At 45.4% G+C, this 58,294-nt stretch overlaps 1 protein-coding gene and 2 pseudogenes across 2 annotated transcripts; 1 reads left to right on the top strand and 2 right to left on the bottom strand.

The window, feature by feature from the left end:
• Positions 1-5,152: 5,152 nt before the first annotated feature.
• Positions 5,153-12,684, bottom strand: LOC133095672 (HLA class I histocompatibility antigen, alpha chain G-like; annotated as a pseudogene).
• Positions 12,685-39,196: 26,512 nt separating this feature from the next.
• LOC133095068 (BOLA class I histocompatibility antigen, alpha chain BL3-6-like) lies at positions 39,197-42,631 on the bottom strand. Of its 2 annotated transcripts, XM_061195902.1 has the most exons (8): positions 42,524-42,631; positions 41,933-42,202; positions 41,456-41,731; positions 40,559-40,834; positions 40,330-40,440; positions 39,860-39,892; positions 39,672-39,719; positions 39,197-39,508 (listed from the first exon to the last, which is right to left on the bottom strand). In XM_061195902.1, exons 1-8 carry the CDS (start codon positions 42,585-42,587, stop codon positions 39,504-39,506), a joined length of 1,083 nt encoding a protein of 360 aa, XP_061051885.1. In that variant the 5' UTR covers positions 42,588-42,631; the 3' UTR covers positions 39,197-39,503. The 2 variants fall into 2 exon arrangements, with proteins under 2 accessions (XP_061051885.1, XP_061051884.1); XM_061195901.1 differs by lacking the exon at positions 39,197-39,508 and having other exon boundaries at positions 39,583-39,719.
• LOC133095671 (cysteine-rich protein 1-like) lies at positions 42,586-55,469 on the top strand (annotated as a pseudogene).
• The last annotated feature ends 2,825 nt before the right edge of the window (positions 55,470-58,294 follow it).

Here is a 58,294-nt window from a genome sequence, read left to right as displayed (position 1 = left end):
TAAGTTGTACTTCCATTTAGTGCTACAAATGGAAAAGTAATGGCAAGAAGGAGAGAAGAACTATACGAATTCTGAGTTATCAATCAAGGGATTCCAACACATCAATAATACAAGTTTCAAAAAGAATGGAAAGTAGCAAATAATTTTAAAATTTCAAGAAATTTTCTCAGAGTTTGACAGACAAAAGTTTACACTTTGAGTGGTCCCAACCAAGTTCTCAGCACAGGAGATGAAAACAGATCCACATGAAGATACATCACAAATGAAATTTCAGAAAAAGGGTGGAAAAGAAGAGAACCTGAAAACTTCAAGAGGCAAGAAAATCTGCTCTGGAGAAGCTAGAAAATGTTGAAGCAATGCCTTCCAAATTCTGAGGAAAATTATTTCCAACACAGAATTCTATACCAAGTCACTATGTGAATACGTGTTAGCATAGCTTGAAGACATTTTTAGATATTAAGGGTTTCAATATTTTACTTTACATGTTCCCTTTCTCAGGATACTAACTAGATGAAGTAGGGGGGAAATGTTTGAGAAAACCAAAAAGAGGAACGCATGGGATCCAGGCAACAGGTAAGCCAGTAGGAGAGAAAGGCCAGAGGGCTGCCCAGGATGAGGTGAAGGAGATGTGGGACATCAGCCCTGCCCCAGGTGTGCAGGGAACCAGTCCCCGTATGGCAGCATCGAGGTCTATGGGAGAGTCTGTGCAAAGAGATGAAGTTGGTAGAATATCCGATGTGCTTGAATATATTCATAAATATTTAGATGGTGGAGGAAAGTTTGGGAGTGATTTCATAATGAATACAACAGAAACTAAGCAAATGAAGGAATAAGACATTTATTTACTCCAGAAAAATTTTTTTTAAATTCAAGGGAAAAAAATAATCATAGTCTACTAAATGCTTAGTTGTGAATAGCATTTACATGGTCATAATAATGTAGATACTGAACACTGAGCTAATCAAAATTATAAAATAAGTATTTGGAGGACTGTGGTATGTTAAAGAGAGCTAATCCACTAAAATGATACACAAACTGAAAAACAAAGAAGGAGCACTACAAACGTGCTATTTAGACAACAGAAGTAACAATAAGAGAAACAGACAGAAGTTGGCTCTGGGATCAGAAATGGGACGCATGGAAGATTGGGGATGTATGTCTCCTTAACGAGCCTTGTAGAGGTATTTACTTTTCAAGATATGTGCGTATATGCATCTGATAAAACGAAAAGACAACCTAGTAGGTGAGAGAGTGGACTCAGGGATTGTTCTATAAGCAGTGTCATAGAAATGGGGCACTGGTGGGTGGGGGACGTGGGATCAGGTGGTGGATTTTGATGGGATGATTTTTTTTCTGTTGTTGTTGTTGTTTTGGCCCACACCGCACGGCATGCGGGTCTTAGTTCCCTGACCAGGGTTCGAACCTGAGCCCCCTGCACTGGAAGCGCGGAGTCTTAACCACTGGAACGCCAGGGAAGTCCTGGAATGATTTTTGTTTTCATTTATTTAGTTTCATTTTGTTTGTTTTAACGAGAGGTATTACAGCACATTTGTATGCAAGAATGAATGATACAGTAGAGACTAGGAAATTGATTCTCGGGGGAAGCAGGGGCCCAATCTTATGCCCAAGCTGAGGGGTGACCTTAGATAGGAGTGGGACCATCCATCATAACTGGTTGGAAGGCAGAGATACAGGCACAGAGCTTGGGGCCACTGAGGTCTGTGCTCATCAACTTAAGAGTTTCAGCACTTGGGCAGCAGCAGGTTATATAATAAACTAGAAGAAAATGCAACAAAATATTTCCATGTGTGAGGGTTACAGTTATTTTTACTGTCATTTATTATTTTCAGCATTTTGTAAATTTTCTATAGTGAATATACATTATCATATTTTATACACTATCCATATACATTATAATCAGAATTTTAAAAGCTTGGTTTAAAATTTTAAAGGGAAGGCAGATGGGTAGAAAAGTCAGGAGTTTGGGACAAAGAGCTGGAAGTGCAGGACTGCTATGTCTGGGCTCTGGGGCAATAAATTTACAGAGCTGTTTCTCCATTTTCAGGACACTGTTCTCTATGAAGTCCAAGCAGGATCTTTCCCTTCTTTGGGGAGCTAGGTCATTTATTACTATCTTGTCAACTCTTTGATGCTTTTAAGAAGATGGTTTTTGAGTTTTACATGGCATTTGTACCTCTTTTCAGTGGAAGGATTTGTCCATATACTATAGCCAATCTTTTCTAGAAATGGAAAATTTAAGCCAAAATAGTTCAGCAAAAAGATCTTTGGGGAGTTTCTGGTTTTGGTTCTACACATAAGCAGCTTGGAAATCACCTCTCTGTCCTTAAACCAAGTAAAAAGCTGAACAGACTGAAAAATCACCAACTCTTCTCAGATTCGTAAAAGAGGAGAGGAAACAAGGCAAACTACTGCCCCCAAGATTAAAAAAAAAAATTCCAAAAAGTTCCCCAAAGCAAAATTTGAATTTGCTATATACCAGCAACTATTTTCATAGCATTTACATTGTATTTATAACCATTTGCATGGCAATTACATTGTATTAGGTATTAGAAGTAACCTAGAGATGATCTGAAGTACACAGGATGATGTGTGTAGGTTATATGCAAACACTATGCCATTGTGTAAAAGGGACTTGAGCATCCACAGATTTTGGTATCTTTGAGGCGTCCTGAAATCAATCCCCTGTGGATGCTGAGGGACAATGTAGATCAACTGAACAGAATAAAGAGCCTAGAAATAGACCCACATAAATACTGTCAACTGACCTTTGACAAAAGAGCAAGGCAATACAATGGAGCAAAGATAACCTCTTTCAACAAATGCTAGAACATTTGTGCTAGAACAACTGGACATCCATATTAAAAAATGTCCGTCTCGACACAGACTTTACACGCTTCACAAAAATTAACTCAAAATGGAGGATAGGCCTAAATGTATAATGTAAAACTATAAAACACCCAGAAGATGATATAGGAGAGAACCTTGATGAATTTAGGGTATGGTGATGACGTTTTAGATACAACACCAAAGGCACAATCCATGAAAGAAATAATTGATAATCTGGACTTACTTAAATCTTCTTTAAGTGTGGGCGAGGATGTGGAGAAAAAGGAACCCTTGTGCACTGTTGGTGGCAATGTACATTGGTGCAGCCACTATGGAGAACAGTATGGAGATCCCTCAAAAAATTAAAAAGAGAACTACCATATGATCTAGCAATTCTACTTCTGGGTATTTATCTGAAGAAAATGAAAACACTAACTCAAAAAGAGATGTGCATGCCCATGTTCACTGCAGTATTATTTACAATAGCCAAGATATAGAAACAACCTAAAGTGCCCATCGATGGTTGAATGGATATGAAAATGTGGTATACACACACACAGATACACACACACTGGAATATTATTCAGCCATAAAAAAAAATGAAATCTTGCCATTTGTGACATGGATGGACCTTGAGAGCGTTATGCTAAGTGAAATAAGTCAGACAGAGAAAGGCAAATATCATATCATATGACTTCACTTATATGTGGAATATAATCCCCTCCCCTAAAAAAAGTCCCCAAGCTCATAGATAGAGAACAGAGTGGTGGTTACCAGAGGTGGGGGTGGTGAGGGTGGGAAAAATGGGTGAAGGGGATCAAAAGGTACAAACTTCCAGTTATAAAATAAATAAGACTTGGGGATGTAATATACAGTCTGGTGACTATAGTTAATTCTGTACTGTATATTTGAAAGTTGCTAAGAAAGTAGATCTTAAAAGTTCTCATCACAAGAAAAAAAGTTTTATAACTATGTATGGTGATGAATGTTAACTAGACTTATTGTGATGATCATTTTACAATATATACAAATATTGAATCATTAGGTTTATACCTGAAAATAATGTCAATTATAGCTCAATAATAATAATTTTAAAAACTTCTGCTGTCAAGAGAATTAGAGTCAAGCCACAGAGTAGGAGAAAATATTTGCAAAAGATACATCTGGTAAGGGACTGTTATCCAAAATACAGAAAGAAGTCCTAAAACTCAGCAACAATGAAACAAACAACCATTAAAAAATGGGCAAAAGACCTTAACAGCCACCCCACCAAAGAAGACATACAGATATGGCAAACAAGCATATGAAAAGATGTTCCACAACGTAAGTCATTAGGGAAATACAAATTAAAACAATGAGATACCACTACACACTTGTTAGAATAGCCAAAATTTAGAAAACTGACACCACCAAATGATGATGAGGATGTGGAACAACAGGAAGTCGTATTCATCGCTGGTGGGAATGCAAAATGGTATACCTACTTTGGAAGGCAGTTTGGTTGTTTGTTACAAAACTTACCATACAATCCAGCAATCACACTCCGTGGTATTTCCCCAAAGGAGAAAACTCTTGTCCACACAAAAACCTGCACACAGATGTTTATAGCAGCTTTATTCAAAATTGCCAAAACCTGGAAGCAATCAATATGTCCTTCAGTAGGTGGATAAATAATCTGTGGTACATTAGACAACAGAATACTTTCAGTGCTAAAAACAAATGAGCTATCAAGCCTTGAAAAGATATGGAGGAACCTTAAATGCATATTATTAAGTAAAAGCCAATCTGAAAAGGCTGCATACTGTATGATTCCAACCTTATGACATTCTGGAACAGGCAAAACTATGGAGACAGTAAAGAGTTCAGCGTTTGCCAGGGATTAGGAAGGGGGAGGAATGAATAGGAGGAGCACAGAGGATTTTCAGGGCAGTAAAAATACTCTGTATATTATTATGATGGATACCTATATTATACATTTGTTCAAACCAATAGAATGTACACCACCAAGGTGAACCCTAAGGTAAACAAGGTAAACTGTGGATTTGGAGTGATCATGATGTGTCAATGTGGGTTCATCAATTATAACAAATGTACCACTCTGTGGGGGATGTTGATAATGGGGGAGGTTATGCATTGGTGGGGGCCGGGGGGGTGTATGGGAAATCTCTGTACCTTCCTCTCAATTTTGTTGTGAAGCTAATACTGCTCTAAAAAAAAAAAAGTCAAAAATAAATCATTGGTGCTAGAATAGAGGATCAGAATATGAGTTTTAACACATGATTTGGACATGATGTCAAGTGTTTTACAAGTTTAAAGGATTTTAATGTAATTTAGTTTTGAAACCATTCTTTGATACACAAGAAAATTAAAAATGCTGAGGGATATAGCTATATCTTATATCTATATCAGAATATATAGATATATAGATATAGATGTATAGATAAATACACACACACAAGTCACATCTCCCCAGCTGCCATCCCCCAGTCACCCAGGTCATCTGCCCAGAAACTAGAGTTAGCAATTTCTTATTTCCCTTTCCAGAAAAATAGTAGTATTTTTTTCTTTTTTTTAAATAAATTTATTTATTTTTGACTGAGTCAGGTCTTCGTTGCTGCGCGCGGGCTTTCTCTAGTTGCGGTGAGTGGGGGCTACTCTTCGTTGTGGTGCGCGGGCTTCTCATTGTGGTGGCTTCTCTTGTTGCGGAGCATGGGCTCTAGGAGTGTGGGCTTCAGTAGTTGTGGCACGCGGGCTCAGTAGTTTTGGCTCACGGGCTCTAGAGTGCAGGCTCAGCAGTTGTGGCGCACGGGCTTAGTTGCTCCACAGCACGTGGGATCTTCCCAGACCAGGGATTGAACCCGTGTCCCCTGCATTGGCAGGCAGATTCTCAACCACTGCGCCAGCAGGGAAGCCTCTAGTAGTATTTTTTTGTAAAATACAAATCTATGCTTATATTTGGTCATTTGCATATGTTGTTATATCAGTAAAAGAGCTCAGGCCACAGACTTGGAGAAAATATTTGCAAATCACATATCTGATAAAAGACTTGTATCTAGAACATACAAAGAACCCTTAAAACTCAACAATAAGAAAACAGATAACCCAGTTAAAAAGTATGTAAAATATGAACAGATAATTCACCGAAGACAATACAGATGGTATACGAAAAAGCATATGAAAAGATGCTCAATATCATATGTCATTAGGGAAATGCAAATAAAAAAATAGTATGCCACTACACATCTATTAGAACAGTTAAAATAAAAACTGATATTACCAAGTACTGGTGAGGATGTGGAGCAACAGGAACTACGGTCTATTTGGGCTGCTGTAACAAAACAGCACCAACCGGGTTGTTTATAAATAACAGAAAGTTATTGCTCATAGTTCTGGAGGCTGAGATGTCCAAGATCACTGTACCAGCAAGGGTGGGTAAGGACCCTCTTCCTGGTTCATAGCTGCCACCTTCTGGCTATGTCCTCACACAATGTTAAGAGCTAAGGATCTCTCTGTGAGGCACTGTGATATTGTTATTTATAATAAGAAATGTATATTTGGTCTTCCTCCCCTTTCCTGGCACAGGGCTACAAAAGCCTTTGGAATTTCCTAAGTGACGAAAGCGATAAATGTGTCTTTTGTTATGTTAATGAAGTGACTTTTGGACCGCCCCTAGCTAACTTAAGGATGAGGGCTGGTCACCAAAGGAGACTACCATGATTAGAGGGTTGGAATTTTCAGTCCCACCCCCATGACCTCCGTGGAGGGGAGAGGGGCTGCAGGTTGACTCAATTGCCAATGGCCAATGACTTAATCAACTATGCCTATGTAATAAAGCCTCCATAAAAACCCAAAAGGATGGAGTTTGAAGAGTTTTCACGTTGGTGAACACGTGGAGGTGCTGGGAGAGTGGTGCATCCAGACAGGGAATGGGAGCTTGGTGCCCCTCCCCACATACTTTGCCCCATGAATCTCTTCCATCTGGATGCTCATCTGTATCCTTTATCATATCCTTTTATAATAAATTGATAAACATTAAGTAAACTGTTTTCCTGAGTTCTGTGAGCCTCTCTAGCAAATTATCAGGAGGGGTCCTGGGAACCACTGATACCTAACTGATCAGTCAGAAGTATAGGTGACAACTGGGATTTTCAATTGGCATCTGAAGTTGGGAGGGGTGGGTATTCTTGTGAGACTGAACCTTTAACCTGTGTGATCTGATGTGATCTCCAGGTAGATAGTGTAGACAGTGTCAGAACTGAGTTGAATCGTTAGACCCCCATCTGGTATCAGAGAATTGCTTGGTGGTGTGGAAAAAACCCCACACCTTGGGGACTGGGAACAGGATTGTAGGCACTCATCCCATTCATTAGGGCTCCACTCTCATGACTTAAGCACTTCCCAAAGGCCCCGCCTACTAATACCATCCCACTGGGCATTAGGATTTTAGCATATGAATTTTGAGGGCACACAAACATTCAGACCAGGGCAGGAACACTCATTCCTTGCTGGCAGGAATGCAAAATAGCACAGCCACTATGGAAGATATTGTTTCTACCTCTCGGTATCATACAGTATGTGGACATTTGAAAATCACCACAGTTCATCTTCTGGACATTAATTATTTGCATTCCTCACATATGCAAAATAAACTCCCTCCCATCCAAGGCCCCAAATGTCTGATTCCAAGACAGAATCCCTCTATGTGGGACCCGACCTGGAGTGGATTATGGATTCTGTTCCTGGCTGTGTAGCCTCAAGCTTGTTCTGTGGCTTTCCCTGAAATGAAATGAGTTCCCAGGGTACACACACACACACACACACAATTTTCATTTATGTTACAATTAGAAAAATTTGTATTCCATTGTTTATACCAAGGAATGAGTGAGAAATCCATCCAGGGAATAGTTTCAGAGAGTAAGGATTCATAGATTTTCATTATCTTGAGCTGATAACACTTTGTCAGTCTTCCACCTGGCTACATACCCCAGGGTAGAAAAACCAACATGTGTCTCCAGCATACGTCTTGCCCTTTTCTTCCCAGGAAAAAACAAGGTTTAAGTGTGGATTTAAGGCTCCTCCCCAACCTGAGCGCTCTGATCACTGACCTCAGTCGTTCCCAATCCGGCTGAATCCCAAGATTGCTTGTAAGGATTGCTGCAAAATATTCAGGCTTCTTCCCAGACCCACCATCTCAGAATGCTGGGCACGGAGCCCAAGACTTGCTTATTCAACAAGCCCTACAGGTGAGGCTGGTGCACAGCCGTGTGGGAATCCTGGTCTACGTTCTTGCTACTAAATGTGATCTGAAAGTCAGCAGAATCAGCACCAACCTTGTTATAATACAGAATCCCATGCCCTACTGCAGACCTTCTGAATCTTATCAAGATGTCCCGATGATTCTTATGCAAATTAAAGTTTAGGGACTCCCTGGTCTCTGTGCTGTCTAGACGCAGTGCCAAAACTCTGCAGTCTGCTCAGGTGTGTGGTCTGATCAGATCACGTAGCACTGGGACTTCCAGGGTTTAATCCTTGTTCCTTTCCAGTTTTTGGTTCTTTGGAAAAGATGGAAAGAATAATCCAGGAAACAGCCCTAGAAGGAGAACAAGAGCTGAATGAGAGAGAAAAGTCATCTCTCAATACCACAGAGACTCCTGAGTGCAGGGGCTGCCACAGGCCTTGTGGGGACCCTGACAGGCAAAATGACTTCTACTGTTGTCAGAGATGGGGGACACCCAGAGCAGAATGAGACCAGAACTCTATACATGAAAAGAACAGTCATAATTAAAAAAAAAAAAAAAAGCAAAAAACTAAAGAAGCAAAACATAAACATCCAAAAGAAGATAGGGCTGAGGGCTGGACTGAGGCATGAGTCTAGGCTGACCCGGCCACATGAAGCCCTTGCTTCCCACAGCTCGGAGACAGAACAAGGCCCAGGTGACTTGGATCACAGGTCCTGGTGGGACAAGGTTCTACTGAAGGGACAAGGACAAACAACAGAGAAGATGACCCATCCAATTAGTGACCACTTCAAAGCCCACAATGGACTGAGCATTGACTGGACACAGGCCCTGTCCACACTCCTTATATCCTTCTCTGGTCCCACCTACATCAGACTCAGCACAGCATACACATAGATTCTGGAAGGTTCTCAGTGCTTCCATTTGTTTCCTATCTTAAACTTTAGGAATCTTTTTTGTTTATTAACACATCGACTGTCATGACATGAATTAGAAACAAATTCACATCCAGATTCTTATTTTCAGTATTTCTCAGTGCACCCTGAAGTTAAGGTAGAGGTAGAAAGGGCCCAGCCCTGCCTCTGCTGGAACAGGCAAGTGGATCAGGGAAAAGAACAGAAGTCAGGGTGGGGAGGGGTCTCGGTGGGCAGGGGTGGGCCAGTCTCCCCACCTCCTCACATTATGCTAATAGGAACACAGACACATTCAGATGCAGCTGCAGAAAGAGGAATCAGGGGATCTGAAGCCACAATGGTGGAGGGGGGAACTAATCTTGCATCACTCAGTCCTATGCAGGCAGCTGTCTCACACTTAGAAGAAAATAATCATAAATAAATTTAAGTCATTCACAAAAATCTTGACATTGTAAACAGTCCACTGTATGTTCCAAATGTCCACTCAGAGAATCCCCATAACCCAGTGGTGTCACCTCTGACCCACCCCTCTCCTGCTTCAGGCTCTCCAGGGTCTCACCTTTAGGACTGGTGAAAGATAACATCACAGCCCTGGGCACTGTCGCTGCCTAGGATAAAACAAAACAGGACCTGGTCAGAGCCCACAGAAGATGAGACTAAAGGAAGAATTATGGGATGGGTAAGATTCCCCCCATGGGCTCCCATCTATACTATTCCAAGGGTCTCAGGGATAACCCTCCAACCCACCCAAATGTACTAGCAGCCTGAGCATAGCTCCCTCCTTCTCTGCCTGTGGGAAGAAAACATCACATGATAGGCCAGGGAGGAGGCAGGGCCATGAGATCCTAGAGGAGCCCCCTAGTCCTAGACCCCAGGGAAGTTTCCAGAACTGTGACTGAAGACCCAGGGTAGGGTCAGGAAATATGAAAAAAGGAGATGTGCAGGGACTGGACCAACTGCCCTCCTGGAGGTCTGTCCTCAGCAGGGACTTTCCCCTCTGACCTTCAAGTGCTGGGAATCAGGTCCCCATCACTAGAATTATCAAGGTGAAAAATTTGTTTTCATTTTCACATATACTTTACAGAAGGATAAGTGTTAGCACTCAGCTCCAGACTAGTAAGTACATATGTGTGGATGGTATTTCCCAGGAACAAGGCAGGCAAACTTCTACCTGGGCTTGAAACAGCCCCAGTGAGACAAGAAAACTCAGATCCCTCCCTCCCTTCCCTACCTGAGTGCTTCTTCCTCCAGATCACAGCTCCAGCCACCACAGCTCCAGTGACCACCAAGAGAACCAGGCCAACAATGATGCCATGAGGACGGTGGGCTGAAGAGGTTCTGTGGAGGAAAAGGAAGGGGACGGCCTTCCTCAGGCTTGAGTCCTGACCTTGCTGAAGTTCTCCTGAAAGGCTCTTGCTTTATCTGATAATAAGCTCGACCACCCATCCCCCTTTCTACCCCATCTCAGGGTAATGGGCTCAGGCAGCCCCTCGTGCTGCACATGGCACATGTATCTCTGCTCCTCTCAAGAAGGCACAACCACAGCCGCCCACTTCTGGAAGGTTCCGTTCCCCTGAAGGCCTGGTCTCCACAAGCTCCATGTCCTGGGTCAGATCCTCCCCATCACGCTGCCAGGTCAGGGTGATCTCCGATGGGTAGACGTCCAGGGCCCAGCACCTCAAGGTGACCTCACGGTCAGAGATGGGGTGGCAGGTCACATGTGTCTTTGGAGGGTCGGAGGAGGAAGAATCAGAAAATTCACACTTTGGGTTACTTCCATGGGCCACTGAAGCAGCATCATGTGACCATCCTGAGAAATGACAGGACAAGGGTTGGGAAGGAGAAGCACAAAACCCAGACACCAGCCTGGTCTCAGGGGTCTGGGAATATCTCTATTCCATGGAAAGTTCTAGAATGAGAGACTACGGTAGGAGGTTCCAGGTCTCAAAGGAAGAAAACAGATTTCTGGACCTAGTCTGGGTGGAGGGCGAAGGACTCAGCAAAGCTGGAGTCAGGCTTCCAAAGATGTTTTCAGGCCAAGAACAAGGCCTTGAGGGAGAAAGTCATGGTTCACAATACTGCTGTCAATGTCACAGGGAATTATTAATCAGTTATTTCAGTGATGGTCTCCCTTTCCATCCCCATGAGACTGGATTCCTTAATCGTACTTTAGAAAAAGTCCAACGGGGCTTCCCTCGTGGCGCAGCGGTTAAGAATCCGCCTGCCAGTGCAGGCGCCACGGGTTCGATCCCTCGTCAGGTAAGATCCCACATGCCGTGGAGCAGCTAAGCCCGAGCGCCACAACTACTGAGCCTGCGCTCTAGAGCCCACGAGCCACCGAAGCCCGCGTGCCGAGAGCCCCGTGCTCCACAACAAGAGAAGCCGCGACAATGAGAAGCCCGCGCACGGAAACGAAGAGTAGCCTCGACTCGCCGCAACTAGAGAAAGACCACGCGAAGCAACGAAGGCCCAACGCAGCCAAAAATAAATTAAAAAAAAAAAAAAAAGAAGTCTAGCCCTCTGGGCAAGTCAGTCTCTAGTACTGAATATAAGAACCTAGAAGGACTCCTCCCTCTCCCGTCCAGAAGGAAGGGTGATATTCTGATACTGATTGCTTTTCCTCTCCTTGTGGGAAGCCAGCTCCAGCCCGAGGGGAGACCAGGGAGGCCCCGCATTCCCTCGTACCTGCGCGTTGCAGCGTGTCCTTCCCGGTCTCCAGGTGTCTGCTGAGCCACTCCACGCAGGTGCCCTCCAGGTAGTTCCTGTCGCGCTCTGCCTCACCCGAGCCCTCCCACTTAAGCTTGGTGATCTGAGCCGCTGTGTCCACCGCGGTCCAGGAGCGCAGGTCCTCGTTCAGGGCGAGGTAATCCGCGCCGCTGGAGGCTAAATATCTGTACCCGCGGAGGAGGCGCCCGTCCTGCCCCACTTCGCAGCCGTACATCCACAGGGGAGTGAGACTCTGGCCCCGCCCCGAAGTCAGCCCCGCCCCCGCCCCGACCAATCAGTGATTAAACCTAAACCGAAAATGAAACCGTGTGAAAGACCTGCGGACCCTCCCGGGTAGGGGGTGCCGGGCGGGTCTAGCAATGTTGGGACTATCCCGGCCCGTCCCTGGGGATGGGGGTCGTGACCACCTGGACCCGGGCCCGCGTCGCTCACCGGCCTCGCTCTGGTTGTAGTAGCCGCGCAGGGTGTTCAGGTTCACTCGGAAAGTCTGTGCGTGGTGCTTGTAGATCCGCGAGTCCCGATCCCAGTACTCCGGCCCCTCCGGCTCCATCCTCGGATTCGGGTCGTCGCTGTCGAACCGCACGAATTGACTGTCGTCCACGTAGCCGACAGAGATGAAGGGGGGGCTCCCTGCGGCCGGGCCGGGACACCCCGGTGTAGAAATTCCTCAGGGAGTGGGAGCCTGGGGGCAGGGAGGGGTGAGACCCGGCCCGACCCTCCTCCCGGCGCGGGTCCCGGGTCCGAGGTGTTGGGGCTGGGAGCGGGGAGGGGGCGAGGGGCTCATGAGACGGAAAAGGTCGGAGAAGGGCGGGGACTTCCGGGGGAGAGAAGAGGGGGCGGGAAGCAAGGGAGGGACAGGCGGGGACCGGCGTGAGGGGGCGTGTCTGGGCTGGGGGCGGCGGAATCGAACCTTCCCTGGGAGTCCTGCGCACCCGACCCCCGGGGGTTCGCGGTGCCATTACCGCATCTTCAAGGTCTGGGGAGAAGTTGAGTCTCGGCGGGTCAGACGCTGATTGGCTTATAGAAACCGGACACCCAATGGGAGTGAGAACTGGGTCCGCGTCACGAGTGTCCAGGCAGGAGGGCCCGACACAGGTGGTGAGAGAGAAAGTGAAACTCTGGGAGACGGGGAACCCTAACACGGAGCGTCAGAGCCCCAGACACCGCCCTGGAGCCTGGGGCCTTGAGAGCCTCGCCCTCCCCGGGACCTGGGACTTTGCCCTGATCCCTCCCCTCCTGCACCAGGAGCTGTTTGTCACACTGTCTCCCCGAGTCCTGGCCCAGGGGATGTGTAGTCAGCGATTTTCAAAACACTTTGGTCAGAATATTCATACAGTCTTACAAATTAGTGAGGACCCCCAGGATAATTTTGTTTATGTGGTTACTTCTACCGATATTTTCCTTAGTAGAAATAACAGAGTTTAACATTTTAAATTAATTTATTTAGAATAATATTAATAACCCATGCATTTAATATGAAAAATAACTATTTCCCAAAATAAACACGGTAGTTGGGAAAAGTGGAGCTTTTTACGTTTTTATATTTTTGCAAGTCTCTTTCTTGTCTGTCTCATTAGAAGACCACTGGATTTTCATGTTTGCTTCTGCATTGAATCCGTTATGTTGACTGAAGTCTGTGAAAATAAAAAGGCCCACACATATGTAGGAGTAGTTTTTTTTTTAATGTGGACCATTTTTAAAGTCTTTATTGAATTTGTTACAGAGTTGCTTCTGCTTTATGTTTTGGTTTTTTGGCAGCGAACCATGTGGGATCTTAGCTCCTGACCAGGGATCAAACCCTCACCCCCAGCCCTGGAAGGGGAAGTCTTAACCACTGGACCGCCAGGGAAGTCCCAGTAGGAGTAGTATTTTTAATAACCTTTTCAGATAATCGTGGATGTTCATCTTTGATACAAAACTAAAACTGCACAAGTGGCAGTTTCTCAAAGGTTATTTTCAAAGTGGACCTGAAACAATATCATTGAATATTTCCTATTCTGTTACATTAAAATCCATAAGCCTATTTTGCACATTGAATGTCTCTTGTACTAATGTAAGATTTTTAAAAAGTAATACATTGTTTCACTAAGTTATATAGATCTTCCAGTGTCATTCATTCTTTCAAGTAAAAATTGTATTCCATGAAAAAGAGGATAGTTCAGCTCACACAAATTATTTTCCTTGGGACATAGTACTTTGGAATGTAGCAGAAGGGCTTGATGGGTACTTCCCATGTCATCACAGAAGATAGTTTTAAAATGAGGATTTAAGGATGGTGATTTAGGAAAGATAAGAATTTTAATTTATTTTTTAAAATTTATTTTACTGAAGTATAGTTGATTTATAATGTGTTAATTTCTGCTGTACAGCAAAGTGATTCAGTTATATATATATATGTATATATACATATATATTTATATTCTTTTTCATTATGGTTTATTAAGAAAAGATAAGAATTTTTAATGCATCAACCAGGACACTTTAAAGCAAACATGCTTTTTTTTTTTTTTTCTGCAAGTAAGTTGTGGTGAAAATAATTACTAGTGCAGTTTGCTACCATAGTCTCTATTACTGCTGTTATACCTCAAAGCAAGTGTCAACATAGCAGAAAGACAAATATTATCTTAGTAATTCTATGAAAGTAGGTTTCACCTCATGTATCTCATGAAAGGGTCTCAGTGACGTCAAGAGTTCCACAGACCACACTCTGAGAACTGCTGTTCTGAATAAACCAGGGAGTCTCCCAACTGATCCCTGCCTTTGCCTTCTCGTCATTTCCAAGAATCCTTCTCCCCGAGCTGGACTTGCTGCCTCCCTAAACTTAGCTGAGGGCCCTGCCCAGGACTCCTCTAGGAGAGAACTCATCCCCTGAAAATTGTTGCCAGTGTCTGGGAGGGAGGTGGAGGGACAGGTGTTTCCCTTTGGACCTGGGAACAGTTTGTGCCTGAAAGCACCACACCCACTCATAACCTAGTTTGGTTTTGTTACACACCAGCTTAATATGTATTCATATCCCAGACAGAAATCTGACATAGTCTCTAAGGGGAATAATATTGGCCCTTTCATCTCACATGGGTCTAATGTATATGACTTGAGGCCCACAAAGCATGAAGAGCAGTCCTGGCCAATAGAACGTTCTGTGATGAAGGAATTATTCTATATCTGTCCTGTCCAGTCAGGTAGCCCCTAGCTACATGTGGCTGCTTAGCAACTCAAAACTGGCTATTGTGCTGAGCACTTATATTTAATTTAAAGAGCCATATGTGGCTAGTAGCTAGCATATTGGGCAGTGCATATCTAGAATATTCTTAATCTTAAGTCTCTTCCCCCAAAAAGATACTGTGTGACTCATAGGTTGATGCATATTAAAATAATCTTCATATGGAAATCATGGACTTGTCTATGTGGGTCTTAGATAGATCCTTAAAATACAGCATGCGCCGAAAGTTTCATTAACATGTATTTTAACAACTAGAGTGTTCAGACATTAACCAAACCATAGTTTATCACCCTAAGGTCATAAGTGTTCAAAACTGCCCATCACTGGAGATAATCCTTGTCTATATTACATTGAGCTGTTGGTGTTGTTTTCCTTAACCTGGTAAACATAAGCAGACACAAAGAGTTCACTTAGCCCAAGAGGAAGTAGTTATAGAATACATCATATATCAAATACCTTGTAGGCCCTGTACATACTTGTAAAATTATAAAGCAGAAGATGTAACCTTAGAATTCTTTACTTACTGCTCCTGCTATAGTTTCCCCCCAAGTTCGATCAATTCTGTTTCCCTTCACCCTTGGACCCCTCTCTCCTAGATAAAAATATACATGAATTTTTTTTCGGTTGTGCTGGGTCTTCGTTGTGGCGTTCAGGCTTCTCTTGCTGTGAAGCATGGGCTCTAGAGCACGCAGACTCAGCAGTTGAGGCCCGCGGGCTCTCTAGTTGTGGCGCAAGGGCTTAGTTGCCCTGCGGCATGTGGGATCTTAGTTCCCTGACCAGGGATCGAACCTGTATCCCCTGCATTGGAAGGTGGATTCTTAAGCATTGGACCACCAGGAAAGTTCCTTTACATGAATTTTTTACACTTGTGGAATGAAGAGTTATATGACTCAAAGATGAAAAATCATAAAAAGCCATAAATCTTCTGTCAATCAGACACTCACAAAGATACAAACACATGCCCCTATTCAAACTCAATGACACTTAAAAAAAAAATTGACAAACAGGTAACCTGTCTCAATGTTCTTCAGCCGAAGACCGCCAGGAGCAAATCTGTGGGCAAACAAGTTGGAGTTATTACTGGATGCAGCAAGGAGGGAGATGACACACCATAGGGGACCATGGTGTCTTAGTGTGAGGTGTTAGATAGAACATATACAGGATGTGGGCTCTGGTTGGGTGATTTTGAGGAGAGCGTATGGAGGAGGGGCTCACTCTAGATTGGGTGTTGTCAGGAAGTGGGGGCAATTCTATGACTGGGCATGTCAGTGAATCTTCCCTGTAGGGAGGGAAGACTAGAGTGAGGATACAGCTGTAATTGGAAAGAAGCCGTGGTCACTCTTGTCAGCACAGGGAAAGGTTTGGTCCATTGTGAGGTGCACAGTGATGCCTTGTTTGGTCTGTACTTGGACAGAATGATGTCGTGGGCTTGTTTTGTCTCACTGTGTCATGGCCTCAGATGTCCTTGTCTGATGTTGATGTTCTGTGAGATGACATATGTCCAACAGGAGAATAACATGGCCGCATGGTGAGCTCCAGCCCAGCTTCTGAGTAATAGTCCATTGCATATATGTACCACATCTTCTTTATCCATGCGACTGTAGATGGGCATTTAGGTTGCTTCCATGACCTGGCTATTGTAAATAGTGCTGCAATGAACATTGGGGTGCATGTGTCTTTTTGAGTTATGGTTTTCTCTGAGAATATGCCCAGTAGTGGGATTGCTGGGTCATATGGTAGTTCTATTTTTAGTTTTTTAAGGAACCTCCATACTGTTCTCCATAGTGGCTGTATCAATTTACATTCCCACCAACAGTGCAAGAGGGTTCCCTTTTCTCTACACCCTCACCAGCATTTGTTGTTTGTAGATTTTCTTTTTTTTTTTTAATTAATTAATTAATTTATTATTTTATTTTGGGGTGTGTTGGGTCTTCATTTCTGTGCGAGGGCTTTCTCTAGTTGTGGCAAGTGGGGGCCACTCTTCATCGTGGTGCGTGAGCCTCTCACTGTCGCGGCCTCTTGTTGCGGAGCACAGGCTCCAGACGCGCAGGCTCAGTAGCTGTGGCTCATGGGCCCATTTGCTCCGCGGCATGTGGGATCTTCCCAGACTAGAGCTCGAACCCGTGTTCCCTGCATTGGCAGGCAGATTCTCAACCACTGCGCCACCAGGGAAGCCCTAGATTTTCTGATGATGCCCATTCTAACTGGTGTGAGGTGATACCTCATTGTAGCTTTGATTTGCATTTCTCTAATAATTAGTGATGTTGAGCATCTTTTCATCTGCCTCTTGGCCATCTGTATGTCTTCTCTGGAGAAAAGTCTATTTAGGTCTTCTGCCCATTTTTTGATTGGGTTGTTTGTTTTTTTACTATTGAGCTGCATGAGCTGTTTATATATTTTGGAGATTAATCCTTTGTCCGTTGATTCGTTTGCAAATATTTTCTCCCATTCTGAGGGTTGTCTTTTCGTCTTGTTTATGGTTTCCTTTGCTGTGCAAAAGCTTTTAAGTTTCATTAGGTCCCATTTATTTTTGTTTTTATTTCCATTACTCTAGGAGGTGGATCAAAAAAGATCTTGCTGTGATTTATGTCAAAGAGTCTTCTTCCTATGTTTTCCTCTAAGAGTTTTATAATGTCCGGTCTTACATTTAGGTCTCTACTCCATTTTGAGTTTATTTTTGTGTATGGTGTTAGGGAGTGTTCTAATTTCATTCTTTTACATGTAGCTGTCCAGTTTTCCCAGCACCACTTATTGAAGAGACTGTCTTTTCTCCATTGTATATCCTTGCCGTCTTTGTCATAGATTGGTTGACCATAGGTGCGTGGGTTTACCTCTGGGTTTTCTATCTTGTTCCATTGATCTATGTTTCTGTTTTTGTGCCAGTACCATATTGTCTTGATTACTGTAGCTTTGTAGTATAGTCTGAAGTCAGAGAGTCTGATTCCTCCAGCTCCTTTTTTTCCCCTCAACACTGCTTTGGCTATTCGGGGTCTCTTGTGTCTCCATACAAATTTTAAGATTTTTTGTTCTAGTTCCGTAAAAACTGCCATTGGTAACTTGATAAGGATTGCATTGAATCTGTAGATTGCTTTGGGTACTATAGTCATTTTCACAATATTGATTCTTCCAATCCAAGAACATGGTATATCTCTCCATCTGTTGGTATCATCTTTAATTTCTCTCATCAGTGTCTTATAGTTTTCTGCATACAGGTCTTTTGTCTCCTTAGGTAGGTTTTTTTTTGTTTGTTTGTTTTCATTTTTGCCTTGTTTTTTTCATACACTTAATTAGTTGGAGAAACCAGGTTCTGCAGGACGGAGGTAGGTGTGTGTGTGTGTGTGTGTGTGTGTGTGTGTGTGTGTGTTCCGATAAAACTTTATTTACATAAGTAGGCAAAAGGCCATAGTTTGCAGAATATCCGTGCTGTAGAATAGTTCACATCTGGGTTTGGCTAGTGCTTTTTTTTTTTTTTTTTTTGGCTGTGTTGGGTCTTCGTTTCTGTGCGAGGGCTTTCTCTAGTTGCGGCAAGCGGGGGCCACTCTTCATCGCGGTGCGCGGGCCTCACTATCGCGGCCTCTCTTGTTGCGGAGCACAAGCTCCAGACGCGCAGGCTCAGCAGTTGTGGCTCACGGGCCCAGTTGCTCCGTGGCATGTGGGATCCTCCCAGACCAGGGCTCGAACCCATGTCCCCTGCATTGGCAGGCGGATTCTCAACCACTGCACCACCAGGGAAGCCCTCCTTAGGTAGGTTTATTCCTAGATATTTTATTCTTTTTGTTGCAATGGTAAATGGGAGTGTTTCCTTAATTTCTCTTTCAGATTTTTGATCATTAGTGTATAGGAATGCAAGAAATTTCTGTGCATTAATTTTGTATCCTGCAACTTTACCAAATTCATTGATTAGCTCTAGTAGTTTTCTGGTGGCATCTTTAGGATCCTCTATGTATAGTGTCATGTCATCTGCAAAGAGTGAGAGTTTTACTTCTTCTTTTCCAATTTGTATTCCTTTTATTTCTTTTTCTACTCTGATTGCTGAGGCTAGGACTTCCAAAACTATGTTGAATAATAGAGGTGAGAGTGGACATCCTTGTCTTGTTCCTGATCTTAGAGGAAATGCTTTCTGTTTTTCACTATTGAGAATGATGCTTGCTGTGGGTTTGTCATATATGGTCTTTATTATGTTGAGGTAGGTTCCCTCCATGCCCACTTTCTGGAGAGTTTTTATCATAAATGGGTGTTGAATTTTGTGAAAAGCTTTTTCTGCATCTATTGAGATGGTCATATGGTTTTTATTCTTCAATTTGTTAGTATGGTGTATCACATTGATTGATTTGCATGTATTGAAGAATCCTTGCATCCCTGGGATAAATCCCACTTGATCATGGTGTATGATCCTTTTAATGTGTTGTTGGATCCTGTTTGCTAGTATTTTGTTGAGGATTTTTGCATCTATATTCATCAGTGATATTGGTCTGTAATTTTCTTTTTTTGTAGTATCTTTGCCTGGTTTTGGTATCAGGGTGATGGTGGCCTCATAGAATGAGTTTGGGAGTGTTCCTTCCTCTGCAATTTTTTGGAAGAGTTTGAGAAGGATGGGTGTTAGCTCTTCTCTAAATGTTTGATAGAATTCACCTGTGAAGCCATCTGGTCCTGGGCTTTTGTTTGTTGGAAGATTTTTAATCACAGTTTCAATTTCCTTACTTGTGATTGGTCTGTTCATATTTTCTATTTCTTCCTGGTTCAGTCTTGGAAGGTTATACGTTTCTAAGAATTTGTCCATTTCTTCCAGGTTGTCCATTTTATTGGCATAGAGTTGCTTGTAGTAGTCTCTTAGGATGCTTTGTATTTCTGCGGTGTCTGTTGTAACTTCTCCTTTTTCATTTCTGATTTTATTGATTTGAGTCCTCTCCCTCTTTTTCTTGATGAGCCTGGCTAATGGTTTATCAATTTTGTTTATGTTCTGAAAGAACCAGCTTTTAGTTTTATTGATCTTTGCTATTGTTTTCTTTGTTTCTATTTCATTTATTTCTGCTCTGATCTTTATGATTTCTTTCCTTCTGCTAACTTTGGGTTTTGTTTGTTCTTCTTTCTCTAGTTCCTTTAGGTGTAAGGTTAGATTATTTATTTGAGATTTTTCTTGTTTCTTGAGATAGGCTTGTATAGCTATAAACTTCCCTCTTAGAACTGCTTTTGCTGCATCCCATAGGTTTTGAATCGTCATGTTTTCATTGTCATTTGTTTCTAGGTATTTTTTGATTTCCTCTTTGATTTCTTCAGTGATCTCTTGGTTATTTAGTAACGTAGTGTTTGGCCTCCATGTGTTTGTGTTTTTTACGTTTTTTCCCTGTAATTCATTTCTAATCTCATAGTGTTGTGGTCAGAAAAGATGCTTGATATGATTTCAATTTTCTTAAATTTACTGAGGCTTGATTTGTGACCCAAGCTGTGATCTATCCTGGAGAATGTTCTGTGCGCACTTGAGAAGAAAGTGTAATCTGCTGTTTTAGGATGGAATGTCCTATAAATACCAATTAAATCTATCTGGTCTATTGTGTCATTTAAAGCTTGTGTTTCCTTATAATTTTCTGTTTGGATGATCTGTCCATTGGTGTAAATGAGGTGTTAAAGTCCCCTACTATTATTGTGTTACTGTCGATTTCCTCTCTTACAGCTGTTAGCAGTTGCCTTATATATTGAGGTGTTCCTATGTTGGGTGCATATATATTTATAATTGTTATATCTTCTTCTTGGATTGATCCCCTGATCATTATGTAGTGTCCTTCCTTGTCTCTTGTAACATTCTTTATTTTAAAGTCTATATTATCTGCTGTGAGTATTGCTACTCCAGCTTTCTTTTGATTTCCATTTGCATGGAATATCTTTTTCCATCCCCTCACTTTCAGTCTGTATGTGTCCCTAGGTCTGAAGTGGGTCTCTTGTAGACAGCATATGTATGGGTCTTGTTTTTGTATCCATTCAGCGAGCCTGTGTATTTTGGTTGGAGCATTTAATCCATTCACGTTTAAGGTAATTATCGATATGTATGTTCCTATGACCATTTTCTTAATTGTTTTGGATTTGTTTTTGTAGGTCCTTTTCTTCTCTTGTGTTTCCCACTTAGAGAAGTTCCTTTAGTATTTGTTGTAGAGCTGGTTTGGTGGTGCTGAATTCTCTTAGGTTTTGCTTGTCTGTAAAGCTTTTGATTTCTCCATTGAATCTGAATGAGATCCTTGCCAGGTAGAGTAATCTTGGTTGTACGTTCTTCCCTTTCATCACTTTAAATACATCATACCACTCCCTTCTGGCTTGTAGAGTTTCTGCTGAGAAATCAGCTGTTAACCTTATGGGAGTTCCCTTGTATGTTATTTGTCCTTTTTCCCTTGCTGCTTTCAATAATTTTTCTTTGTCTTTAATTTTTGCCAGTTTGATTACTATGTGTCTCACTGTGTTTCTCCTTGGGTTTATCCTGTATGGGACTCGCTGCGCTTCCTGGACTTGGGTGGCTATTTCCTTTCCCATGTTAGGGAAGTTTTCGACTATCATCTCTTCAAATATTTTCTCTGGTCCTTTCTCTCTCTCTTCTCCTTCTGGGACCCCTATAAGGTGAATGTTGTTGCGTTTAATGTTGTCGCAGAGGTCTCTTAGACTGTCTTCATTTCTTTTCATTCTTTTTTCTTTATTCTGTTCCACAGCAGTGAATTCCACCATTCTGTCTTCCAGGTCACTTATCCGTTCTTCTGCCTCAGTTTTTCTGCTATTGATTCCTTCTAGTGTAGTTTTCATTTCAGTTATTGTATTGTTCATCTCTGTTTGTTTGTTTTTTAATTCTTCTATGTCTTTGTTAAACATTTCTTGCATCTTCTCGATCTTTGCCTCCATTCTTTTTCCGAGGTCCTGGATCATCTTCACTATCATTATTGTGAATTCTTTTTCTGGAAGGTTGCCTATCTCCACTTCATTTAGTTGTTTTTCTGGGGTTTTATCTTGTTCCTTCATCTGGTACATAGCCCTCTGCCTTTTCATCTTGTCTCTCTTTCTGTGAATGTGGTTTTTGTTCCACAGGCTGCAGGATTGTAGTTCTTGTTTCTGCTGTCTGCCCTCTGGTGGATGAGGCTATCTAAGAGGCTTGTGCAGGTTTCCTGATGGGAGGGAGTGGTGGTGGGTAGAGCTGGGTGTTGCTCTGGTGGGCAGAGCTCAGTGAAACTTTAATCCGCTTGACTGCTGATGGGTGGGGCTGGGTTCCCTCCCTGTTGGTTGTTTGGCATGAGGCAACCCAACACTGGAGCCTACCTGGGCTCTTTGGTAGGGCTAATGGCCGACTCTGGGAGGGCTCATGCCAAGGAGTACTTCCCAGAACTTCTGCTGCCAGTGTTCTTGTCCCCACAAGAACAGCCACCCCCCGCCTCTGCAGGAGACCCTCCAACACTAGCAAGTAGGTCTGGTTCAGTCTCCCCTGGGTTCACTGCTCCTTGCCCTGGGTCCCCTGCTCTTTGCCCTGGGTCCCGATGCACACACTATTTTGTGTGTGCCCTCCAAGAGTGGAGTCTCTGTTTCCCCTAGTCCTGTCAAAGTCCTGCAATCAATTCCCACTAGCCTTCAAAGTGTGTTTTCTAGGAATTCCTCCTCCCATTGCCGGAACCCCCGGTTGGGAAACCTGATGTGGGGCTCAGAACCTTCACTCCGGTGGGTGGATTTCTGTGGTATAAGTGTTCTCCAGTCTGTGAGTCACCCACCTAGCAGGTATGGGATTTGATTTTGCTGTGATTGCGCCCCTCCTACCGTCTTATTGTGGCTTCTCCTTTGTCTTTGGATGTGGGGTATCTTTTTTGGTGAGTTCCAGTGTCTTCCTGTCGATGATTGTCCAGCAGCTAGTTGTGATTCTGGTGCTCTCACAAGAGGGAGTGAGAGCACGTTCTTCTACTCCGCCATCTTGGTTCAGGCTCTGTATGACTTCTAATCTTCTAAATTTGTTAAGGTGGGGACTTCCCTGGTGGTGCAGTGGTTAAGAATCTGCCTGCCAATGTAGGGAACACGGGTTCGATCCCTGGTCTGGGAAGATCCCACATGCCGCGGAGCAACTAAGCCCGTGCGCCACAACTACTGAGCCTGTCCTCTAGAGCCTGTTAGCCACAACTACTGAAGCTTGTGTGCCTAGAGCCCGTGCTCTGCAACAAGAGAAGCCACCACAATGAGAAGCCCGCGCACCACAACAAAGAGTAGCCTCCGCTTGCTGCAACTAGAGAAAGCCCGCGCACAGCAAGGAAGACACAACGCAGCCAGAAATAAAATAAACAAATTTATTTTTAAAAAAATTTTTTGTTAAGGTGTGTTTTACGACCCAGAATGTGGTCTATCTTTGTGAATGTTTAATGTGAGCTTGAGAAGACTGTGTATTCTGCTGTTGTTGGGTGAAGTAGTCTATAGATATCGATTATATCCAGTCGATTGATAGTGTTTTGAGTTCAATTATGTCCTTACTGATTTTCTGCCTGCTTGCTCTGTCCATTTCTGAGAGAGAGCTGTTGAAGTCTCCAACTAAAAGAGTGGATTCATCTATTTCTCTTATCAATTCTATCAGTTTTTGCCTCACAGAGTTTGACCCTCTGTTGTTAGGTGCATTCACATTAAAGATTTTAATGTCTTTTTGGAGAATTGACTCCTTTATCAGTATGTGACACCTTTCTTGCTATTTCTGATAACCTTCCATGTGTTGAAGTCTGCTGTGTCTGAAATTAATATAGCTACTCTTGCTTTCATTAGACTAGTGTTAGCATGGTATATTTTTCTCTATCCAGAACCTCTGTGCCACGAGTTGGGTTCTCCCCATCATGCTGCCAGATCAGGGTTATTCCATAAGGTAGAAGCCCAGGGCCCAGCATCTTAGGGTGACCTCACGGTCAGAGATAGAGTGATGGGTTGCATGTGTCTTTGGGGGAATCTGAGGGGATGAATCAGAAAATTCAGACATTTTGCATCCCTAATGGGACACTCCAGCAGCACTCATGTGACCATCCTAGGAACAGACAGGACAGTTGAGTTGGGGGGAGAAAGACACCAGCCTGGACTTGGGGTCTGGGATAATCTCCTGTTCCTTGGATAGCTGTAAGTTCAGGTTGAGACAACTCAGAGAAAGAGGCTCCAGGTTTCTGGGTTGGAGAACACCACTTCTGGTCCTGACCTGTGTGGGGGCCAAGTAACTCAGAAAAGCTGGAATCAGACCTCCAGACAGATTGAGGGTGAGGCAGAGAACAAGGCCTGAGAGAGAGAAAGTCGCCCAGAGTATAGTGCCCATTGCTGCCACCGGAGTCAAAGGGAACTGCTAATCAGTTACTTCGGGGATTGTCTTCCCCTCCATCCCTGGAGAAACTGGATGCCTTAGTTGTCCTGAGAGAAGGGCGGGCCCTCAGAGTCACTCTCTTGGCACAGAATCTGGAATCCCCAGAGGACTCTTCCCTGTGGTTCTAGTATCAGACATAATTTCTCTTCTTGGCTTCTTTTTTCTGATTTTTTTTCTATTTTTTTTTTTTTTTAATTAAGGATCCTAAGGTAGCTTTTTTTAAAAAAAAATAATTAATTAATTAATTAATTTTTTATTTTTGGCTGTGTTGGGTGTTCGTTTCTGTGCGAGGGCTTTCTCTAGTTGCGGCGAGCGGGGGCCACTCTTCATCGCGGTGCGCGGGCCTCTCACTGTCGCGGCCTCTCTTGCTGCGGAGCACAAGCTCCAGATGCGCAGGCTCAGTAGTTGTGGCTCACGGGCCCATTTGCTCTGCGGCATGTGGGATCTTCCCAGACAAGGGCTCGAACCCGTGTCCCCTGCATTGGCAGGCGGATTCTCAACCACTGTGCCTCCAGGGAAGCCCCCTGATTTTTCTTCTATTTATCTGTCTAATAAGTATCTTATTAACATTAATCTTTGACTTAAGAAACATTCTGAAGAGGAACAGTTTCAACATTGTCTTGCTAAATTCTGACCCTGTTCTTTAGTAATTACGCATATTTCATCTCATATTTACTTCTGCAACATCCTCTATCTACATCCTTAATCCATAAAATCTGTTCCCTTCAGTCCTGTAAGTGAAACATGGACTGCGCTGTAATTGAATATAATAGTTAAAACCTTTGGCCACTCACCATATAGAAAAAATCTGGTTGAACATTGCTTTGTCCCTGCTATAATGAGGATCTGAACATACATTACCAATCGACTTGTACTTGCTTGTATTGATAGATACAGTAATAGGGTATAGGAATCTTGTGTTGTTTGGTCATATTTTTTTGACAAAACATTCTTATACAACTGAGATATCAGAGCAAGTATACCCACATCTCTTGAACCCAGCAGTTTAAATAAGGGACGTTCTTCTTAGGCAGCTAGCATCTGCTCTCATGTCTTGAGAATGCTAAACTACGTGAGTCTTGATGAGACCACCTCTTATTACAGAAGCCAAAAGCATGCTTTCCTAACCTTTAGTGTTGCTGGGGCACAGGCAGGCATCCTATTCTCTGGCAATCTGGTGCACTTATGCCAGATTTTGATTTAGGAGTTAGTTACATGAAGAACTATGGCCTGTTCTATCCACTAATTTCCTGAGACCATTCCCTCCTCAACTCTTCATTCTCATCTCTATGTCCAGGAGAACTATACCCATCAGTTGGGTCTATGAATCCATCAAGATGGCTACTGCGAAACGCACCTCTGGCTCCACCCCTGTATTTCACTGCTTCTTCTTCCTCCTCTGCTCCCCACCAGATCCTGTCCACTGTCACTTCCCAATACACTTTGCCCCACGTGAAGCCCTTACTGCCCAGCACGCCAGGCTCCAGATCAAATTGCTGACCATGCTGCTATGTGTTCATCCACAAGCCAGTGAATATCATGCTCTTCCCATTTGGAAACACTGAGAGGTAGCCACTGGCTGTCTGGGAATTCAGGATGATCCTCACTGTGGGGACAAGGAGATAAAGGTGTGGCATCACAAAAGACAGCAAATGAGATTTATCCCATAGGTCCTGGGGCCTTTATGACAATGGGGGGGAGACTCCTCAGGGGGCCAGGCCAGAAACTGCTTTTGACCTTGTGCTCATACTATTAGCAACCATATCTGGAAAATGAAGAGAACACAGAAAATTCAAGGGCACAGGCAGTGTGATGAGACTTGAGAGGGAAAAGCGGTAAGGACTGGGATCACTGCAGCTGCACAAATCTGGGGAAAGGTTTGTGGTTTTGAAATCTGAATTCTCAGGATAAAGAATTTGGATACATTAGTCACACGAAGACCTTCCTCTTTAAATCGAAAGAGCTGACCCATAAGTAATGGAGCTTCACAGGAAAGCTGCAATTAGCAAACTTCAGCCACTATCCCCTCCAGATGCTCACTTGTTTTATATTCCAGATCCCTCATCAATTTTCCTAGAATAAAAGTACCAAAGGACAGTAAGCGATTCTGACACCACATCTTCTAGGTCAAATTCTCTTACTGTTGGCTAATATAACTTTAGAAGGTGACAAAGCACCATGAAAACGCAAGTGAAATAGAGAAATCAATTCAGGAGACACCCAGAGCTGTCCAGTGTAAAGTGGTTCATGTAAGTATCCCGGCCAACATCTGCTGAACCCACCTGGTGCTTCATTAAAGAGTACCTGTGGACATATTCCCTGTTGTTAAACTAAGTCCTAAACTTCTAGTCCTAGACCACACTATTTCTCTCCACTCTCAAAGATACCTCTTTTAGATTCATTCTCCCAGTATTCTTTAAATTTAAAAAATTTTTAATTGTGGTAAAAACACATAACATTTACCATCTTTACCATTTTTAAGTGTATAGTTCATTAATGTTAAGCGTATTTAACTTGCTGTGCAACCAATTTCCAGAACTCTTCCATTCTTCAAAGCTGAAACTCTCTACCCATTGAACAACAGCTCCGCATTTCCCTCTGCTCCCAACCACTAATCTACTTTCTGTTCCTGTGCATTTGACTACTTCAGAGACCTCCCATAAATGGAATCATACAGTACTTGTCCCTTCGTGACTGGCTCATTTCACTTAGCATAATGTCCTCAAGGTTCATCCATGTTGTAGCATGTGTCAGAATTTCCTTCCTTTTTTAGGCTGGATAATATTCCATTGTCTGCATATGCCACATTTTGTTTATCCATTCATCCACTGATGGACATTTGGGTTGCTTCTACCTCCTGGCTATGGCGAATAATGCTGCTATGAACGTGAGTGTGCAAATATCTCTTTGAGATCCTGCTTTTAATTCTTTGGAAAGTGGGAATGCTGGATCATATGGTAATTATATTTTTAATTGTTTGAGGAAATGCCACACTGTTTTCCATAGCCTCCCAATTTTCTTTTGCCTCACTGTTAAATGTGAAATATCTTTTTACCAACTCTGAGACCTATTGACTATGATTCTGCTTTAGTCTAGGTAACATTCTTAGACTATCATGTGGAATGCTCTCTGGTTTGGACTTGCTTCGATTCCCTCCTCAATGTCCCTGCGTGGTGTGAGTGACGTGCACAAGAGCAAGGAACTCTGAGAAGCCACGGCCACAATCAAAACCTAAGGAAACATTATAGAGAAAGAAAGAAGGTTTTCTAGGCTCAGAACCCCTTCCTTTACCATGGAATCCTTTGAGTCCTTTCTCTAAAGAAAGAAGTTTATCTGAAAATTCTTGTGTCTGCTTTTTGATTGGAGGACTGATAGGCTTTTCAGTCCAGAACTTCTTCCGGGGATATCTAGAGAAAATGAAGTCACAGTTAGCACTCCTGAGAGAAAGGCATGATTCCCATCGTCAGCACGTGCATGCGCACAAGCACCAGCAGCGGACCAAAGGGGCAGAGAGTAAAAGCTGCTTCTCCACGTGGTCGGTTTCAACATCAGAGTCAACGAGTAGATATATAGAGTTCTGAAGAAAGGGCCATGATCCAAGGATTCTCTACCCACCAATATGTCATTTACAGACAATGTTAAGAAAGAAAGAAAACCATTTTCTGCATTTGAAAGTCTTTGAAACATGCCAGTAATACTACAACCTCTAAGGAAATTACCTGAGGATATAAAGTAGACAAATTAAAATTAAGCTTTAAATATACATTTTTAAAGGCTTTAAATTTAAAATTAAGGAAGTGCTGGGCAGAGATATATAAGCTAAATACAAAATGAAAGAAATCTGAGGTCTTGATCTTATTATCAAACAGGATTGGATTCAATGCAAAAAATTATTAAGTAAGACAACAGAGGGTGTTTTATGTTACTAAGAAAATTATAATCCACAATTACGATACAACTCTCCTTAAAGGTCAACAGAAAAAAAGTATCAAATATAAAAAGCAAGAACTATAAGAATACCAGTAAAATGGGCAAAAACTCATTGTTAATAGGAATCTTTGAGTCATTGCTTCTAGTCCATAACATATCAAGAAGTCAAAAAATAAGTGTCAATGCAAAATACCTAAATAACAAAACTACTAAGGAAAACTTCATGGAGATAGAGCAAATCCTATTCCAAGAACACAGAGAATGTACCTTCTTTGCAAATGTTTGGAACTGTCCAAAAGTTTGCAACGTACCATACAGAAAGCCTCAATAAAGTCCAAAATGGTAGAAATGGCAACAAACCTGTCTGGTCACAAGATTTAAAAACGATGAAACATAAAACTGTTAGAAAAAACCCTGCACACCACTGACAGGAAAAAAAAAAAAAAGAGGGAGGAGAATCCTTGAAGAGGATCTTATCCTGGAGGAGAATGTTGGACAGAGTTCTCACCTCCTTGTCTGGACCTGGCTTATCTAGTGCTTGTTCCCTTCACCCGCTGCCTAGAGGACGGTCCCTGCCTTGTGCTGGTTGGCAGCCAAACCATCAGGACTTATGGTGTCTTGATCTTTGGAGCCGATGCTACTCAGCAAGCCCCTGCCTGAGCCCTCCCTGCTTTGTCTACCACAGAGCCTCCAGAGCACAGGTGACACAGCATCCCAGCCCTGACGGAGAGGTCACCCTGAGATCTTGGGCCCTGGGCTTCTACCCTCAGAGGTCACCCTGACCTGGCAGCGTGATGAGGAGGACCAGACCCAGGCCATGGAGATTGTAGAGACCAGGCCTTCAGAGGACAGAACGTTCCAGAAGTGGGCGGCCCTGGTGTTGCCTTCTGGAGACGAGCAGAGACACACGTGCCACGTGCAGCACCAGGGGCTGCCTGAACCCCTCTTCCTGAGGTCCGGTGTGGAGGGATCTGAGGGGGAACCTTCCTCTCAGGGAATAGGAGCCCTTCTGGGGACTTTCAGCAGGGTCAGGGCTCAGATGAGAGGTCAGGGCCCCTCACTCTCCTTTCCTCCTCAAAGCCGTCTTCCCAGCCCAGCCTCCCCATCAAGGGAGCATTTGCTGGCCAGCTTCTCCTTGCAGCTGCTGCTCTCAGTGGGGTTGTGTTTGCAGGAGTTCAGATTGCTGGAACTTTGCCTGCAAGAACTGTGCTCTAGAACACCAAGAACTCAGGTTAGGAAGGGATTCTGGGTTTCATTGTTCAGACCCAAGGGTCTCTCACCTCAGGGGTTGAATTGCAACTCCTGTCCTCGTGACTTCTGGAGCCAACGTGCAGACATCCTGTTGTGCAGCAAAGCCTGGAGGGACCCTGGCTGGTGGGAGGCCAGCTGAGAAAGTGCAGGTGAGCTGGGAGGCTGGGGACCTGCTGGATCCCCTGAGCCCCACTTCCAGGTCAGGCCAGTGTACGTGGCTGCCTTTGGACTCCAGGACCTTGATCTACGTTCAGCTCCCCTTCTCCTCTATGAGGGTTCCAGGAGCAGGGCCACATGAGGCCCAGAAAGTACCAGATTGCCTGGGGAATGGGTCTCTTTCTAGTGGGACAAAAATTCTCAGGTCCGTCTCCTGCAGGATCCTAAATTTTTTTACAAAGATGAAGTAGTATTAAGCCCAGTCCTACAATGCACTGGCAAATCTGAAGGGAGAGTGTAACCTGCATGTGTGTCTGTCTGTGTGTGTTCACATGCATATAGAAATGTGTGTGGATGTTTGTGTATATGTGTGTGGGTGAGTGTACACAAGCATGTGTGGGCCTTTGTATGTGTATGTGTGTTTTTGTGGTGCGCGGGTGTGCATTGCTCTGATGCGTCCTCATCCTGGCCCCCACCTTGGCCTTCTCCAGGTGCCCCTCCCACCTCAGGGGATATAAGAGACAGGACAGCTCTCCATCTGCACATGAGTAAGAGGCTGAGGTGATGAGTGTTGGGGAGAAGTGGTCCTCATCCTCTTGGAAGAAAGAAACAGGAGCTGCATGTGTGGACTCTCTTCCTTCCCAGGATTTTGCCTTAGTAAATGTGTCAGATACCATTTTAAGGGACTTACATGAATCAGATTATTTAAATCTCATAAGAGTCCTCTGAGATAGGGACAGCAATCAACCCCATTTTACAGACAAGGAAACTGAGGCCTCTGAGAGCTTGGCTGGCCCTCAGTTGGCTGAGCCATGACTCTAAGGCAGCGGTCTGACCGCTGCGCCCAGGTCTGTACTCACTCTGCTGTGTTGACTCCCATACACTGTTCACCAGCCTCACTAAGGGTCACCTCCTCTGGGGGCTCTGACAGCTTCCCTGTCCCCTCTGGGCTCTGAGACTGGCTGGGAGTCTATTGCGTTTCTCACACTCCCTATAGGTGTGTCCATGGGGTCTGAAGTGACAGGAGAGTTGGTTCTACATTGGTTGCTGGAGTGTGTTTGCCGGAGGTGGGGGGAAGTGAGGGTCACATCTGGGCTGTAGGGCCTCAGTGGTGTTTGCATCTGGGTGTGAGCTGGGCTTTCCAGATGCTGAAGGGTGAAGACCAGCAGGGGCCGTGCAGAGTTTACTCATCACTGTGTTATTTCACAGCCTGAAACCACGGCCCCTCGTGGGCCTGAGAGTCACAGGGGTGTTCACGCATCTCCTTCCCATCCCTGCTGCTCTGACTGCTCTTCTTCCAGCTGACTTCCTGGGGACATCTGCTGTCCAAGGTGACACATGAGGAGGGGTCTGGCCGCACCCCTGCTCACCAGCACTTCCTCCCACCCTGCCTGCTGCTCCCTTCTGGGGCCTCCTGGATGAAGTGAGAGGACAGCAACTAGGACAGACAGAGAAGCTGACATTATGCTGGTAAAGAGAAAGCAGAACGTCTGTCACCAAGAAAAGGAAAGGGTTGCCTTAGGGAAGAAGACTGAGTAGTTTCTTGTGGGCTGTTACACTGGCAGCCTCAGACTTCTGCTGGATGTTGACAGGAGGCTGACCTTAATTTCTTGCCACGTAGGACTTTCCAACGCAGCTGCTTCCTTCCTCAGAGCTTGCAAGCAGTGAAGACAGTAGAAAGTCAGCCAGCAAGATGGGGTCTTGCTCTTCTATGATCTAATCTCAGGAGTGACATCCCCGTTGTCACATTCTATTGGTCAGAAGCAAGTCCCAGGTCCCACCCACACTCAGGGGTGGAGAGCCACAAGGTGTGAACCCCAGGAGGCAGGGATCCTTGGGTAGCCTCTCAGAGTCTGTCTGCACTGGGACATTCCAGGTCAGAGAAGCAGGAGCGCGAGGTAGTGAGGACTCTGCCACGGATTGCACAGTCACTGAACAGTCATTGTCACTGTGGGTCCGCCTCAGGCAGGATCATCTGCAGAACTGACTTGTGTTTATCGCGGCACCGACCTGGATACAAGAATCAATGTTTTCATCGGAAAGGTTTCTCTCCAGGTCTGTGGGAATCTGAGAGGGTCCCCTCTGAATATTTGCCCCCTTACTTTTCAAACCTCCTACACCTCTAGGAAAGTGCCGTCACTGAAGTCACCCACATTTTTCTTCCCTGTGTCATCCTGCCAGCAAACCCAGGGCTCCCATTATTCCTCCCATCTTATTTTCATACAGGATCCCAGAGTCACTCCTTGTGATTCTAGTTTCTTGGTTTCTTCCCCTTCATCCAGATTATTTCTTAGTGATTTTCTCTCGTGTTGATTACTCAGCTTCATTAGGAAATTGTGTTCTCTAACTAACCCTTTCTACTAATTTTTGGACCAAATGGGCCAAGGTCATCTCTCCAATCCTCAGCTCACATCCCACACAGGGACAGGATAAGAGTGGGGCTCCTGGGAAGTCATGGACTGGCACAGACCCTCATCGGGGTGAGACATTTAGGTCACCAAGCCATAGACCTTAGCTTTCTTTATGTCCCCGGCAGGGGGCACCACACCCGGCACACAGCTCCCTCCCTCCTGGAAGCTGTTTCCCAGACAACTAATTATAGACTATGTTGCATTTACCAGGTCATTTCACTCCATCGTGAGTTCCTTGATGTGTCACTCACTGAGGCCCAGCGCAGAGCCTGACATCTAGTAACCGCCTAATAAATGATTACTAAATGAGTGTGGGGTTTTCTTTGGTCATTCAACATTTATTTCAACTTACTAATACATGCATAAAGTTTAAAAAATTCATATTACATAAAGGATATACAGTGAAAAGTAAATTTCCTCCTCCATCCCATCCAAAACCCTTCCAAATTCCCTCCCTGGACACAGTAACTGTTACCAGTTTCGACAGTGTTACAGAGAGCGATTTCATTTTATCAGGTGGTATTTATCCCATATTCTATCTGCAATTTTGTTATCAATTAGCAATATATTCTAAGATTATTCTATTTTTAAAATACAAATCTGGCTCAGCTTAAGATATTGATAATAACAATTCTCCACTGCTGATTTAAAAAAATTTAAGTATAGCAAAAATCATCTCTCTTCCATAGTAATAGAGTTTTTTTCTGGACAAAGTCACCCAGATTAAAAATACATTCGGGACTTCCCTGGTTGCGCAGTGGTTAAGAATCCACCTGCCAATGCAGGAGACACGGGTTCGATCCCTGGTCCATGAAGATCCCACATGCCGCGGAGCAAATAAGCCCGTGCGCCACAACTACTGAAGCCCGTGCCCCACAACTACTGAAGCCTGCGCGCCTAGAGCCCGTGCTCACATCAAGAGAAGCCACCGCAATGAGAAGCCCCCGCACTGCAACTAAGCGGAACTAGAGAAAGCCCAGCAACGAAGACTCAATGCAGCCAAAAGAAAGAAAGAAAGAAAGAAATTAAAGTAAAAAAACAAAACAAAACATTCAATCTCCACTACTTGTATCCTTTTGATTAAGTTCTGGCCAATATGATGAAGCTGATGTGAACCTTAAAATTTTGATCTTAAAGGGAAGAAACCTTTCTTCCTTCCCTGCTTTCCCTGGTTGCTCCTGGACCATGAACACGGTCTTAGGTACCTTGGGTCATGTCAACAATGGCAACATCCCAGGGACAGCAGAGAAGGAAGGTCAAGGAGACCGGGACGCCTGGACATCCTCGTGGTGCAGAGCCACCCTAGCAGCCCTGGAACTGCCTGCCTCACTGTCATGGGAGACACACACAGGCTGCCATCCTGTGAGACCACTGTTATTTGGGTTCTGCTGCACATACTGAATACATATCGGCAGAATAGGACTTCCCAGGAGTGTGGGGCTGTGGCGGTCTGTTCTAAGATGAGCAGAGATATATTTACAGTGTCACCACTTGGGCTCCTGGGACATTATTGTAGATGGAGAAAGGGAGAGCTGGGCCAGGGTTGGGGGCACAGCACAGGGAGACTGGAGACTGTTACCCTCCTCATCTCTCTAGCCATGGGGTCTGATAGGGGAGCGTTTGGGTCACCAGGTGTTAGATTTGGGAGCCTTCGTTTCTTCACTTCCCTTCTTGTCCTTTTCACAGACAGTTCTCTTGACATTCCAGCCAGGATGAGAATCATTGCTGGTGGTCTCTTCCTCCTCCTCCTTCTGTCTGATGGCAGTGACTGTGGAGGCTGAGATTTGGAGGAGAAACTCCTCAGGTAGGGAAAGAATGCAGCATCAGTTGTCATTGGGTTCCATCGGGAATCTCTGCTTCCCCAGCCAGACCTGGACAGCCAGCCCTGAGACAGCTGACCCCGGGTCCCTCATATCTTTTTCCCTGGTGATCCCCAAATATACATTCATCACTTCCCCTATTCTGTTTGTTACCAATGAGTCACTAGGTCCAGCTTATGTTCCAAAGGTATTAGACAGAGGCATAGATACCAGAGGAGGGAGCATCGGGGACCAACTTAGAGTCTGCCAACCACGGGGTGACTTTGGGACCATCTGACTACATGGCCTGTCACACGGCTGAGGCTAGCAATGCAGAGACCAGAATAAATAAAGAGTTCAAGTCAAAGGTTTTGGGGCTCACTTCACAGGAATCCAGATCAAAATTATATTCCCGAAAAACTGGCCCGATCTTCCAGGTTATTTGGGATTTTTAAAAGAGAGAACTTTGTAGGTAGAAACATAAAGGTAGGAAATGAAAAGAAAGGTAGCAGCGCTGAGAGTTAGCGTTGTCTCACTATCATTGACGACGATCCTTCCAGTTTCCACAAGAACCACAGTGGTGAGTTAACTGGTATGTGATGTGACCACCACCCCTGCATCCTTTAAGTCTTTGAGGATGACGTTAACTTCTTTCATTATCCCAAGACACAATATCGTTTTTAATGTTCTGTCGTGGCTGAGCTTGGGCGGCTTTTTCAGGGGCTTCCACTAAGCCTTTCTTACTAAAAGCTTTTACTTCACAGGATTAAAAAAAAACCAATATGAGTTCTCTGGGTGACATTTCCAATTACAGCTCATAAGCTTGAGAAAACCAAAGGTAAGATGTTTCCAGATTTGGCTAATGCCCTAAGGATAAAAACAATTTTTCCCTCTGGGTTATTACCCACATTTATATTTTGGCCTAAACAATTATTCTCTTGATACTGTACTTATGGAAGCTTTTTATACTTTATATATTATTTTTATTTGTTTTTACTGGAAGAGGTAGCGTTAAAACAAATTCTATCACGTTACTGGGAATGGAGTCTCCATGACCTGTTTTTTCACTCCTGCTATTTATCTGGCACCATGGTAGGTGCTAGAATACAAGTCCACCTAAACCAATGATACTTTATCTCTTCTGTGAGCCAGTGCTGGTTTGTGAAATATTTGCTCTCAGCTCACAATAAGAAACATACAGACATTGAAAGTGAGTGTAAGCAAGTAAACTTCTACCTTTATCTTGACCCAGACTGGTAATTGCCAAGAAAAAGATGAGCATTTATATCATGTCATTGGATCTGCTAAGACAGTTGGATCATTAGTTCCTCATGGACCAGAGATTGAGTAACTTGCTGTCTAAACTAGTATTGATACTTCTTTGTGGGGATCACATGTAAACTGATAAGTGATATGGATACTTTCCCCAGAAAGATGTGCATGTACAAAGAAATATGAAATTTAGTATAAAATGTCAGTGTTTATGTATGGATCCCATGAAGACTTACAGATCTTGTTTTTTTAAGCTTAGAAAGAGACAAAGGTAGGGAGAGGACATTTTGAGTAATCATTTCATTATTGAAAAATGCACTCTGCTTATCTGAGTATAAACTGGAGTAGACAGAAGCTGGACCCCATAACAGAACATCACAGAAGAAGTTGAAAGATGTCATTTATTACTTATTCATCCATCCAACCTGACTGCTTACAATGAACCAGGTCAAGTTCTCGTCTAGATCACTGCTGCAAAAATTGAAATTTGTCAGTCTTTTTCCCTTCCTCACCTTCAACCTCCACCCCTAGAATCTGTACCCTCTTCCCAAGTTAGGGGAATTTCAAACTTGAAGATCTTGGTAGGAGGTAGAGGCCACCTCCCTCCATAAGAGAGAAAAACCTGCTTCCAAACATTCTGGCAGGTTGAAACAGCCTGAGGCCCCACCAGGCAGGTGACCCCATGCTGGACTCTGACTCAGGACATGGTGACACAGGGAGGCTGGAATTGTGCTGAATGCTTTGGCACATGTGGCAGAGGTGGCGGTAGTGTCGTCCAGTTGTCAGGAGCAGCAGAGACAGCAGGCCTAGCCGCAGGGTGCATTGTCCAGCATCAGGGCTGACAGTGCTGTGAACAGTGGCATCTGTGCCCACCTGCAGGCGCAGGGGTTCCTCTGTGGGACCCGACCTGGATGGGATTGTGGATTCTGTTCCTGGCTGTGTACTCTCAGGGCTGTTCTGTGGCTTTTTCCTGAAATAAAACAAAACTACAATCAATCTCTCTTTCCCTCTCTCTCTCTCGTTCCATTTAGAACAATTTGAAACCCTTTTTTCCCCATAAAGAATTGCATGAGAATACCATGTAGCGAAACTCTGAGAGAGCAGGGATTCAGAGACTCTTCCCCGCTGCTTTACTGAGATATGATTGATCTACAATATTGAGTAAGTTTATGGTGTACAACTTGTTGACTTGATACACTTAATATTGCAAAATAATTACCACCATAGCATTAGCTTACAACTGTATCATGTCACATAATCACCTTTTTCGTGTGTGTGGAGAAAATTTAGGTCTACCCTCTTAGCAACTCAAGAGATTTTCTTTATGCTGAGCGGATAACTGCTTCTTACATTTTCCACCTGGCTATACTGCATGGTAGAGAAAACATGTATCTTCCAGAAAATGTCCTGACTTTTTCTTCCCAGGGAAAAACATTTCAATGCGGATTTAAAACCCCTCCCCACCCTGATTACTCTCTGATCACTGACCTCAGTGGATCCCAATCTGCCTGAGCCTCAGGACTGCTTGTAGGGATTGTTGCAAAGTATTCAGGCCTCTTCCCCGACCCACCATCTCAGAATGTGGGCATGGAGTCCAGGAATCCCTTATGAACAAGCCCTACAGGTGAGGCTGATGCACAGCCACGTGGGAATCCTGGTCTACGTTGTTGCTACTAACTGTGTGATCTGAAGACCAGCAACCTCAGCACCAAACTTGTTTAAAATGCAGATTCTCACGCTCCCTTCCACCTGGGGTGTGCAGGTGATGCACAAGGGAGATCGGGAACCCCTGGTCTCTGTGCCGTCTAGACTCGGTGTTCAGAACCGTGCGGTCTGCTCGGGTGTGTGGTCTGATCAGATCGCATAGCGCTGGGGGGTCCAGGGTTCAGTACTTGTCCTTCCTCTTCTGTAGCCAATTCTCCCCTGGTGACCTCATCTGTTCTCAAAGCTTTAAACCTCATTTATAGGGTGTCACCTCCTCCAACTATTTCTCCAGCCAAGTCATCTCACCTGAACCCCAGACTCAGTTTGCACTTTTCCTAAACCGAATGCCAATGCTGCCGCCTCCTCAAATATGCTGCTTCCAGAGTCTCCCCACTTCTGCGGAAGGTGCCCCACACGTCTACTTGCAAATCTCAAAATTTGGGGTCTCCCTTCATTCTGCTTTCTTATAACCCAAATTTAATCCATTAGGAATTGCTGTAAAACGTCATTTTCAGAATATATCCAGAATCCAATCAGTTACTATTACTTTCCCTGCTCACACCCCAGACAAGCACCAGCATCTCCAGCCTGGACACTGCACCATTTCCTACAGTTTCCTCTATGGAATCTCTTGCCCTTCACCTCCTGATTCTGCCCAGCAGCCAGATGTTTCTAGAGAGTAGTCACACCAGGTCAATCTTCTGTTCAAACCATCTTGTAAACTCCGCATGTTACTCAGACAAAATCAAAACCCTTCTAATATTGTCTAGGTCTATATGATCTGTCCGGACACTGCATCTCATCTCAGTTCCTCTCTCCTCCAGCTACGATGGCCTCCTCGCTCTTCCTTGAACACAAAGACACTCTCCTGCCCTAGTACACTGGCACTGGAGGCTCCCCTGCCTGGAGAGAACTTGCCCCAGACATCCTCGGGGACATTCCTTCATGTCCTTCGCATCTTTACTCAAAGGTCACCTTCTCAATGAGGCCCACACTGACCGCCCTAGTAAAACAGCCACCTTCCCTGTCCCCACACACTTACACGCTGGGTCACCTTCCTCAAAGCACTTACCAACTTTTAATGTAAACACTTCCCTCACTTACTAGTCTGAGAGTGCACACTCTGCCCTTTCCCCTAGAACATACACTCCACATGGCTGACAAGTTCTGTCTGTTGTTAGTTCCCTGAGGTTTCCTAGATGCAAAAGTGGTGTGTCATGTATCTGGCACACAAAAATATCAATTGAATGAATCATCAGTGTAGAGCACCTCCCTATTCTAGAGACAGTGTCTTTATTAACGTGACCCCAGGCCACATGCTGTCTTGTGGCAGCTACAGCACAACATCCATTCGCAATGACATCAATGCCGCTTGTACTTTTCTCACAAGGGCTGATCTCCCCTCCCTCCCACACCAATCAGTCTGCACACCACACACCATGCTCCTTCTCGCTTCAGAAAAGAATATCCTGCACTTATGTGTCCTATATTCCAACGTACCCTGACTCTGTTAGACTCTGCTTTCTAAATCCATCAGTTTGGACTGGAGTCAGCACTAGGCTTAGAAGATCTATTTAAGGGCACAAGAGGGGCCAGGCTGCAGAGAAGAGAGAAATCCAGCAAGAATTAAGTCAAGATGAGAGACTATTGGGTCCCGTCTCTTTGCTAATTCCAGAATCTGGTTCCTTTAAAAAGATGGGGAAAAGTTGGAAAGAAGAATCCAGCAAACATCTCTAGAAGGAGGGCAAGAGCTGGATGAGGCTGAAAATTGCTCTCTTGATACTACTGAGAATCCTGTGTGCAGGGCCCCCTTGGACTTGTGGGGACAATGACAGGCAAAATGACTCCTGCTGCTGTCAGAGATGGAGACACCCAGAGAAGAATGAGACCAGAACTCTGCACATGAAAAACAACAGTCATTATTCCAACAACAACAACTAAATAAGCAAAATATAAACACACACGATAAAGACAGGGTCCGAGTATGGGACCAAGGCCTGAGCCAAGGCTACCTGGTTACAGGAAGCCCTTGCTGCCCACAGTCCTGGAGACAGTACAAGGCCCAGGTGATTTCTGAGCCTCTGAGATCACAGGTCCTGGTGGGACAAGGTTCTACTCAAGTGACGAGGACAAAGGAACAGAGAAGATGACCTGGCAGAGCAGTGACCACATCAAAGCCCACGATGCAGTGAGCACGGAGTGGGCACAGGCCGCGTCCACGCTCAGCTCCTCACAGCCTCCTCCTGTCCCACCTGTGACAGACTCAGCACAGCAAACACACAGAATCTGGAAGGTTCTCAGTGCTTCCATTTATTTTCTCTCTCAAACTTTAGGAATCCTTTCCTTTATTATCCCATCAACCCCTCATGGCAGGAATTAGAAAAAACAAAATTTATATATAGATTTTATTTCCAACAGGCAAGTAAGACATTATTACTCAGTGCAACACGAAGTTAAAACAGGGATGGAGGTGGCCCAGCCCTGCCTCTGCTGGAACAGGCAAGTGGGTCAGGGAAGAGAACACAGGTCAGTGTGGGGAGGGGTCGTGGTGGGCAGGGGTGGGCCAGTCTCCCCACCTCCTCACATTATGCTACGAGGAACACAGACACATTCAGAGGCAGCTGCAGAAAGAGGAGTCACGGGATCTGAAGCCACAAAGTGGGACCGTGCATCACTCAGTCCCCACGGGGCTGCTGTCTCACACTGTGAAAGAAAATAATCATGAACAAATTCAGGTCAGTCATGTAAGTGCTGACCTTCCCAACAGCCCCCCACATGCTCAAATGTCCCACTCAAAGATCCCCACCACCCGGGGCATCCCCTCGGCCCCAACACCTCTCCCAATCGAGGCCCTCAAGGGTCTCACCTTTAGGATCCGTGAGAGACACATCAGAGCCCTGGGCACTGTCACTGCCTGGGGGAGAACAAAACCAGGACGTGGTCAGAACCCACAGGAGAGAAACTAGAGAAGGAACTTTAGGAGGGTGAGCCCCCCATGGCCTCCTGTCTGCGCCCTCACAAGGGTCTCAGGAGTCACACCCCCTCCACACTCACTTGCAGCCTGAGCGTAGCTCCCTCTTTTTTCACCTGTAAGAAGAAAACATCACGTGAGAGGCCAGGGAGAAGACTGAGTTGTAAGATCCTAGAGGAACCCCCTAGTCCTGGACCACAGAGAACTTTCCAGAACTGTTGACCAAAACCCATGATAGGATCAGCAACACGAAGAAAGGAGATATGCGGGGATTGGATCAACTTCTGCCCTCCTGGGGGGTCTGTCCTCAGCAGGGACCTTCCCTCTCTGACCTTCCAGTGCTGGTAATCTGGTCCCCAACTGCAATTATGAAGGTGAAAAAACCTGTCTTTCATTTCCACATGTGCTTTACGAAAGGGTAAGTGCCAGTCTCCAGACTGGCAAGCAATGTTTCTGAATGGTACTGCCCAATAAAAACGCAGGCAAGCTTCTACCTGGGCTTGAAGCTCCCCAGTGAGACAAGAAAACTCAGATCCCTCCCTCCCTTCCCTACCTGAGCGCTTCTTCCTCCAGATCACAGCTCCAGCCACCACGGCTCCAGTGACCACCAAGAGAACCAGGCCAACGATGAGGCCCATGATGGGGACGGTGGGCTGAGGAGGTTCTGTGGAGGAAAGGGAAGGGGCCCTGGCCTCAGGCTTGAATCCCGACCTTGCTGAACGTGTCCAGAAGGGCTCCTGCTTTATGTGAGAAGAAGCTCCACCCCCCATGTCCCTCCTTACCCCATCTCAGGGTGAGGGGCTCCTGAAGCCCCTCGTGCTGCACATGGCACGTGTATCTCTGCTCCTCTCCAGAAGGCACCACCAGGGCCGCCCACTTCTGGAAGGTTCTGTCCCCTGAAGGCCTGGTCTCCACAAGCTCCACGTCCTGGGTCTGATCCTCCCCATCACGCTGCCAGGTCAGTGAGATCTCCTCAGGGTAGAAGCCCAGGGCCCAGCACCTCAGGGTGACCTCACGGTCAGAGATGGGGTGATGGGTCACGTGTGTCTTTGGACGGTCTGAGGAGGAAGAATCAGAAAATTCACACTTTGGGTTACCTTCATGGGCCACTGAAGCAGCATCATGTGACCATCCTGAGAATGGACAGCACAACAGGTTTGAAAAGAAGCAGCAAAAACACCAGACACCAGCCTGGACTCCGGAGTCTGGGAAAATCTCCCAGTCCTTGGAAAGTTCTAGAATAAGGATGAAAGCCAAGGTAGGAGGCTCCATGTAAAGGGGAGAATACAGAGCAATGGTCCTCACTTTGGTGGAGGCTGAATGACTCAGAAAAGCTGGAGTCAGGCCTCCTAACATGTTCTCAGGCTGAGAACAGGTCTTGAGAGAGAAAGTCATGGTTCACAAGATGGGGATCAGGATCAAAGGGTGCCGCTGGTCAGTTATTTCAGGGATGGTTTCCTGCTTCTTCCCCAAAGAGACTGGATTCCTTAACTGTCTTTCAGAGAAGTGAGGCCACCGGTGAGTCACTGTCTTGTACAGAATATGAAAACCTGGGCGGATTCCTCCCGCTCCCGACAAGAAGTTGGGGCGGTGCTCCCACAGGGACCCCATTTCCTCCCCTTGTGGGAAGCCAGCTCCAGCCCGAGGGGAGACCAGGGAGGCCCCGCGGCCCCTCGTACCTGCGCGCTGCAGCGTGTCCTTCCCGGTCTCCAGGTATCTGAGGAGCCACTCCACGCAGGTGCCCTCCAGGTAGTTCCTGTCGTGCTCCGCAGCACCGGCCGCCTCCCACTTGCGCTTGGTGATCTGAGCCGCCGCGTCGGCCGCGGTCCAGGAGCGCAGGTCCTCGTTCAGGGCGATGTAATCGGTGCCGTCGTAGGCGTGCTGACTGTACCCGCGGAGGAGGCGACCGTCCGACCCCACGTCGCAGCCGCACATCCACTGGACGGTGTGAGACCCTGACCCCGCCCCGACCAACCGCAGCGATTAAACCCAAACTGAAAATGAAACCGGGTAAAGTCCCGCCGTTTCCTCCCAAGTCGGGTGGCCGGGCGGGTCCCGCAATGTTGGGGTGACCCTCTGACCCGGAGACTCGGGGCGACGCCGGCCCGTCCCTGGGGATGGGGGTCGTGACCCGGACCCGGGCCCGCGTCGCTCACCGGCCTCGCTCTGGTTGTAGTAGCCGCGCACGTTGTTCAGGTTCTCTCGGAAAGTCTGTGCGGTGCTCTTGGCGTTCCGCGTGTTCCGATCCCAATACTCCGGCCCCTCCTGCTCCACCCACGGCGCCCGCGGCTCCATGCTCGGATTCGGGGCGTCGCTGTCGAACCGCACGAACTGCGTGTCGTCCACGTAGCCGACGGCGATGAAGCGGGGCTCCCCGCGGCCGGGCCGGGACACCCCGGTGCTGAAATACCTCAGCGAGTGGGAGCCTGGGGGCGGGGAGGGGTGACACCCGGTCCGACCCTCCTCCCGGCGCGGGTCCCGGGTCTGAGGTGACGGGGCCGGGAGCGGGGAGGGGGCGAGGGGCTCATGAGACGGAAAAGGTGTGGAGGTTGGAGAAGGGCCGGCACCTCGGGGGGAGAGAAGAGGGGGCGGGAAGCCAGGGAGGGACAGGCGGGGACCGGGGTGAGGGGGCGGGTCTGGGCCGGGGGCGGCGGCGTGGCTCCTTCCCTGGGAGTCCTGCCCCCCCGACCCCCGGGGTCCCCTCGCTCCTCCCCGCAGAGGCCGTTCCCTCGCGACCCCGCACTCACCCGCCCAGGTCTCGGTCAGGGCCAGGGCGCCCGAGAGCAGCAGGAGGAGGGTTCCCGGCGCCATGACCAGCAACCTCGGGGTCTGGGGAGAAACTGAGTTCCGGCGGGTCGGTGGAGACTTTATAACCGGGAACCGCGGGGACGCTGATTGGCTTCTCGAGAAACGGGACACGCAATGGGAGTCAGAAGTGGGGCCGCGTCACGAGTGTCCAGGCAGGAGGGCCCGACACTGGTTGTGAGAGAGAAAGTGAAACTCGGGGAGACGGGGAATCCCCACCACGGAGCGTCCCCGCCCCAGCGACCGCCTGACGCCCTGAGAGCCTGAGAGCCTGGCCGTCCCGGGACCCGGGACTGTGCGTGACCCTGCGCCTTCTGCTCAGAGAGCTCTTTGTCACACTGTCCCCCTGAGTCCTGGCCCGGGGACTGTGCAGTCAGCGATTTTCACAACATTGTGGCCAGAATATTGATACGGTCTTACAAACTAGTGACGACCGCAAAGATAATTTTGTTTATGTGGATACTTCTATCGATACTTTCCAAAGTAGAAATAATAGAGTTTAAAATTTTTAAATTAATTTATTTAGACTAATATTAATAACCCATGATTTAATATGAAAAATAACTACTTCCCAAAATAAACACGGTAGTGGGAAAAGTGGAGCTTTTCAGGTTTTTATATTGTTGCAAGTCTCTCTCTTTCTTGTCTGTCTCATTAGAAGACCCCTGGATGTTCATGTTTGCTTCTGCATCGAATCCGTTATTTTGATTGAAGTCTATGAAAATAAAAAGGCCCACACATATGTAGGAGTAGTATTTTTAATAACCTTTTCAGACAGTCATGGATGTTAGTCTTTGATACAAAACTAAAACTACACAAGTGGTAGTTTCTCAAAGGTTATTTTCAATATAAAATATTGAAACAATATTATTAACTATTTCCTATTCTGTTACGTTAAAATCCATAACCCTATTTTGCACGTTGAATGTCTCCTGTACTAACGTAAGATTTTAAAAAAGTAATACGTTGTTTCACTAAGTTATATGGATCTTCCAGTGTCATTCATTCTTTCAAGTAAACATTATATCCCATGAAGAAGAGGGTAGTTCAGGTCATGCAAATGATTTTCCTTGGGACATAGTACTTTGGAATGTAGCAGAAGTGCTTGATGGGTACTTCCCATGTCATCTTAGAAGATAGTTTTAAAATGTGGATTTAAGGGAGTTCCCTGGCAGTCCAGTGGTTAGGACTCAGAGCTGTCACTGCCATGGCCTGGGTTGAAGGGTTCAATCCCTATTCAGGGAACTAAGATCCCACATGCGGTGGGGCGTGGCCAAAAAAAAAAAAAGTGAATTTAAGGATGATTTAGGAAACAAAAGAATTTTTATTTATTTTTTTAAGTTTTTTTTTATGAGGTATAGTTGATCTACAATGTTGTGTTAATTTCTGCTGTACAGCAAAGTGATTCAGTTATACATATGTATATACATTCTTTTTCATTTTCTTTTTCATTATGGCTTATTAAGGAAAGATAAAAATTTGTAATGCATCAACCAGAATGTTTTAAAGCAAACCTGCTTTTTCTTTTCTGCAAGTAAGTTGTGGTGAAAATAATTATATTGCAGTTTGCTACAGTAGTCTCCATCACTGCTAAGTTATACCTCAAAGCAAATGTCAACATAGTGGAAAGTCAATATCTTAGTAATGCTATGAAAGTAGGTTCCACCTCGTGGATCTCAGGAAAGGGTCTCAGTGACTTCAAGGGTTCCACAGATCACACTCTGAGAACTGCTGTTCGAATAAACCTGGGAAAATCTCCTAACTGACCCTTGCCTTTGCCTCCTCTTCGTTTTGGAGAATCCCTCTCCCTGAGCTGGACTCCCTGCCTCCCCACACTTAGCTGAGGGCCCTGCCCCTGGGCTCCTCTAGGAGAGAACTCACCCCGTAGAAAGTGATGCCAGAGAGTGTCCTCAGTCTGGGAAGGGAGGTAGGGGGACAGGTGTTTCCCCTTTGGACCTGGAAACAGTTTGTGCCTGAAAGCACCACACCCACTCATAACCTAGTTTGGTTTTGTTACACACCAGCTAAGTATGTATACATATGCCAGACAGAAATCTGACATCGTCTCTAAGAGAAATAATATTGGCCCTTTCATGGGTCCAGTATATCTGACTTGAGGCCCAGAAAGCATGAAGAGCAGTCCTGCCCAATAGAATGCTCTGTGGTGAAGGAATTGTTCTATATCTGTACTGTCAAAATCAGGCTACAGGTGGCTATTTAGCACCTCAAAAGTGGCTATTGTGCTGAGCACCTTAATGTTATTTGGTTTAAATAGCCATATGTGGCTAGTAGCTAGCCTATTGGGCATTGCATATTTATAATGTTCTTAGTTTCCGGTCTCTCCCCCCAAAAAGATACTGAGTGACTCATAGGTTGATGCATATTAAAATAACCTTCATATGGAAACCATGGATTTGTCTATGTGGGTCTTAGATATATCCTTAAAATGCAGCATGCGCAGAAAGTTTCGTTAACATGTATTTTAACAACTAGAGTGTTCAGACATTAAGGACACCATGGTTTATCACCTTAAGGTCATATGTGTTCAAAACTGCCCATCGCTGGAGCTAATTCTTGTCTTTATTACCTTGAGCTCTTGTTGTTCTTTTCATTAACCTGGTAAACATAAGCAGACACTGAAGTCTTCACTTAGCCCAAGAGAAAGTATTTACTAAACACAACATATATCAAATACCTTGTAGGACCTGTACATACTTGTAAAATTATAAAGCAGGAGATGTAAACCTTAGAATCTACCACCTTAGAATTCTTTACTGACTGCTCCTGCTATTCGTTCCCCCCAAATTCAATCAGTTCTGTTTCCCTTCAACCTTGGACCCCTCTCTCCTAGACAAAAAAAATACATGAATTTTTTACACTTGGGGAATGAAGAGTTGTATGGCCCAAAGATGAAAAACCACTAAAAAATCATAAATTTTCTCTATGTCAACCAGACATTCACAAAGATACTAACTCATGCCCCTATCAAACTCAAAGACAAAAAAATGGACAAACAGGTAGCAATGTTTTTCAGCCAAAGACCACCAGGAGAAAGTCTGTGGGCAAACAAGTTGGATTTATTACTGGATGCAGCGAGGAGGGAGATGACACACCATCGGGGACCATGGTGTCTTAGTGTGAGGTGTTAGATAGAACATATACAGGTTGTGGGCTCTGGTTGGGTGATTTTGAGGAGGGCGTATGGAGGAGGGGCTCACTCTAGATTGGGTGTTGTCAGGAAGTGGGGGCAATTCTATGACTGGGCATGTCAGTGAATCTTCCCTGTAGGGAGGGAAGACTAGAGTGAGGATGCAGCTGTAATTGGAAAGAAGCCGTGGTTGCTGGTATCAGCACAGGGAGAGGTTTGATATATTGTGAGGTGCACAGTGCTGCCTTGTTTGGTCTGTGCTTGGACAAAATGATGTTGTGGTCTTGTTTTGTCTCACTGTATCATGGTCTCAGGTGTCCTTGTCTGATGTTGATGTTCTGTGAGGTGACATATGTCCAACAGGAGAAGAACACAGCTGCGTGGTGAGCACCAGCCCAGCTTCTGACAACGCTGAGGCCTAAGGTAAATGTCAGACCAGTTTCTGATGTTGGAGGCTTCTTTGTCCTTCCTGAATTCAGTGTCTTAAAGTAACTAAATCCCAAACAAAACATAACTAAAGTGTATTAGAAAACAATTTGGGAAATAAGAAATGCAAATGTCAAACAAATATATAACAAATAAATGTAAAGAGAAATGCAAATGTGGAATAAGAAATGGGAATAAATTAAAATCTATCATCTTGGCAAAGATAATAGTATGAGGAGAGTATTGACAGGAATTTAGGGAGAATATACTGTCATAAAGATTGATGGGATTGAAAACTGGTACAAAAATTTTAAAGGTCACTGTGCAAAACATCTCAATTTCAGTATATTTACATTTAAAAAATTTTTTTATTTTGTATTGGTGTATAGGTAATTTACAATGTTGCGGGGTGTTTTGTTTTTTAGGTGTACAGCAACTTGACTCACTTATGCATAGACGTATACATGTCCTTTTTTGGGTTCTCTTCCCATATAGGTTATTGTAGAGTGTTGAGTAGGGTTCCTTGTGCTATACAGTGGGTCCTTGTTGATTATTTTATAAATAGTAGTGTGTATATGTTCATCTCAACCTGCTCATTTATCCCTGCCCACCACCTTTCCCTTTTGGTAAACGTTAAGTTTCTTTTCTAAGTCTGTGAGGCTGTTTGTCTTTTGTAAAGAAGTTCATTTGTATCCATTTTTAGATTCCACCTGTAAGTGATATCATAGGATACTTGTCTTTTCCTGTTTCACTTCCTTCCTTGTGGCTGGAAATGGCATTATTTCATCCTTTTTATGGCTGAGTAATATTCCATTGTGTACATGTATCCTATCTTCATTATGCATTCATCTGTCCTTATACACTTAGGTTGCTTCCATGTCTTGGCTATTGTACATAGTGCTGCCATGATCGTTGGGGTGCACGTGTCTTTTAAAACTACGGTTTTCTCCGGATCTAGGCCCAGGATTGGGATTGCTGGGTCACATGGTACTTCTATGTTTACTTTTTTAATGAACCTCCATACTGTTCTCCCTAGTGGATGTACCGATTTACATTCCCACCAACAGTGTAGGAGGGTTGCCTTCAATATGTTTACATTTTGACATAGAAATTTCTCTTTCAGAAATTTATCCTGCGAAGATAATCACACATGTTCTCAAAAATATATATTCAAGGATGTTTCTTGAATTGTGGTTTATAAAAGCAAAGAATGGAAACAATCTAAATGCTATAGTCATTGTAATGATGGTAACTATGAATAGGGGAACACTTAATAAGAATTAAAGCAATAATGCCATGTGATTTACATAGTGGGTCAAATTTATTCCTCAAAGCAAACCCACGAGGGGACTTCCCTGGTGGTCCAGAGGCTAAGACTCCGAGCTCCCAACGCAGGGGGCCCGGGTTCGATCTCCGGTCAGGGAACTAGATCCCGCATGCCGCAATGAAGACCTGGCGCAGCCAATAAAGAAATAAATTAATTAATTAAAAAAAAAAAGCAAACCCATGAGGCACCCGACATGTGATCCCTTTGTACAGACACAGAGAGAGAGACTCAGAGAGGGGAGACACAGAAGGGGAGACTCAGAGAGGTTAAGGAGTGTATATTTCAAGGCCACCTTGAATCAGGATCTGGAGACACTGGAGAAAAAATGAAGAACAACAGTTAGGACCTTGTTGATGTGCGACAGGCACTGTGGTGAGGGAGATGGACAGAAATGACAAAGATAAATGTAAATCACTACTGAGCTAAGTGCTGTGAGGAAGAAGTTCATGATATCATGAGAGTAGATAACCAAGAGACCTGACAGCTCCCTTACCACTATTATCAATAATATTTGAAAGATGTAAAAGATATATGGTATATAAAACAAAAACAGAATTCTATACAATTATATAAAATCATAGAACCAAAAAGGGCTCTTTGAAATTAAAAATAATGTCATAGAAGTGTATAATTCAGTAGATGAATTGAAAAATTACAGTCATACTCACAGTAAGTAAGAGGAATAGAGAAGTAATGGCAAGGAGGAGAGAAGACCTATAATAATATTCCTCTATCAATCAAGAGATTCCAGCGAGTAAGCAATACAAGTTTCAAAAATAAGGGAGAGTAGGAAATAATAAAAAAAATTTTTCAAGAAAACCTCTCGTAGTTTACAGACAAAAATTTACATCTGGAGTGACCTAAGCAAACTCTTACTGCAGTAGATAAAAACAGACCAACACTAAGAAACATCACAGTGAAATTGCAGAAAGGATGGAAAAGAAGAGACCTTGAAAACTTCAAGAGGCAAAAAACATGGGCCTGGAGGCTAGAAGACAGTGAAGCAATGCCTTCCGAATTCTAAGGAAAAAAATCAGCATTTCCAACACAGAGTTTTATATTGAGTCAAGATGAGAGTAAGTCCTAGGGTAGCCTAACACATTTCAGAGTTACAATGTTTTCCTTTCCATGTTCCCTCCTTCAGGATACTGTTAGACAAAGTGTGGGGGAAATGATGGAGAAAACCAACAACAGGGAAACATGGGATCCAGGCAACAGGGAAGCCTTGTAAAATTATACAGTAGGAGATAGAGGCAGAGGGCTGCCCAGAATGAGGCGAAGGAGATCCGGGACGTCAGCCCTGCCCCAGGTGTGCAGGGAACCAGTCTCCGTGTGGCAGCACTGAGGGCTGTGGGAGAGTGTGTGCAAAGAGGTGAAGTTGGTGGAATATCCGATGTGCTTGAATGTATTCAGAAAGACTTAGATTCTGCACAGAGTTTTAGAATGATTTAAACTGAGTACAACATGGGGCTTCCCTGGTGGCGAAGTGGTTAAGAATCCGCCTGCCAGTGCAGGGGACAAGGGTTCGAGCCCTGGTCCGGGAAGATCCCACGTGTTGTAGAGCAACTAAGCCCGTGTGCCACAACTACTGAGCCTGCGCTCTAGAGCCTGTGAGCCACAACTACTGAGCCCGCCTGCTGGAACTACTGAAGCCCGCGCACCTAGAGCCCATGCTCCGCAACAAGAGAAGCCACCACAATGAGAAGCCCGCGCACCGCAACAAAGAGTAGCCCCGCTCGCTGCAACTAGAGAAAGCCCGCGTGCAGCAACGAAGACCCAAAGCAGGCAAATAAACTAAAAAAAAAAAACGAGTACAACAAAAGTAAGATATTATTTATTCCAGCAAAATCTTAAATATCCATTCAAGAAAAGTAATCATAGTCTACTAAATGCTCACTTGTGACTAGCATTTCCATCATCATAATAATGCAAATATTGCACACCGAGCTAATCAAAATTACAAAACTGATAGATTTATGATTATAAATTATAACTCTTTTGGGAAGACAGGGGTGTGTGAAAGAAAAACCAGTTAACTAAAGATGATACATAAAACTGAAAGACAAAGGAGTATTTAAGGCATGCTTTTTAGAGACATAGAAGAAACAATTAGAGAATCAGCTTAAGAACTAAAACAGCTTCTCTCTGAGATTCAAGAGACGGGGGACATGGAAGATTGGGGACATCGGTCTAGATATCAAGTCTTGTAGAAGTATTTTACTTTTTAAAACTCTGTGCATATATCCATTAGCTAAAAATAAAAAGACAACCTAGTAGATGAGAGAATGGCCTTTGGCCTTAGGAATTGTTCTGTTAAGAAGAGTCATAGAAATGGAGCAGTAGTTGGAAGGAAACTGTACACAGAGTGGTGGATGTTTATGGGAGAATTTTGTTTTGATTTATTTAGTTTTGTTTGATTAATTTTAATGGTAGGAATTGCAGCATGTTTGTAGGCAGGGATGAAGGAGCAGTAGAGAGTGGGAGACTGATGACACAGGGGAGGATGGAGTTGGATCCTGTACCCATGCTGAGGGGCAGCAAGTGGGCAGAAAAAGTGAAGAGCTGTGGGCACAGAGCTGGACGTGCTGGGCTCCGTGCCTGAGCTCTGGGCAGTGAACTCACACAGCCTTTTCTCCTTTTCTCAGCACCGTGTTTTCTTTGGAGGCCAAGCAGGATTTTTCCCTGCTTTTTTCAGTGTGGTCACTTATTAGGACCTTGTCACCTCTTTGATGCTTTTAAGATGGTTTGTATATTTTACATGGCATTTTCAGCTATTTTCAGTGAGCAGAATTCTCCCTACAATCGAGCCCATCTTTTCCAGTAATGGAATTTCTGTGGCAGAATAGCTCAGTTAAAAGACTTCGGGTGCCAAAGTAGAGAATGTGTGTCCTAATGCATGATCTGAAGAGGATCTGTCAGGTGTTTTACAAGTGCAAGGGATTTTAATGTAATTTTTGAAAGCATATTTACCTACACAGAAGGGAATTGAAAAGGTACTCAAGGGTATACAAAATAAATAATTCATGTTCTCCCTCTCGTCCCCCATTTACCCAAGTCCTCTACTTGGAAACCATTGCAGTTGGCAATTTCTCATTTTTCTTCTCCCCAAATATATCTATGCCTTAATGAATACTGTTATGTCAGTAGAAGAGCTCAGGCCACAGACTGGGAGAAATTATTTGCAAATTCACATATCTGATGAAGGACTTGTTTTAGAATATACATAGAACGCTTAAACTCAGTAATATGAAAACAATTTAAAAATGAAGGAAAGTCTGAACAGACACCTCTTCAAGAAGATCTATCAATGGAACTGCATATGAAAAGATGCTCAACATCATACATTCTTAGGAAATGTAAATTTAAAAAAATGATGGGGCTTCCCTGGTGGCGCAGTGGTTGAGAATCTGCCTGCTAATGCAGGGGACACGGGTTCGAGCCCAGGTCTGGGAAGATCCCACATGCCTCGGAGCAACTAGGCCCGTGAGCCACAATTACTGCGCCTGCGCGTCTGGAGCCTGTGCTCCGCAACAAGAGAGGCCGCGATAGTGAGAGGCCCGCGCACCGCGATGAAGAGTGGCCCCCGCTTGCCACAACTAGAGAAAGGCCTCGGACAGAAACGAAGACCCAACACAGCCAAAAAAAAAAAAAAAAAAAAAATAATAATAATAAAAAAAAAAGAAAAGTACTAAGTTCTTTCCTTAAAAAAAACCAAAAGAACAATGATGTATCATCACACCTGTGAGAATAGCTAGAATCCAAGAACTGGTGATACCAAGTGCTGTCCAGGAAGTGGAGCGACAGAAGCCCTCACTCACTGCTGCAGGAATACGAAGGAGCACAGCCACTAGAAATGATGGTCAGCAGTTTCTTATAAAGCTACACATAGACCCTCCATCCAGTCTACCGAGCACTCCAGTCCTCACGCAACTCATCTGAAAACTTATATATGCACAACCCCCTGCACAGCAATGTTTATAGCAGAGCGCCCCTCAAGTGTGGGCTGCACATAGTGACTTCCTGCTAAAGACTACAGTATGGAAAGTAGGGCAGTAAAAATAAAAGTTCACAAGGAGAAACCTGGGAAATGTACCTTAGCCGGGTGATAAGGTGAACTTATTACTGATAATCAAGTGGAGAGTATACACCCTTGTTGTGTGGAGAATGTCACTTCATCTCTGTGGTCTTCTTCCCCAAAATACTTTGCCCCAGTCAACCAACTTGAATAGAGGGACATTGTACAATATCCCCGAGCAGTACTCAAAAACATCAAGGTCATCAAACACAAGGGGCCTCTGAGAGACTGTCACAGCCACAGGAGCCTGAAGGAGACATGATTGGGACTTAACACAATGTGTCTTTGATAGGAGCGTAGATCAGGAAAAGGAAAAACTAATGAAGTCCAAATAAATTCTGGAGTTTAGTAATAATGTATCAATATTGCTTCAGTAGCTGTGACAAATGTATGATGGTGATATAAGATATTATCACAGAGAGACTGAGCGTGGGATGTACAGGAACTCTCTACTAACTTTGCTACTTTTTTTGTGAATCTCAAACTACACTAAAATGAAAAAAAAATTAATATCTGCCAGAAACGAACAGGGAGTGAAATAGTTATCGACTTTGAATTTTCCAGAGTGTTTTCATCAATGAGCTGGAGAGACGGGTTGTGGAGAGAAAGATGGAAACCTCAGACACAAGGCAGGGCTCCAGGGCTCTCCTCCCCTCTAATCCCCGCCCCATCCCCGAGCCCGACCCCAGAGCTGCTCAGACAGCATCTTCATCCCCCATTGCTGACCAGCCTCCAGGGCAGCCATCTGTGTCTGACTCAGACCACAGCCCATCCTCTCCCTTCCCTGTGCTGAATAGGAGAGGGCGGAGTGGTGGCGCCCCCGTGTGGCCACAGTTGCTGATGACAGGAGACCTGAGCTCCCCTTTGACCCCCTGACAAAAGACCTGCCCAGGGTTTCCTTGGGCTCCTAGCAGTGGGTCAGTGCTGCGCACAGAAGTTGGAGTTCATCCAGTGTCAAGTTCAAAGTCTGAATTGTTACCCAGAATACATGCTGACACGGACCTTTTTCTCCCCATCAAACCAACAAGGACTTTGGCCTCAGGGAGGATCAGATTTCAAGGCCATTAACAGCTGGTTCCCAGGTCCAGGGTGGACCCCACAAACATACTGGGTGTCCTCAGTCTCCAGGGGTGGGACCTTGAACCCCAAGTCCTTGTCACTTCTTCCAGCTGCTGACCGGGTTATAGACTCTTCCTCCAGGCTCTTAACTCTGGAACCTCCATCCCTAGAATGGGGTAAAAGAGGGGGAAGAGGGGGAGGGGGAGGGGGAGGGGAAGGAGATCCCCTAAGGTATCTGCCTATGAAGATGGGGAGGCTCCTGGAGAAGTGAGGAGAAGGAGGAAACAGTGACATTAGGGGATGGAGGCCAACAGGAGTGGAGGGGGAGGAACGAGAGAGGAGAGGGGCAGGGCGGGTCACCTAGTGGACACGTGTGCGGGGAGAGTGGGGTCTGTGTGGGGAGAGGCACAGGGGCTTCTGGCCTGGGCGCTGGTAGAGGCTCTGTTTTTCACCTGGATGATAATTACATAGGTGTCAGCTCTATATTTTGCTGTTAAAGTATGCTTATGTTTTAGGTGTTTTCCTGTCCTTACAGGTATGGTATAACTCAAATACACATGGACGAGGGGAAAAGAGAAAAGGAGAGAGGGGAGGTGGTTAAAGGAATTCCTCTCTTCCAGAGAAATAACCTCACCCCCAGTCCTCACTCCACCCCACACACACATGATGCTGGGGGGCAGCAGGGAGACTCAAGGAAGGGAGAGTCCGTCCCAGCTCACAGCCCGGGGCTACTTGGACATCGTCTCCCTGTGAGCTAAGACAGCGGGGACCACTGTGCCAAAAAGACTGGCTAAAGACCTTTGGAAAAAGACCTGCCCAGCTGGTGGCCATGGAGGTGGTTCCTGGAGAGCAGAGGACAGGACGTGGACTGGAGCCTGGAGACCACAGTGGCAACAAGGAGATCAGCCATGAGTCTGGGCCCGGGGGTCCCCCTAACATTTCCCTGAGACACGAAAACGACCTCCCCCCTCCCCAGACCTACAGGACCCAGGCGTCCCAACACCGTACCCAAGGACACCAAGCATGGCCCCTCCTGTCCAGGCATCAAATCCGCCACCGTCTGAAGCCTCAAGGGTCCTCTCCCCTCCTCCCCAGTCCCGAGAGCCCAGGACACCCCAGTGTCCTGCCTCTTCTTCCCCTTCGTGGACCTAATAATAGACAGGGACCTGCTGTCTGGATCCCTCAGGCCTCTCTCCAGCCACTTCCAAACCTGAAATTAAAGGCCCTGTGGTCCTGAACTCAGATCTAATTTCTGGCCCTGATGTTGACCCAGGACTTCGGGGTCAGGGGTCAGGGGAGTCTCCCCAGGGCCCCACAGGCTGCAGCTGAGCCAGGCCTCCAGCTGAACAGAATCGGCTGATTCTGGACATAAAACTGGGACCTGGAGGAGACACATCAGCCACATCAGCCACACAGAGGAGGGAAAAGCTGCCTTTGTCTCCCCCCTTCCATCCACAACCAGTAAACTTCCACGACACACCACAGGTGACTCTGCCCAACACACCAGGACTCTGGAGAATCCCACACAGTGTGCATGGAAAGGTGGGTGGACTGGGACACAGAGACGAGGCTGAACTGAGGGAAGAGCAGAGGCGGAGCCTGCGATCCTGTTCTCCACCTGCGGCCACTGAGCTGGAAGCCCCAGAACACCCAGCAGCAGCCGCAACACGACACAGGAATCCAGCCTTCCAGACTCAGCAGTGCCCAGGGCCCCAGGTAACTAGGCAGCAGCAGAAGTGGGTCCTGGGACCCCAGCCACCAGCCCCTGAGACGCCCATGACTTTGGCCCCTCCAACCACCCACTCACAGCAGCAGAGCCGGAGAACCTTACAGCACAGGACATGGCAGAGGTGCCTGCACCAGCCCAGCTACCCACACTCCCCTCTTCCCCCGTGGTTCAGGGGATCCCGGACACGAGGGAAGAACCCACTATCCCAGGTCACCAGGCAGCGATGCCAGTGGCACAGGCAGCAACAAGGCACCAAAAACCCTGGAGGCACAAGAAGCAATAAGAGGGCACGGGACCACACCCCTGATGGGGGGTGGAAAGTTCCAACTCTGCCAAGCAGGTAACACAGGTAGGAGAACCCCAAACCTGTGCTCTAGCGCCACCTCCTGGAAGAGAAGAGAAAAGCCTCTGCTCTCTAATTTGTTGAATGGTTAGAATCAAGCAGAAAAGTGCTCCCCACTTCACCAGTGCTGGCAGAGGAACAGCCCAGCAAGCACACGAAGAACCACGGTAACACTGCATCACAAAAAGTAAAGGACAGTTCTCCAGAAACCAAACTTAAGGTCATGGAATACTGTGACATAACTGATAGAGAACTCAAAACAGCTCATGAGGAAACGCAACAAGCTACAAGAAAATTCAGAAAGGCAGTATAACGAGCTCAGGAATACTATGAATGAACAGAAGGAATACTTTACCAAAGAGATTGAAACGCTAAGCAAAACTATATAATTTCAGTGTACTTATGTGGCGCACTTTCTTTAAATTGATACCTAAATATTTTATCCTGACGCTATGACAAATTGAATTGAAACGTATTCATTTTCCGAGTCCCGCGCTCGGGTGTGCTCCCGCCCAGCCACCCGCCCCGGAGCCGGCGCCACCGTGCCCAAGTGCCCCAAGTGCGACAAGGAGGTGTACTTTGCTGAGCGGGTGACCTCCTGGGGGAAGGACTGGCATCGGCCTTGCCTGAAGTGTGAGAAATGTGGAAAGACGCTGACCTCGGGGGGAAGGGACACACTGAGCATGAAGGCAAGCCCTACTGCAACCACCCCTGCTACGGGGCCATGTTCGGACCCAAAGGCTTTGGGCGCGGTGGAGCGGAGAGTCACACTTTCAAGTAAACCCAGGTTTTGGAGACCCCATCCCCGGCTGCCCGCGGGGCCGCGGCCCTCTAGGCGGATGGCAGGCCTTCTCCACAGGCACCTGGGGCTGTCCTGTAGACCCCCATGCCCTCAATAAACCCGTACACTTGGAAGAAAACAAAAGAAAACACGTTCATTCATTTTCCTAATTTTATATTTCTGGCACAGAACTCTTAAAATCCTTCGAATTTCCTAAGTGATGAGAGCCACAGAGGTGTGTTTTGTTATGTTAAAGGTTGGCTTTTGGACTGAACCTAAGGATGGGGGCTGGTTACCAAGAGAAGCAACCATGTTAATAGGGAGCTGGAATTTCCGGTACCACCCCATCCCCCATGTCCTGGGAGCCGAGAGGGGCTGGAGGTTTCACAACTGCAATGGCCCACGATGTAATGAATCGCGCCCATGTAATGAAGCCTCCATAACAACCCCAAATGATGAATTTCAGAGAACCTCCGCGCTGGCGAATACACGGAGAGCTGGGGAGAGTGTCCCAATCGGAGAGGACGCGGGAGCCCCACGCCCTTCCCACATGCTTGCCCTTTGTGTCTCCTCCGTCTGGCTGTTCCAGAGTTACATCCAGTAGTCTAGTAGGGAAAGTGTTTCTCTGAGTTCCGTGAGCCGCTCTAGCAAATTAATCAAACCCGAGTGGGGGATCATTAGAACATCCAATCTGTAGCCAGTCGGTCAGAAACACAGGTGACAAGCTGGACTCGAGATTGGCATCTCAAGGAGCGGGCGGGCGTGCAGGACTGAGCACTAACCCGTGGGGTCTGACGGTGCCCGCGGTAGAGACAGAGTTGAGTGAATGGGGTTGCAGGGGAAATCCAAATATGGGAATATTGGAATCTGATGATGGCAATATTAATGGTAAAGAAAGAAGGACGGGAGGGTGGGAGGAAAAGCCTGGGTTTTGCCTGCGATCATCTGTCTCCTGCTACACAGAATGGCCAGCCTGGGAGAGATGGGAGAGCTCCAGAAAAGAGAAGGAAACAATAGTTTTACCCACTGTAATCTCACACCTTCCCCCAAGGAGCTGAAATAGACACTGTTTGATGTCACCCCTCCCTTCCTAGAGTTGTAGACAGAGGTTCAACCAAGTAATTGGTGTCGACCTGTGCACGTGTACCGCGTCTTATTGCATTTTGAAGATACTGCATTTTTTACTAGTTGAAGGTTTGCGCCAACCCTGCAGTGAGCAAGTCATCAGCGCCACTTTTCCAACAGCATTTGCTCACTTCATGTCTTTGAGTGTTGGGCTGCACCCCGCAGGCCTACAAGGCCTGTGCTTGCCCAGCTTCAAGACAGAAGAAAGGCTCGGAGTCAGCAACAGAGACGTCAGTGGTGCAATGGATGGGGAAGCTTACACATCTGAAGCAAGATCCTGGAGCGACACCCCACCGTGTGCGGGGGTCAGGGGGTATATTACCAGTTATAGGGGAATTGACATCAGCTGGGCTCATTAGTTACCAGGGAAACCAGTAGTGGGGCACACCCCTCACATCCTCCCTGATAAGAACAATCACTAGCTAGGGCCAGGGGCAAGTATGGAGGAAGGTCAGTCATGTGAGTAGGGTATAGGTGAAGCAGGCCCGGGTCGGACAGGGGATGTACAAGAGAACAGCCATCCTGAGTGGCCTGACCATACACTGTATCAGAGTTTGGTAATTCTCACAATATTTCAAACTTTTCATTATTATTATATTTATTATGCTGGTCTGTGATCAGTGATCTTTGATGTTATTATTGTAATTGTTTGAGGGCACCAGGAACCACTCCCATAGAAGACAACAAACTTAATGGATAAATCTGTGTGTGTTCTGACTGCTCCACTGACCAGACGTTCCCTCATCTCTCTCCCTCTCCTCAGGCCGCCCGATTCCCTGAGACACAACAACATTGAAATTAAGCCAGTTAAAAACCCTACAATGGCTTCTAAATGTTCAAGTGAAAGGAGAGTTGCACATGTTTCCCTTTAAATCAAAAGCTAGAAATGATTAAGCTTAGTGAGGAAGGCACGTCAAAAGCCTAGATAGGCTGAACGCTAGGCCTCTTGCACCAAACAGTTAGCCAAGTTGTGAAAGCAAAGGAACAGTTCTTGAAGAAGATAAATAGTGCTACTCCAGTGAACACACGAATGGTAAGAATGCAAAACAGCCTTATCGCTGATATGGAGAAAGTTTTAGTGCTCTGAATAGAAGACCAAACCCACCACAACATTCTCTTCAGCCAAATTCTAAACCACAGCAAGGCCCTCACTCTCTTCAATTCTATGAAGGCCGAGAAGGTGAGGAAGCTGCAGAAGAAAAGTCTGAAGCTAGCAGAGGTTGGTTCCTGAGGTTTAAGGAAAGAAGCTGTCTCTGTAACATGAAAATGCGAGGTGAAGCAGCTCATGCTGATGTAGAAGCTGCAGCAAGTTATCCAGAAGATCCAGCCAAGACCATTAATGAGGGCGGCTACACTAAATAACAAATTTTCAATATAGATGAAACAGCCTTCTGTTGGAAGAAGATGCCATCTAGGACTTTCATAGCTAGAGAGGAGAAGTCAATGCCTGGCTTCAAAACTTCAAAGGCGAGGCTGACTCTCTTGTTAGGGGCTAATGCAGCTGGTGACTTTAACTTGAAGCCAGTGCTCATTTACCATTCCCCAAATCCCAGGCCCTTTAAGGTTTATGCTAAATCTACTCTGCTTGTGATCTGTAAATAGAACAACAAAGCCTAGATGAGAGCACATCTGTTTACAACATGGTGGACTAAATATTTTCAGACCACTATTGAAACTTACTGCTCAGAAAAAGATTCCTT

Source organism: Eubalaena glacialis, chromosome 7, assembly GCF_028564815.1.
Source record: "Eubalaena glacialis isolate mEubGla1 chromosome 7, mEubGla1.1.hap2.+ XY, whole genome shotgun sequence".
Classification (NCBI taxonomy): domain Eukaryota; kingdom Metazoa; phylum Chordata; class Mammalia; order Artiodactyla; family Balaenidae; genus Eubalaena; species Eubalaena glacialis.
Note: the sequence above shows the minus strand (reverse complement) of the source record. Positions and strands in the feature narration are given on the sequence as shown.

Coding starts and splice junctions, on each gene's coding strand:
- LOC133095068 (XM_061195901.1), bottom strand. CDS start 42,587: ATGGCGCCGGGAACCCTCCTCCTGCTGCTCTCGGGCGCCCTGGCCCTG. Junction 41,732..41,932: donor CTACAACCAGAGCGAGGCCG/GTGAGCGACGCG, acceptor GGGCGGGGTCAG/GGTCTCACACCGTCCAGTGG. Junction 39,720..39,859: donor GAGCTACGCTCAGGCTGCAA/GTGAGTGTGGAG, acceptor GTTCTCCCCCAG/GCAGTGACAGTGCCCAGGGC.